Raw genomic sequence first — 72,089 nt, 5'->3', positions numbered from 1 at the left:
AAACAGCATTGTATTGGCACAAAAACAGAGAAGTAGATGTCTGGAACAGAATAGAGAACCAAGAGATGGATCCAGCTACTTACTGTTATTTAATCTTTGACAAGCCAATTAAAAACATTCAGTGGGGAAAAGATTCCCTATTTAACAAACGGTGCTGGGTGAACTGGCTGGCAACCTGTAGAAGACTGAAACTGGACCCACATCTTTCACCATTAACTAAGACAGACTCTCATTGGATCAAAGATTTAAACTTAAGACATGAAACTATAAAAATACTAGAGGAGAGTGCAGGGAAAACCCTTGAAGAAATCGGTCTGGGCAAGTATTTTATGAGGAGAACCCCCCGGGCAATTGAAGCAGCTCCAAAAATACACTACTGGGACCTGATCAAACTAAAAAAGCTTCTGCACAGCCAAGAACACAGTAAGGAAAGCAAGCAAACAGCCCTTAGAATGGGAGAAGATATTTGCAGGTTATGTCTCCGACAAAGGTTTAATAACCAGAATCCACAGAGAACTCAAATGCATTAGCAAGAATAGAACAAGGGATCCCATCGCAGGCTGGGCAAGGGATTTGAAGAGAAACTTCTCTGAAGAAGACAGGCGCACAGCCTTCAAACATATGAAAAAATGCTCATCATCTTTAATCATCAGAGAAATGCAAATCAAAACTACTTTGAGATACCATCTAACTCCAGTGAGACTAGCCTATATCACAAAATCCCAAGACCAGAGATGTTGACGTGGATGTGGAGAAAAGGGAACACTTTTGCACTGCTGGTGGGAATGCAAATTAATACATTCCTTTTGGAAAGAGATATGGAGAACACTTAGAGATCTAAAAATAGATCTGCCATTCAATCCTGTAATCCCTCTACTGGGCATATACCCAGAAGACCAAAAATCACATCATAACAAAGATATTTGTACCAGAATGTTTATTGCAGCCCAATTCATAATTGCTAAGTCATGGAAGAAGCCCAAGTGCCCATCGATCCACGAATGGATTAATAAATCGTGGTATATGTACACCATGGAATATTATGCAGCCTTAAAGAAAGATGGAGACTTTACCTCTTTCATGTTTACATGGATGGAGCTGGAACATATTCTTCTTAGTAAAGTATCTCAAGAATGGAAGAAAAAGTACCCAATGTACTCCAGCCCTACTATGAAACTAATTTAGGGTTTTCACATGAAAGCTATAACCCAGTTACAACTAAGAATAGGGGGAAGAGGGAAAGGGAGGGGAGGGAGGGGGGAGGTGGGTAGAGGGAAGGGGATTGGTGGGATTACACCTGCGGTGCATCTTACAAGGGTATATGTGAAACTTGGTAAATGGTCTGTGAAGCTAGTGAATGATGCCCCATGATCCTCTCAATATACACAGCTATGATTTAATAAAAATAAAAATAAATAAAACAATAACAAGAAAAAAAATAAAAGAAAATGGGATAAAACCTACAAACCAGATCGGACACCTAGCAGCGTATCCCATTTCATTAATTTGTTTTTTTGTTCTTGTTGTTTAATATTCAAGGACATTAGTTTGTGCATATTCCTAATAAATGATATTTCTACCTTCAAAAAAAAATTTTCCTACAAAGAACACACGGCCAATATAAACTTGGCACCAAAATTAGACAAAGTCATTGTAAGAAAGGAAAACTATAGACCAATAACTCTCAAGAACATAGATGCAAATATTATCAACAAAATACTAAAATATTGAACACATAAATATAGAAAAACAATAATATATCAAAACTAAATAAAATATCACAACTTTGCAGGAATGAAAAGTTTTAAATCAATTAACATAATTCACTATATTAACATGACAAAAATAATAATAATATGACCACCTCAATAGGTACATAAAGAGAGCGGCACCCATAGCTCAGTGGGAAGTCACCGGCCACATACACTGAGGCTGGCGGGTTCAAATCTGGTCTGGGCCAGCTAAAACAACAATGAAAACTGCAACAAAAAAATAGCCAGACATTACAGCAGTCCCAGCTACTTGGGAGGCTGAGGCAAGAGAATCACTTGACCCCAAGAGTTTGAGGTTGCTGTGAGCTATGACACCACAGCATTCTATCCAGGGTGACAGCTTGATACTCTGTCTCAGAAAAAAAAAAGAAAAATAGGTGCATAAAGATAATTTGACAAAAGCTTAAATTCATTCTCAGTACATGTAAAACCTCTGAGAAAACTATAATAAAAAGAAGCACAGGGAGGGTAATTGGTGGGTGCACACCTACAGTGCATCTTACAAGGGTATATGTGAAATTTACTAGGTGTAGAATATAAATGTCTTAACACAATAACTAAGAAAATGCCATGAAGGCTGTGTTTACCAGTTTGATGAAACTATTTCAAATTGTATATAAAACCAGCACATTGTACCCCATGATTGAATTAATGTCCACAGCTATGATTCCATAAAGAAAAAAAAGAAAGAAACACAACCTGATAAAGGACATTTACTAAAAACCCATAGCTCCATAATTCTTAATGTTGAATAAATAAGCATGTTGCCCCTAAGATCAGGAAGAAACTAAGTCACCTTTTAAGTATTGTAGCTGGTACAACTGGCAAGAAAACCATTGCAAAAAAGTAGACAATCTTCAGTTATAGACATTATTACATAAATAGAAAATTCTACAAAATATAGAGAAAACTTCTATAACTAATAAGTGAATTTAGCAAAGTACAAGGTACAAAGCCAAGATACAAAAATCAATTATGTCTCTATATGTTAAAAATGAAATACTTGGAAAAAGAAATTTAACCAAACCAATACCTGTGAAAATATCAAGAAAATATAAATTATTTAAGTCATGATAATATATGCAAAGTCTATATACTAAAAACTATAAAATAATGCTGAGTTGAAAGAAAATATATAAAAATAGAGCAGTAAAGCATGTTTGTGGTTAGGAGATATAATTTTATTTTATTTTATTTTATTTGCAGTTTTGGGCTGGCCTGTGTTTGAACCGGCCACCTCCAGTATATGGGGCCAGCACCCTACTCCTTTGAGCCACAGGCACCATCCAGGAGATATAATATGTTTAAGATATCAATTCACTATAGATCTAGCACAATATCAATGTTTCAACAAAATTTTTAAAAAAATTTACAAAATGGTCCTAACATTTAAATAGAAGTACAAAGGGGCCAGAATAGCAAAACCATGTTAAAAATAAAGAACAATTTTGGAGGACTTGCATAGAAAATATAAAGACTTATTTCAGAGCTACAGTAGTATAATATGCTACATACAGATAAGTGAAACAAAAAGGAGAATCCAGAAACAAACCCACACACACTCCTGTATGTTGTCAAAACACAATTGTTTGAAACAAAAATGCCAATCTGGACCCTCCCGGACCTCCAGAAGAGCTGCGCCAGGACCTGTGATTGGCACCCTCCTGGTCCAGAGTAAGAGCTGCGCAGGGACCCTCCCAGATCTCTGGAAAAGCTGCCCCGCCACCCGCAATCGGCACCCTCTCAGACCCCAGTAAGAGCTGCGCTGGGACCCTCCCGGACCTCCGGAAGAGCTGCACAGGGACCCATGATCGGCACTCTCTTGGACCTCCATAAGAGCTGCACCTGCCTGGATGCCGGTAAGAGCTGTGCCAGGACCCACTACCCCGCCTGCTGGGCCTCCCCACGCCCTAACCAGGAACTCTGGGAGCCAAGCAAACCTGCGTCCTCCCTCCTGTACCCTTCCTGCCTCCACACTCCCTGCTGGTCTGGCCAGGGACTCTGGTAGCTGCCTGCCCTCCAGAGCCCTCCCTACCCCTGCATGGAGCCCTTCTCCTGGCCAGAGACTGGCTGGAGCCTTGGGCCCTCTGTGCCAAAGTCACTGGGCACAAGGCACCCCCCAGAACAGTGTGTACCACCCGCTGACCTGTTGCTGGATCCAGGGATGTCATACTCTGGAGCTGCTCCCACAACCACAACTCCCTGGCTGGGGCAGCCCCAGAAGAGCTACACAGGGTCACGTCCTACAAAGATCCAGCAACAATAGAGTGATATCCCTGGGGTCTAATCTCAGAGAGACACCAACTCTGAGGATGGCCAGAGGCAATGGTGAAAAATAATCATGAGATGAAATCAAAGGAAAAACTCTAGCAATATGAATAATCAGAATAGATAAACTCCCCCAGGGAACAATGGGGCAAACACAGCACAAGATCCCATGGAAAAACAAATAGCTGAGACGTCAGAAATCGAAATCAGAATCTGGATACCAAATAAGATAGAATTAGAATTCCAAGCAGTAACCCAAAAGATGTCTCAAGAATTCAACGAATTCAAAGACCAAATAACCAAATATTTTGACACATTGAGACAAGAAGTTTCAGCTCTCAAAGATCTGAGAAACACAGTACAATCCCTCAGTAACACAATGGAGCAAGCAGAAGAAAGGATTTCTGACATTGAAGACAAAGCTTTTGAACACTCCCAAACTCTCAAAGAGGAAGAGAAATGGAGGGCAAAAACAGATCACTCTCTCAGAGAGCTCTGGGATAATTCTAAGAAAACTAATATTCATTTTATAGGAATCCCCGAAAGCAATGAAGTGTCTTCACAAGGCACAGAGTCTCTTCTCCATGAGATTATGAAAGAGAAATTTCCAGACATGCCAAGAGATTATGAATTTCAGATAGTAGACAGTTTCAGAACTCCAGCACAACTCAACTCGAATAAGACATCCCACAGACACATCATAACCAATTTCAATAAAGTTAATATGAAGGAGAAAATTCTGAAAGCAGACAGACAAAAGAAAACCATCACCTACAAGGGGAAGAATATTAGAATAACTGCAGATTTCTCTGCTGAGACCTTTCAAGCTAGAAGAGGATGGTCATCGACTTTTAATCTCCTAAAACAAAATAACTTTCAACCCAGGATCCTGTACCCAGCAAAACTGAGTTTCATTTATGATGGAAAAATTAAATACTTTAATGACATTCACATGTTGAAGAAATTTGCCATAACTAAACCAGCTCTCCAGGATATTCTCAGACCTATCCTCCATAAACACCAGCATAATCCTCCACCACAAAAGTAAACTCACCCAGAAAATTTTGATCAAATTCCAACTTCCACAGTTGCAAAAGGATTAAAAATGTCCACCAGACTCTCGAAGGCTTATCAATATTCTAAATTAATGTGAATGGTTTAAATTTTCCTCTAAAGAAGCACAGGTTGGCTTACTGGATACAAAAACTCAAGCCAGATATCTGTTCCATACAAGAATCTCATCTTACATTAAAAGACAAATATAGACTCAAGGTGAAGGGATGGTCATCTATATGCCAGGCAAATGGAAAGCAGAAAAAAGCAGGTGTTGCAATCCTATTTGCAGATGCAATAGGCTTTAAACCAACCAAAATAATTAAGGATAAGGATGGACACTTCATATTTGTTAAAGGTAATACTCAATATGATGAGATTTCAATTATTAATATTTATGCACCCAACCAGAACGCACCTCAATTTATAAGAGAAACTCTAACAGAATGAGCAACTTGATTTCCTCCAGTTCCGTAGTAGTGGAGATTTTAACACCCCTTTAGCAGTGCTGGATAGATCCTCCAAAAAGAAGCTAAGCAAAGAAATCTTAGATTTAAACTTAACCATTCAACACCTGAATTTAAGAGACATCTACAGAACATTTCATCCCAACAAAACTGAATACACATTCTTCTCATCAGCCCACGGAACATACTCCAAAATCGACCAGATCCTAGGCCACAAATCTAACCTCAGCAAATTTAAAAAAATAGAAATTATTCCTTGCATCTTCTCAGACCATCATGGAATAAAAGTTGAACTCAATAACAACAGGAATCTGCATACCCATACAAGAACATGGACACTAAATAACCTTATGCTGAAGGATAGATGGGTTATAGCTGAGATTAAGAAGGAAATCACCAAATTTTTGGAACAAAACAACAATCAAGACACGAATTACCAGAACCTCTGGGATACTGCAAAGGCAGTCCTAAGAAGGAAATTTATAGCACTACAAGCCTTCCTCAACAAAACGGAAAGAGAGGAAGTTAATAACATAATGGGACATCTCAAGCAACTGGACAAGGAAGAACATTCCAACCCCAAACTCAGCAGAAGAAAAGAAATAACCAAAATTAGAGCAGAATTAAATTGAAAACAAAAGAATTATACAACAGATCAATAAATCCAAAAGTTGGTTTTTTGAAAAGTTCAATAAAATAGATGAAACTTTGGCCAACCTAACCAGGAAAAAAAGAGTAAAATCTCTAATTTCATCAACCAGAAATGTTAAAGATGAAATAACAACAGACCCTTCGGAAATTCAAAAAATCCTTAACAAATATTACAAGAAACTTTACTCTCAGAAATATGAAAATCTGAAAGAAATCGACCAATACTTGGAAGTACGTCACCTACCAAGACTTAACAAGAACAAAGTAGAAATGTTGAACAAGCCTAAATCAAGTTATGAAATAGCGTCAACTATACAAAATCTCCGTAAAGAGAATAGCCCAGGACCAGATGGCTTTACGTCAGAATTCTACCAAACCTTTAAAGAAGAACTAGTACCTATATTACTAAATCTCTTCCAAAATATAGAAAAAGAAGGAATACTACCCAACACATTCTACTAAGCAAACATCACCTTGATCCTTAAACCAGGAAAAGACCCAACAAGAAAAGAAAATTATAGACCAATATCACTAATGAATATTGATGCCAAAATACTCAATAATATCCTAATAAACAGAATCCAACAACACATCAAAAAAATTATACACAATGACCAAGTGGTTCAATATACATATATCTATAAATGTAATTCAGCACATAAACAAACTAAAAAATAAAGACCATATGATTCTCTCCATTGACGCAGAAAAAGCTTTTGATAATATCCAGCATCCCTTCATGATCAGAGCACTTAAGAAAATTTGTATAGAAGGGACATTTCTTAAACTAATAGAGGTCATCTACAACAAACCCACAGCCAATATCCTATTGAATGAAGTTAAATTGAAATCATTTCCACTTAGATCAGGAACCAGGCAAGGCTGCCCATTGTCTCCACTGCTCTTTAAAATTGTAATGGAAGTTTTAGCCATTGCAATTAAGGAAGAAAAGGCGATTGAGGGTATCCACATAGGGTCAGAAGAAATCAAACTTTGACTCTTCTCAGATGATATGATTGTATATCTGGAAAACACTAGAAATTCTACTACAAAACTTTTAGAAGTAATCAAGGAATACAGCAATGTCTTGGGCTACAAAATCAACACCCATAAATCTGAAGCCTTTATATATATCATCAATAAACAAGCCGAAAAAATAGTCAAGGACTCTATTCCTTTCACAGTAGTGTCAAAGAAGATGAAATATTTGGGAGTTTATCTAACAAAGGACGTGAAAGATCTCTATAAAGAGAACTATGAAACTTGAAGAAAAGAAATAGCTGAAGATGTTAATAAATGGAAAAACATTCCAGGCTCATGGCTGGGAAGAATCAACATTGTTAAAATGTTTATACTACCCAAAGCAATATATAATTTTAATGCAATTCCTATCTAAGCTCTATTGTTATATTTTACAGATCTTGAAAAAATAATACTTCATTTTGTATGGAATCAGAAAAAGCCTCCAATAGCCAAAACATTACTCACCAATAAAAACAAAGCAGGAGGAATCATGCTACCAGACCTGAGACTGTAGTATAAATAGATAGTGATCAAAACAGCATGGTACTGGCACAAAAACAGAGAAGTAGATGTCTGGAACAGAATAGAGAACCAAGAGATGAATCTAGCTACTAACCGTTATTTGATCTTTGACAAGCCAATTAAAAACATTCAGTGGGGAAAAGATTCCCTTTTTAACAAATGGTGCTGGGTGAACTGGCTGGCAACCTGTAAAGGACTGAAACCTTTCACCATTAACTAAGATAGACTCTCACTGGATTAAAGATTTAAACTTAAGACATGAAACTATAAAAATACTTGAAGAAAGTGCAGGGAAAATTCTTGAAGTAATCTGCCTGGGTGAATATTTTATGAGGAGGACTCTCCAGGCAATGGAAGCAGTATCAAAAATACATTACTGGGACCCGATCAAACTAAAAAGCTTCTGCACAGCCAAGAACATAGTAAGTAAAGCAAGCAGACAGCCCTCAGAATGGGAGAAAATATTTGCAGGTTATATCTCCGATAAAGGTTTAATAACGAGAATCCACAGAGAACTCAAATGTATTAGCAAGAAAAGAACAAGTGATCCCATCTCAGGGTGGGCAAAGGACTTGAAGAGAAACTTCTCTAAAGAAGACAGACGCATGATCTACAGACACATGAAAAAAAGCTCATCGTCCTTAATCATCAGAAAAATGCAAATCAAAACTACTTTGAGATATCACCTATCCCAGTAAGAGTAGCCCACATAACAAAATCCCAAAACCAGAGATGTTGGCGTGGATGTGGAGAAAAGGGCACACTTCTACACTGCTGGTGGGAATGCACACTAATACATTCCTTCTGGAAGGATGTTTGGAGAATACTTAGAGATCTAAAAATAGACCTGCCATTTGATCCTATAATTCCTTTACTAGGTATATACCCAGAAGACCAAAAGTCACAATATAACAAAGACATCTGTACCAGAATGTTTATTGCAGCCCAATTCATAATTGCTAAGTCATGGAAGAAGCCAAAGTGCCCATTGACCCACGAATGGACTAGCAAATTGTGGTACATGTATACCATGGAATATTATGCAGCCTTAAAGAAAGATGGAGACTTTACCTCTTCCATGTTTACATGGATGGAGCTGGAACATATTCTTCTTAGCTAAGTATCTCAGGAATGGAAGAAAAAGTATCCAATGTACTCAGCCCTAATATGAAGCTAATTTATAGCTTTCATATGAAGGCTATAACCCAACTATAGAACAAGAATATGGGGAAAGTGCCAATGGAGGGGAAGGGAGGGAGGAAGTCAGGGAGGAGAGAGGGTAATGGGTGGGGCCACACCTACAGTGCATCTTAGAATGGGTACAGGCGAAACCTACTAAATGCAGAATATAAATGTCTACATACAATAACTAAGAAAATGGCATGAAGGCTACGTTGAACAGTTTGATGAGAATATTTCAGATGGTATATGAAACCAGCACATTGTACCCCTTGATTGCACAAATGTACACAGCTATGATTTAACAATAAAAAATAATAAATTAATTAATAAATAGATAAAAGAAAAAGAAAAAAATGCCTATCTGATGCAATAAGGAAAAAGGATCATCTTTTCAACACATGATGCTGGAACAAATGAATATCCATGTGCCAAAAATAATGATAATAATAGTACTAACTTCCATTACCTAACAGCAAATACAAAAATTTATAAATATACGTCAACATGAAGACTTGCACACAAATATTTTTAGCTTTATTTATGGTAGTCAAAAGCTATAAACAATGTAAAAGTAAATCAATAGATTGAATGGGTTAACAAGTTATGGCATTTCCCTACAATAACATACTACTAAACAGTAAAAAGGTATGAATTACTGATATATACAACATATGAGCCGCAGAAACATTATACTAAGTCCAGGAAGTCAGACCTGGAAAGCATACTGCATGATTCCATTTCTATGATATTCTAAGGCAGGCAAAACAAATGTATAGTGATAATTGTGTGGGCTGCAGACTGATGTGGGAGATTGCCTGGGAATCTCAAAACCTCCAGGGAATGGTCGAGGGGTGAAAGAGATGATCTATATCCCAGCTGGGGAGGTAATTACCAGGATGAATATATTTGTTCACGTTCATTGAATTTAAAAATGGGTGAGATTTGTTGCATGTAAATTATATCTCAATAAGGTTCATTTGTAAAACAACCTGCTAATATATATTGCTAAATAAACCATTCTACTATACTTTCCCAGCATTCAGAACTTGCCAATAAATTTAAATGTGATTAAACCCAGAGAATATATCGCATTTTTCCATGTATAACATGCACTTTTTGCTTACAGTTTTGAGGGAAAAATAAGGATGCGCATTACATGGATGGTACTATTTGTTACTAGTGCATAAAATGTCTTGCATCTTCTATATTTGTGTTTTGTAATGACTTGTCACAAAAACTCCTTGTCTCCTAATGTGATAAAAAAAAATAAACAAAAAAAACGCTAAAATTCCTTTGTAATACAACAAACAAGTACCTAAATAGAAACAAATACAAATTTAAATTAAAAAATTAAAACAAATGATTTCTACCCCAAAAGTTTGGGCCCCAAACACGCCTGTGCATTAAATATGGTGTTATGGCTCTTACCTAAGGAACACAGCCAAGAATTTCCTATGTGGATCAAGATTAGAAAATGTAATTTCTCCCCTTCTGAGAATTTGGGCTATCATTTTGAGGTCTGAAATGAGTTTGTTCCCTGAGGTACAAAACGAGTAAGGACCTGTATTAAGCATCACTTAGTTCATGAAAGAGCATCACCCACAGTCTTTGCAGGGTCCCGCTCCTATTCTACTACTTTTTTTCTCCCTTCATCCTAGATGGACACATTTCCCACTGCCACCCCAGTAGGTGTCCAAATATGTTTTATTATTTTATAATAAATAAAAGAGATGTTCTATGTCCCAGCTGGGGAGGTTATTACAAGGATGAATACATTTGTTCAAATTCATTGAAATTTTATATATTTATTTTTCCATTTATTACAGTATTTTCAGATCTATCCATGTGGCTAAATATAAATCTACCTGGTTGCTTCTAATGCTACATTCTCAATAGCATACATTTCCATAGTAATTTCTCTGTATTTTCCTTATCCATTTCCCTAGTGACAATCCCTAGGTTTCCTCCGAATCCCAACAACAATGTATACCCTTATAGATGTACATGTGGGAAAATTTCCCTAAGACACAAACCCAGAAATAGGATTATTGGTCATATTATTAGCTTAATTTCCAGAAATACTGTACTGGTTTCTATTCCCACCAGAAGTGCTTTATGTATTTTAAACTTATTTAAAATATATTCTGCCACTTTGGCAGAATAATCTATAATATGATAGATTTTGTTTTGTTGCTGACTATTGTACTTCATTAGGAAGAAATAATAATTTTGTTTTGTTTCTGGCTACTTTATATTCATAAGGATGAAAAAAAAAAAAAGATGTCACCCATCTTCACCACCCAGAGAGTCAGCCCTTGATTTCTAAGGCCTGAGGTCTTTATGTATAAGATCCAAAAAAGAGTAAACAGCTATACTGTGTAGCCAGCAGGAGGAGTTGTTAGGCAGGAATCCATTATCATTGAAGACACCCTTAGATAAGTCTTTGTGCTTCAAAGGTCTAGGTGCAGTTAGAGAGTGCATGAAAGTTTTTGTTAAGGAGAGAAGTGGAGGCTTTATAGAGTGTTATCTAGCAGGTTGATGGTTGTTGATTCTCTAGGACTGCAAATTTGCCTTGAGCGTGAGGACTAATCCTGCTTACAGGACTATAGAAAATTATGGTTTAGGTAAGAAGTTGTATACTCCTGGAAGCCTAAGTGAGGATCCCTCTGGTTAAATCCGGTACAGTGGAAAAAATCACACACCAGAATGATTAACCTCAAATAGACTGTTGTGTTTGCCTTTCAGGACATCGAACTTCCCCAGGGTTCTTGTAACAAACAAGCAAGAAAAAGGAGGCTGCAAAATAAAAATATCTGACAATGAACCTTCAAGAAATCTTAGCAGATGGAATTAGATTTAGCGTCATTTAAACCAAAAACATTTTTAAAAAGAAGTAACTTCTGGGGACGCGGGGCTGCTGTCGCTGCCTTGGCCTCCAGCAGCCCCGCGTCCCGGCTGCACAGCTCACAGCGCTGGGTCACGTGACGCGGTCACGTGGCGTGCAGTCGGGCATGCGGCGGCTGACGGACGCGGAGACTTTGCCGGGACGCTGGGCTGCTGGAGGCCAAGGCGGTGAGGCGGCGAGGCACCGGGGAGCAGCAACGGCTCACGTGACCCAGCGCTGTGAGCTGTGCGTCCGGGACCTGTCTGGCCGGCCTGACCGCGTGCGACGACCGTTCCTGGCACACCATCCATCCCCCGCGCCGTGCGCTGCCGGGGCCGGATAGTTTGGCCTCCTCCTCCAGCTCGGTCTTCCGTTCCCGAGCCCTCTCGCGAAGACTCAGCTGGCGGTGCCGGACCCTCTCCAGCCTCCGCCGCGCCTCGTCCAGATAGACGGCCTGGGTCAGCGGTTGCAACCGGTAGGCCTGCTGGGCACGCAACGGCGCGGCTTGGTCGTGCAGTAGGGTCCAGGCGGAGCCGTCCGCCTCGGCCTCCCGCAGGGCCTGGCTCAGGCCGCGCAGCCGCCGCACCAGGCGCAGTACCTCGCGCACCCGCGCGCGCACTTCGCCTAAGCTGGGCCTGGTGTGAGTGCGCTGCGGCACCCGGCAGGCTCGTCCCGGGGTCCCTAACACCGCCTCCAGCTTCTGCCGGTCGCGCAGGCTCTGGAGGACCGCGTCGGCGTGGGTCCCCGGGAAGGGCCGGCACTAGGGCTGTGGCGAGCACCGCCTCCTAGCCCAGGGCCACTGTGGAGCCCGCGCTGGCCTGAGGCGCCTTGGCCGTCCGACGTGCGCGGGGACGCGGTCTTCCAGCGCCGGGTCTCGTGGCGCGCAGTCGGGCAGGCAGCGGCTGACGGACGCGGAGACTTTGCCGGGACGCGGGGCTGCTGGAGGCAAAGGCGGCGAAGAACCGGGGAGCCGAAGAACGGGGGAGCCGCAGCGGTTGTCACCACGGCAGCCCGTGAGGGCTGCGTTTGAACCTGCCACCTATGGTATATGGGGCTGGCACCCTACTCCTTTGAGCCACAGAGGGCTAGAGGTGAACTGGACCTCATGCAGTTTGCAAAGACCTCTAATCCATCCAAGGCTGGTTCACAGAACTATGCTTCATTCTGGAAGAGACCAGTAGACAGCAGGGCACTTTATGGAGCCTTCTGCTCCTCTGAGGACTCCTGGCATTCTTTACTATTAAAGCAAAATGGCTCCAGCAAAGAAAGGTGGTGAGAAGGAGGGCTGTTCTGTCATCAACGAAGTGGTGACTTGAGAATACACCATCAACATTCACAAGTGCATCTATGGAATGGGCTTCAAGAAGCATGCCCTTCAGACACTCAGAGAGATCCCAGAATTTGCCATGAAAGAGATGAGGACTCCGGATGTGTACATTGATTCCAGGTTCAACAAAACTGTCTGGGCCAAAGGCATAAGGAATGTTCCATAAGGTATCCATGTGCAGTTGTCTAGAAAATGTAATGCAGAGTCACCAAACAAGCTATATACTTTGGTTATCTATGTACTTGTTTCCACTTCAAAAATCCACAGTCAACGTGAAAAAAAAAAAAAGAAGTAACTTCTCCAAGTGCTGACTCCAGGAATTGTTTTTCTTATCTCTCTACCTGCTTTTTTTTGCATTGATCTCATAGATTTCCACAACATGAAATGCCATCTATATGTCGATGACCTCTATGGTATACCTCATTCACACATCTACACTGCACATAATTCCTATGACTATACTCACCAATTTTTCTTTATTGTATTTTTCACCTTTTGTTTTTAACATGCTTGCTGTCCATCTTCCCATCTAGACTGAACATTATTAGCCAATGCAGGAACCCCATCTTTTTATTTGTCCAACCTGGTTCCTGATACAGAGTACAAGATTAATAAGCATTTTTGAATGAATGAATAAATAAATGAGTTAAAGCCCTAGAGCTGTAGAGCAATTCATATTTGTGACATAAAAAGAAAACATTTCTTAAAATCTTCTCCCATTAGCCATCTTGCTCTCTTTATTAATAATCCTGGAGTGTAGGGGCCTCTGTCTCCTCTATCCTGTCATTTTCCATTCCCTGTCCATTTCCAAGGACCTTCTTCCATAAAAATGTAACTACATCAAGGCTCTAAGGCTGACTTAAGATGCGAAAGAAAGTCTGTTTGCCTTATAGATGGTCCATTTAAGAAAAGTGTTTCACCATTGCCACCCAAAGATGGAATCTGGAATAGGTTTTCTAGGGCAGCAAAATTAACCAGAACCTAGCAGGTGGAGATGTGGGAGGGGATTTGGGAGGGAAACAGAGGCAATAAAAAGATAGAGATCAAGAGACTGAAAAAGGAAGATACTTCTTGGCGCCGACCTGATGATTACTCAGTTGAGACCAAAAGGTGACCCAGTAGCAACAAGAAAGAAATGTTTTGCATTATTCTTTGAACTCTGAGTATGTTTGTAACGAGCCTTTCTTGAGATTACATTTTTCCTTTGTAATGTCTGGGCTGCCATTTTCCTAAATGTTTTTAGACAGAGCTACAGTTTAAAACAAACTTTATGCTTCTCAATGAATTAGAATTATCCCTCAGCCATCCTGTAAGATCTGACACAGGTACCGGAAGGGATCCACAACCATGATTTAGTCTCTGATCATTCTATTTCAGATAAGAATAAAACATCACAAAGAATGGGATAAATATGGAGGGTACTGTGGAAAGAGCCTAGGGAGTAAGCAGTCACAAGTTTGGAGTAGTTCGGAATCTACAACTTCACCAAGTTGCCGGGGAGAAAGAACAGCAGTTTTTAGCTTCTGTCTGCTTTTCAGTGTGGAGCTATGGAACTCTTCCAAGCCAGCAAGCAAAACAAAAAATTACACCCAACATCTTCTGCATGGCTCTGTGTGGTACTCTAAGCTAAAAATAGTGACTATGGATAATGAATACCATGGCATTGCTAATTTATTTAAATGAGAAGAGTCCTCCTCTGTGATTTTTGCATCCTGTGCCCAGTCAGCTAAACTTTGCCTGAAGCAGACAACATGCTGGTGGTCACTAGACTATTACTAATACTTGTAGGTCTAGCTTACTAAAATGATTTTAGAGCCTCTCAGTGCAATAAGCATAGCCTGTTGTCACGATTTCTATTTTTATTTCTTTGGGATATCACCTAGAAAGGCTAGTTGAATTAGAGCCAATAACTCTGAAGCTAAGATTGAAGGAATGTGAAGAGAACGGTCTTCCCAAGTTTTCGCTACCTTCTCAAGAATAGGTGGGAAAGGGCTATGAATACTTTACGTCCATCAGACCTGGATGCTTTCCAAGTTATTTAACCATTCTGAGACTTGACTTTCTTATTGGTAGAGTTGCAGGAAATATATATATACACACACCAACACACACACACACATATATATATCAATATGTATATATATGTATGTTGCAAAATTATTGTTAATAATTAGATGTAGTAAATATCAAACACAAAAGGCATTTAATAAGTATTTCATAAATGGTACCTGTTTTATAGCTCTCAGAAGTTTGTCAAAGAATGAAAGGTTCATTAAATCATGAATTTTTCGAGCACATTCCCAATATTTCATTGAGGACTTATAAACATAGTGACAGTCATACTAAAACCATGTAAAAAGACACAACTTTTAGACGTAATAAAAGACTCTCCTATCGATATTGGTTTGGATCAGAATCATGACTAGCTGTCAGTGGAAGGGTTTCAATCTCCAGCTTAATAGCACAGCTAGTAACGAATCAATGATGCTCCTGTCTTAGTCCATTTGTGCTGCTATCACAAATACCACAGACTGGATAACTGATAATTAACAGAATTTTATTTCTCACAGTTCTAGAGGCTAGAAAGTCCAAGATCAAGGTGCAGGCAGAATTGATACCAGAATTTCATCTTCAGTAGGTTCTTGGTCTCAGTGATTTGAAGAATAAATCCACAGACCACAGATCAGTGGTAAGACAGGATTTATTTACAGAAAAGAATACAAAAACACCAGAGCTCCTGGCAGAGCGGGAAAACCGGAGTCAGGAGAGAAAAGTGCTCTTTCTCCCTCTTTGTCTGTCTGTCCCTCTCCAGGCTCTGTCTAGGGGTATATATAGTCACATGGGGCTCCAGTGTCTGGGACTCTCTGTGATGTATTTGGGACACTTAGTAGTTACATTTAGCATGTCTGGGACTCTCTGTAGTTACATTTAGGCTGTCTGGGACGTGTCTGGCACATGTCTGGGACATGTCTGGGACCAATGAATGGCTACAATGCCTTTCATTCCCAGGCCTAAGAAATAGGGCCCCCCTGCCCACCCTCCAGCCCACTGGCTCTGCTGCTTGCTGCCACCACACCAACATTGCCCGACATTGCTAAGGCGGAGGCAGCCGGTCTGCACCCCCCAGCTCCTCGAGCTGGCTGGGATGCCACTTGTCCTGTATCAGAATCACTGTCTGGTGAAGGTTTGCACTCTGCTTTCAAAGTGGCACCTTGTTGCTTCGTCCTCACATGGTGGGAGGCAAAGGCAAAAAATGGCCTTGATAGTTTACTTCAGCCCTTTTATAAGGGCATTAATATCATTCACAAGGGTGGAGCCCTCATGACCTAATCACCTCCCAAAGGCCCCACCTGTTAATATCATTGCCTTGCAGGTTAAGTCCCAAAATATGAATTTTAGAGGGACGCATACATTCAAACAATAATCAGCTCCCATAAAGAAAAACTACCCACCACAAAGGGTTTTTAGAAGTCTCTCTTTGAAAGCATTGAGAGCAGGTTAGGCAGACAAGAGGGCCAAGATCCTAAAGAAAAGTAAAGCAGAAAGAGGTGAGCCAAAGAATGCCACCTTGGGGACCTTTTTAATTTTTGGTGCTGTGTGATAGGCTGAGAATCTGGGCAGAGTGTAATTACTACAAAGCAGAGTAGTTCAAAGAGTTTCTGATGAACTCATAGGACAGAAAAGCAAGAAGTAGAGTCCAGAAGTGCCAAGACAGCAAGGACGTGGGAAGAAACAAGCCTGACACACACTCAAATTTTTAAGGTATCTAAAGCAAAAGACTAAGAAGCTAAGTGGAATAGAACACCACTCATAAGAAAAGCAGACTTTTCAGTAGTCTGACAGTGCCAAGGAAACGAGAGAGGATAGAACCCTGAGAAAAAAAGGTGCCCTAATAAACACCCTGACATCTCAGTTGGAGGCCATCCCCACAAGTGGGGCAAGTTGTTGATTTGGCTGCATAATGATCACAACACAGGCAATTGATGTCAACCCAGGTTTGATTACGTTAAACTCATCTGACCCTCACTCTACCTTCCTGACAGAGAACAGAGTGAACGCTTTCTATGGGAAATATAACAGTGTCTAGAACATATGTAATTGTTTCATACATAGTACCCCTCATTTGATGAAAGATGTCAAAATTATGAAGCTCAGGAAATATTACCCCAAAATATGGCAGCTTGGATTTGAGGAAACAGCAGAAATAGGAAGGTCACTCTGAACTTCCCCTTGCCCCTTCTTCCCTGAAGGAGGCCCTAAAACCTAGCTGATCTTCCCTGAAGTAGGTCACAAAATCTTCATTCCAGAGGTGCCCTTCCTATACAAGGAGGAAAGGAACATCCTTATCCTTGAAGACACAGAAATGCCAAGAAGAATCTGAACAAACAGGCCTTGCTAAATAACAACCCCCCCACCAGTTCATTACCATTAGCTCTGTAAATCTTATATTAAATAAATTTGTAAGCTTTGCTCTTATTGACTTGGCTTTTATTACAGGTGCTTCAGCCATGAAACATGCAACGGGTAAAAAAAATTGTATTCCCAACAAATGCAAACCAAGAAATAAGACCTAGGGGTGGTGCCCATAGCTCAGTGGGTAGGGCACCAGCCATATACACTCAGACTGGTGGGTTCAAACCCGGCTGGGCCAGCTAAAAAACAATGACAACTGCAACAACAACAGCAACAATAAATAGCCAGGCGTTGTGGCAGGCACCTGTAAGGCCCAGCTATTTATGAGGCTGAGGCAAGAGAATCGCTTAAACCCAAGAGTTTGAGGTTGATGTGAGCTGTGACTTCATAGCATTCTACTGAGGGTGACATAGTAAGACTCTGTCTCAAAAAAAGAAAGAAAGAAAAAAGAAATAAGACCCAGATGATATGAAAAGATCCACTGTACTCTAAAAGTTATCTAAATCAGTGCTGTCAAATAGAACTTTCTGCAATAATGAAAATATTCTATGCGTATGTGTTCTAACTATTAATAGAGTGCATAATTCTCAGGCTGATAAAGGGAAAAGATAATTAATAAAAATAATTGATTTATCCACTCAAAGAGGAAAAAAGCGACAGTGAAAATGTGACAAAAAGAAAACAGATACTGTAGTATAATGGTCACTATCTATGAAAATATACCAGTAATTATGTTAATTATAAAAAGCATATACTCCAATCAAAAAACAAAGATTGTCAGACTGAAAAAAGGAAATGAAGCTTAACTATAAGCTGCTTACAGCCATTACTCATTCAAACATGGAAATTTCTTTAGATATTGCCTCATCTCCACGCTCTTTTTTCATTCTCTAGAAGTCTATCAACATATCTTCAATCCTTTCAGCTTACCTGCATGTCTCAGGTTTTTTTCCCCCTACTTTCCTTTTTTTTTTTTTTTTAATCTTTTAGCATTTGGTTAGTTTTTAGCATTTTGGTTAGTTTTTCCAACCCTACTTTTTGGTTTAGTAGTTCACATTACAGCTGTTATCCACCTATGATTTAACCTTTCCTTTGAGTTTCTAATCTTAATTATTCTATTTCTAGGAGTTCTTTTCAATTCTTTTTTCAAAATCATGTGTTCTTATGCTATTCTTTCCTTGTGCTTTTGACTCTTTCTTTTATCACTGTTACGGTGGTGATTATAGTTACTTGGTGATACTCTTCACACCGTTCTAGTCTCGTCAGTGCTGGAAATGCTAATATTCCTCTTCACCATATCTAATTATTCTCTGTCACGGCAAATTATTTTCTGTGACTTATAAACTTTAATTGTGGGCTTTTATTGGGAGTTTATTATTGCCTGGACTGTTGCAAATGTAGATTCAGAGAGGTTTGCTTCCACTAGACGTGCTAGGATTTCATTGGTATGAAAGGTGAGTATCCGTGTTAAAATCCTCGGAAGAACGTCAAATGAGACCTTACATTTAAGTATGTAAGAACTATGGAGCTTCGATTTCTCAGGAATTTTTTTTTAGTTTTTAGTTTTAGTGTGACTTTTTCTAATTCCCCTTTCACTGAGAGATAGCAATTCCAATGCCCACAGGGATCTCAGTTCCAGCTTTCTGCCTCACACAAGTCACAGCTTCATCTTCTGCCCCCAGGACAGCTTTGTGGGGGCTGTATGCAGTCAACAGCTTCCCAGGCTGCCAGAGCATCAGCTGATCAGTGTCTTGCTCTGGCCTTCACTTTTTTTTTCTTGAGATTTTCTACGTGGTTACAGGGGAGGGGTATCTCTGCCTTGACTCAGCCCACTAGGCTCTCAGAACTAACTCACAATTTTCACACCACGCTTTCTCCTCTTTCTGCCTCCACTCCTGAATTTGTTCAGGTCAGTTTGCCACTTCAGATGTAGAGGCTTCAGTAGATGACACAAATTTCCAATCACATCAGTCACATGTACATTCTTCATTGATTTTCTTATGTTCTATGGAGCCACAGACTAAGAGAATCTCATTATAGACTTCACTGCCATCTGTAAACTTGCTTGCTCCAATCTTCACCTTTCTTCCTCTCAGCAAGACCTCTTATGCTCTGACTCTTCCAAATATCCATGGTCCCACATGTCTTCTTCATTAGTGTGCCTCAGAAGTTTGATTCTTTAGTGAAATGTGGGTTTCATTTACCAAAAGCAGATCTGTGTTCTCTAATCCCATGAAAATTCTGGGTGGGTAAGATGTTTTCCATATCGTTAGACTCTCATAAACCATGCAGAAGAGGACAGAGGCAAGGCCAAACATAGCTAGAGATTTTCTTTTTATTAAGAAAGCTTCAGTTAATCCATAAACAACAGTGAAAATAAGAACCAACAGCTTTAAGCATTGTTTTGACATTCAGACACACACTATAAAATGTGTTAATTCATTAAACAAATAGTTATTAAGCACTTATTAAGCTAGTTTCTGGGGATATAATTAAGGACAAAATGATATATAGCCATGCATGACTACTGACAGGCATACTTCTGAGAAATGCGTCTTTAAGTGATTTCATCATTGTGAGAACATCAGAGTGTACTTACAAAAACCTATACGGTGCAGCCCATTATACACCTAGGCTATTGATGTAGCCTATTCCCAGGCTACAAATCTATACAACATGCCACTGTTCTAAATACAGTGGGCAACTAAAACACAATAGTATTTGTGTATCTAAATATAGCTAAACACAGAAAAAGTAGAGCAAAAATACATTACAATATAATCTTATGAGACCATCATCATATACCTTGCACGTTGCTGACCAAAGGTCGTTATGCATCACATGATTCTATGTAATTGCCTTCTGTTCTGCCAAACTACAAATCCTAACAGAGCAGTGGCTGTGTTTGGGCTGCTCGCCTCTGGACTCAAATGCTTAGCCATGTACTGACTCTTAATGATATTTGTTGAATGGATAAATGATTGATTATAGTGATACATAAATGAGTTTCCTTGCAAAGAGAAAAACCTAAAGGGAAAATGATGAAATTTTGCCTTAACCCTGCAAATATATATTTTAAAAATAAGACACAAATTCCTGTTCTTTTGGTTCACTCATATGGGCTACTTTTCCCATTAGCAAGATCTTAATAAGCCTTACTCAGGAGTCTCCTTCACTGTCTCCCAGTCACACTCTCCTCTCCTGGGTATCTTCCTGAAATACTCCTTTAACAAATATAACCAGCACATTAGACAAGCGAGATTCATGGGATCCAACTTTGTTTTTGCCTCTTGCTGGACTTTAAAACTATTCAGAGGAGGAAAATCTTTGTCACTGAAAAAACTTCACAGACCTCATGACTTCATTTCTCAGTTTAGGTAATAGACAGCTCCGTGGTCATTCCAGTTACAAACCATAGTCTCAGTTCAGAAAGTAGACTTGTATAATCCACGATACTAAATATATCCTCCACCTTCAGACAAAGGTAAACTTTCTCCCCTCTCCTCTACTAGTAGGTGGGTAGCAGGCATCCTGGAATGCTGTAGATTGGCTTGTATTTGCTTTCCTCGCCCTTTCTCCCTCTATCTAGCTAATGGTGCTTTTTAAAATTTTTAAAATTTTTTTTTTTTTGAGACAGAGTCTCATTATCTCGCCATGGTGTCACAGCTCAAAGCATCCTCAAACTCCTGGGCCTAAGTGATGCTCTTGCATCAGCCTCCCAAGTACCTGGGACTACAGGTGCCCACCACAATACCCGCTGTTTTTTTGTTGTAGTAGTCATTGTTGCTTAGCAGGCCCGGGCCGGGTTGGAACCCACCAGGCCCCAGTGAATGTGGCCGGCGCTCTAACCACTGAGCTATGGGCACCGAGCCTGGTGTATTCTTTTTTTCTTAAATGCAATTTACATACAGTAATATTCACCAGTTTTTAAGTACATAATCTATAGTTTGTTTTCTTTTTGTTTTGTTTGCGACAGAGTTATGCTCTGTTGCCCAGGCTGGAGTGCACTGGCATCATCATAGCCATCTGCAACCTCAAACTCCTGGGTTCAAGCAATTATTCCATCACAGCCTTCCAAGTAGCTAGGACTGCAGGCTGAAGCCACCATGCCCAGCTAATTTTTTACATTTTTGTAAATACGGAGTCTCACTCTTGCTCAGGCTGGTCTCAAACTCCTGACCTTGAGCAATCCTCCCTGAGTGCTGGGATTACAGATGTGAACCACTTACACCCAGCCAACAGTTAGTAAGTTTTGACAGATATATACAGTCATTCGAATATTACCACAATAATGATATAGAACATTTGTATCATCTCAAGAGTTTCCTCATTCTCCACTGTAGTCAATCTGCTCTGGCTCCCCAGCTTTCTATCCCCATACTTATGCCTTTTCTAAAACTTCATATAAATGAAATTATACAGTATGTAATCTTTTGTTTCTGGCTCTCTCCCTGTAGCATAATGTTTCTGAGTCCCATACATGTTGCTGTGCGTATGAGTAATTGTGTTTTTAAATTTTTTTTTTAAGAGTGCTGTGATGTTACTGGCTCACAGCAACCTACAACTTCTAGGCTTAAGCAATTCTCTTGCCTCAGCCTCCCAAGTAGCTGGGACTACAGGCACCTATCATAACGCCCGGCTGTTTTTTTGTTTTTGTTTTTTTAATTGCAGTTTAGCTGGGGCTGGGCTCGAACCTGCTACCCTCGGTATATGGGGCCGGCGCCCTACTCACTGAACCACAGGCGCCACACAGTAGTTGTGTTTTTAATCTCTGAGTGGTATTGCATTGTACTCTCCCATCATTATCTGTTTATCTATTCATCATTCAATGGACAATGTGTCTTTTTCCTTGCTGAGCCATTATGAATAAAGCTTCTGTAAACATTCAAATCAAAATTATTGTGTATTTCATTAAATTTATTCCAGATAATTACCTTGGGGTAGAATTTCTGAGGGATATAAGAACTGTCGGTTGGTATTTCCAAAGTGGCTTTCCTATTTTGCATTTCCACCAATAATGTCTGAGAATTCCATTTGTTTCAGATCCTCTCAAGCACTTGGTGTTACTGTTCTTTTTCATTGTGGCTCCATAGTAGATGTGTAGTGGTATCTCGCCGGGGTTTTAATTTATATTTTATTAACGACTAATAATATTGAAAATCTTTTCATATGCCATTGCCACTGGTATATTTTCCTTGACAAAGTGTCTCTTCAAATATTTAGTCCCTTTTGTTTTAAATTTTGTGTTGTCTGTTTTATAATTGTTGAATTATGAGTGTTTGACATAGTGTAGAAACAAATGCTTTATCAGATAGGTATTCAAATATTTATTGTAATGTGTTGCTTTTCTGTTCTTTCTCTTTTGGTCGTTTTTAATTTTGTTTAGAGACAATCTCATTATGTTGGCCAGGCTGGTATCAAACTCCTCAGCTCAAGGAATCCTCCCGCCCCAGACTCCTCAGTCGTAGAGATTATAGGCACACACATAGCACCTGGCTTTCTTCTCATTTGCTTTAGTTTCTTTTATAGTGCAAAAGATTTTCTAATAAATTAGATAAAAGCCAAAATTTTTTTTTTTCCTTTTATGGTTCATGCTTTTCTGGTCCTAGCTAAAAAAATAATTTGCCTAATTCAAGATCACAAAGAACATCTCATATCTTCTAGAATTTTTATGTTATATCTTATTTGGATATGTGGTTTATTTTGAATTAATTTTTATGTATGGTATGACATAAAGGTCACAGTTGGTATTTTTGCAACTGGATATTCAATGTTTCAGTACCAGTTTGTCTTAGTCCATGTAGGAGGCTACAACAAAATACCATAAACTGGTGACTTACGAACAATAGAATTTATATCTCACAGTTCTGGAGGTTGGGAATTCTAAGGTCAAGGTGCTAGTATATTTGGTGTCTGATGAGTGCCCGCTTCTCTCATAGAAGTAATTTTCTCACTGTATCCTCAGATGGCAAGAGGAAGAATCCTTGCCTCTTCAGCCCTGTATACACGTAAGAGCACTAATCCCATGAAAGTTCTACCCTCCTGATCTACTCACCTCTCAAAAGTCCCCACCTCCTAATATCATCACCCTGGGGTGATGAATTCAACGAATGAATTTTGGGGAGACACAGACATTCAGTCCATAGCATATTTACTGACTTATTAACTACATTGGGCAAGTTATTAGATGGAAATTTCATGGAGTTTAAATAAATACTTAACACATTGATTGCCACATTAGAAAAAAAAATTTCCTTTGGGACACAGTGTTTTTTTAAGTCAAGCTAAGTCAAGAGACATATATACTTCACAGGGCACCAGGCTCAAAACTAGCACAAGTTGAATACAACTTACACGGCAGTTAATGTGTTCATTTTTTACATTTCTTTCTCCCTCATCTGCAAAATGGGAAAAGGAGCACAGGTAACTGCTCAACAGATAAGTGTTCAATAACTGTAGCTACTTTATAAAACTCATCAAGCCTTGACTATTTACTTTAAAATATATCTTGAATTTGTCTCCTTTATCCAATCACTATTTACTAACTTACTCAGTCATTTAATCACTTAATAACCTTTTATTGAATAACCTCATCTCCCAGGTACTATGACGGGCATTGAGACTTCAACAATGGACACAGTCGACATGGCCATTTCAGTGGGACTTTCAGAATGGAGAGGAAAACAGAAGGTTAAATAGCAATTAAAATGGAATTAGGAAAAAGGCCTGACCCTAAGCTTTGCTCTGATTAATGAGAGAATATCCATGTCCCATCTCATTCTCCCAGGGTCCAGGGCAAGGGAGCACAGGATAAGCTCAGGCATAAGAGAACTATTGAAAAAATGCCTTCCAGGGTGATCTATCTGAACCACTTATCTGACTATGTCACCCACTGCATAAACCAGTCTGGCTCTTCATTGCCTTCAGGATAAACTTAAGCTTCTTAATATAATACATCTCCTGCTTCATCTCTGAACACTCTTTCCCTTTCATTTTGCGTTTCAATGAAATCGAGCTGTTTGTATTCATCTATACATGCCAGGCTTTTTTATGCCTGTGCTCATGCATCCTAAGAAATGTCCTTTGCCCTCCTGCCTTAGTAACTGTTCATACCAGTTGGGATTCTTGTGGCTGCAAAGAAAAGAAAGCCAATACAAACCAGCTTGAGATAAAAAGAGACATTTATTATAAGAATACTGGGATGTTTCATGAAACAGAAGGACGGGGAACTGGCTGTACATCAACAGTAGGTAACAACCGAATGTGTTCTGTAGGAGATGCTGCGAGGATGTATTCTCTATAGCTTGTATCAGTGGAATGCACATTGTTGTTATCATTGTTTTCCTCCATCAAATGGCAAAAAAAACAAGAAGTTGATGGTTCTCAAGCTTCCCTGAGGACCATGTGGAAAAACTCCAGGAGGGGACACTGCTGGGCTCAGCATGTTTCAGGTGCCCATTTATGGACCAAACACTTATGTCCCAGGGAGGCAGTGTAATGGTAAGTGGCTGCTCTCATCAGAAATCTGTGGGTAGGGAAAGGTAGCGCCCAGAGAAGCAGAGGAAGGGGGAAAGGGTGGGTTATAGGGTACTGTGAGTAGAATGAACTTCTATTTTTCCTTTACAACTTACAACTCCAGATTCCCTTTGTTGGGTTGGGTGCCTGTGTTCTATGCATACTCACTGCCTCATGAATATGTCTGATACGCCATAAATTTTTTTTTTTTTTGTAGAGACAGAGTCTCACTGTACCGCCCTCGGGTAGAGTGATGTGGCGTCACATGGCTCACAGCAACCTCTAACTCTTGGGCTTACGCGATTCTCTTGCCTCAGCCTCCCGAGCAGCTGGGACTACAGGTGCCCGCCACAACCCCCTGGCTATTTTTTTGTTGCAGTTTGGCCGGGGCTGGGTTTGAACCCGCCACCTTCGGCATATGGGGCTGGCGCCCTACTCACTGAGCCACAGGCGCCACCCACGCCATAAAATTTTTTGATGATCTGCTTCTGCATTCATTTCTTATGACCTCTTTGAGAACAAGTGTGTATCATATTTAGTTGTGTACTTTAACCTCTGAGGACACAAAAAACAGAGTAATAATGAATGTTTAACTGAATTAAAGATTTTTGGAAAGAAGAATACCTGATTACCTCGACTAGCTGATGCTTGAATTTTATTTTTAAAATTTTAGTTATAAAAATGTATCATTTTAAAGTTTCTTTGGAGTCAGCAAGCATTTATCCTCTTATTTAGCAAGATCAAATGATGATATAATTCCCAACATTATTACATTGTTATTTTTTCTTACAAGTAATTAGAGGTGAGAAGAATCAATGTAATCAATTTCATTACATGTAATAATATTTTAAATCACTTAATTGACAGGCTATTATAGAGAAAAACATGCAAAAACCACATATGTATATATAAACTCCCACTATGCTTAAGAAGTTTCCAGTCCAGTTCATTCTACAGCCTAATGACCAATGAATTAAATGACACTCCGATTCAACAATAGAGGGATTCTCTGCCCTTCCTAAAAGTGCACAAAATGATAATACTTTCTCAATACTGTCAAGGAATGTCTTAAATATGTGGAAAAATAACAAAATGTGAAACAGAATGAGCAGAAACTTGGTGAAAATTAGTAAAACAATGCTCTGTTCTCCCTCTGCTGGCTCCTAGGCAGTATCACTCTTCACATGTCTGTCCAAAGGCCCACGTGAAATTCTTTCATGGAATCCCAAAAACACTTGTACATTTTTTTGCGCAATTTTTTCAGAAATATTTAGAATTATTTAGTGTTCGTCTAAATAAGTTCCACCCAATCCAAAGCATCCCTACCAAAGCCATCCGCAACCTTCTCTCCTGGACTAATCTTCCAAGAAAGCAATTTAGAAAAAGTAATATTAATATTACAAAAATACTGCATGTAAAATTAAATTTTCTGGTTTTCAAAAAAGATGACCCTTACAGATTGAGATGCAGCCTGATAAAGTAGGAAAAGTACAGCTTTTTCAGTTGGAAGACCTGGGTTTGAGTCTTGGCTTCCCCTCCTGTGTACTGGGTGTGTCCCCTTTACACACTGTCACTTACATAGTGCTTGCGTAACATTACCATTTATGGAACTGAGTTCATCATCCTCTAAATGAAGGAGCTACATAACAGAACTGTTAGAAATTTTTCTAGTTCTAATATTTTATAATTCCAAGTGCTGTTGAATTACAACATTTTAATGATTAACTTCTGCTTTTCCTTTATACCATTTGAGTCCTTCTCAGCTATAACCAAAATGAAATGAATGAAACCATTCCTATCATCATCAGCTTCCTTTCTTGATGTGGTACCAAACACACTGTGGATACCAGAATGAATCCTACTTGATACAATAATGATGATGATGGCAATAAAGAGCCATCGTGGGATTTTAACTTGAGCCAAGTTCTCTCTTGGTTATATGGCTAGTATCTTGAGTAGCAGCTATGGACAGATCTGTATTTCCTTCCCCATGCCACCCCCATGACAGTCTGAAATCAGAGTGTTCAAATGAGATAATTCAGAAGAACTGCTGAAAAATGTAGTTTTAATCTGTCCTTCTGTTCAGTCATTAGTTAAATCCCCTATATCACATTTCTTTAAATCAACTGACTTTTAAATATTGTCATATGGAAGAAAGAGACAAGGTATGTGAGTGGGAAGTCAGGAGATGCAATTTCTTCATATAACAACTCCACCTTCTCTCAGTTTAACATCCATTTTTTCAAGATCAAAATACAGCATGTCGTGAAAGAGAGAACATGTGTGAGATGATCACTCCAGCATTTCCAGACATAACTGGAGGCCCAGAAGTAGTAGCAAGAATAATTATAGGTATTAGTTGCTGAGAACTCACTATATACGTCAGGCACTATATTAAACTATATATATATATATATATATATATACACATACAGAGTGGCCATAAGTTTGTGTGCAATTTAAGAAAGTTTAACATAGTAAATTGCACACAAACTTTATGTCCACCCTGCATATATTATATATGCAGTTATGCATAAGTATCTACTTAAACTGAACATCAACATTGCCTATGATCCAACAATTCCACTCCCCACTACACACTCAAATGAAGGTGTGAATGCATGTGTACTAAAAGACAGAATTTTCATAGCACCTTTATTTATAAAGCTTCAAGTTGAATGAACCCAACGTCCATCAACTGTAAAACAGATAAAATAAGATGTTGTCAGCCCTACTATGAAACTAATTTAGGGTTTTCACATGAAAGCTATAACCCAGTTACAACCTAAGAATAGGGGGAAGGGGGAAAGGGAGGGGAGGAAGGGGGAAGGTGGGTAGAGGGAAGGAGACTGTGGGGATTACACCAGCGGTGCATCTTACAAGGGTGTATGTGAAACTTGGTAAACGGTCTGTGAAGCTAGTGAATGATGCCCCATGATTATATCAATGTACACAGCTATGATTTAATAAAATAAATAAATAAATAAATAAATAAAAAGATGTTGTCAGCTTCATGTCATACAATTCAGCAGTGACAAGGAACTAATTGCCACATACAACATGGATAAATGTCACAGACATAATGTTGACCACGAGAAGCCAAATACAAAAGAATATATATGGTACAATTCCAAAGTTCAAAAGCAGTCGAAACTATCACTCAAGGAGGAGGGCACCAGCCCCATATACCTGGGGTGGCAGGTTCAAACCTGGCCCTGGCCAAAACTGCAAAAAATAAATAAATAAATAAAAATAAAAACAAAGTCATAACTAATCTATGGTGAAAGAAGTTAGAATGGTGGCTGGGCACAGTGGTCCATGCCTGTAATCCTAGCAATCTGGAGGCTGAATCAGATGGATTGCTTGAGCTCAGGAGTTCAAGACCAGCCTGAGCAAGAGCAAGACCCTGGCTCTACTAAAAATAGAAAAAGCAACTGGGCATTGTGGTGGGTGCCTATAGTCTCAGCTATTCAGGAGGCTGAGGCAAGAGGATCACTTGAGCCCAAGAGTTTGAGTTTCCTATAAGGTTGCTGTGATATCACAGGACTCCACCCAGGGCAACAGAATGAGACTCTGTCTAAATAAATATAGATACATAAATAAATAAAAATAAAAAAGGAGTTAGAACGGTGGTTATCTTTTGCCACAGGTGCTAAATAATTGGGAGGCAAATAAAGGAGGCTTCTTTGACACTCATAATTTCTTGACCTAAGTAGTGGTTGGATGGAGATAAAAATTCATCAAGCTATAGACTTAGAACTTGTATCTTTCCTGTGGTAGACACAAATTATTTTCTTCTTACAAAAAGAAAAAGAAAATAATTACTGAGAATTCACCCTCTTTCATTTACCATATTCCCTTTCAGAGTGCATGCCACCTCATCCCAAATTTGAAACCCTTATATAGCTAGTATTTTACATATTTCCTAATTCTTGCTTCCTGTACACATTCCGAAGCCTCTTTGATGAGCAGGTATGAGTTTCTCACAAGGAACAGCTGACTACAACCGTCTACGCCTTCTAGTTTGATCACTGACTTCACTTCCTTACTTTCTTTTTTTTTTTTTCAAGAGCTCTAGTTCTCTTCATTCTCACAATCAGCTTTCCCTGCTGTAGGAGACTATGTGCCAAGCTTGCGGAAGCGGTCACCAGGTCTTGAGGGCGGCGCTGGGAGCAGGGCAATCTCCTAGCCGGCATGGAGATATTTGGCTGCCTGGAGATGAGCCCTGGAGCAGCTGCAGGCATTAATGAGATAAGATCAGGTGCTTGTTAGCAAGCAGGTGTTATACATTGGACATTCGTGGTGCAGCAGGGTGGGAGTCAAGCCCGGAAAGAAACAGCACATGGTGATCATTAAGCACACAGCTCTTGTGCATGGGCCCCCATACCTGTTGTACAATACTTCAATGAAAGGCTATGGCAGAGGTTGCTCAGGGCTCTCCCTGGAACATGGGAAGCCCCTCTCTTGCAGGCTTTTGCACCTTCAATCCGTGTTCCCAACTGCTTTTATTCGCGCGGCGACAGGGTGCCCACAGCCTGCACTGACACCCTGTTTTGTTTGTTTGCAGAGATTTCTCACTTCTGACCATTCCACTGACTCAACTGATAATGCCAGGTCTGGAAGTACTATTTTAAACTAAACCTAGACAATGTCTTTTCTCATGTTTCTTACCATCCAGTGACTTCCATGATACAATCCTAAACTCTCTTGTCCTCTGTTCTTCTTATGTATCTGACTGACAATTTCTTTACCTTGAATGAATCCAGTCATCTGCCTTCTCTGGTACCACACAAAGATAAGTATACTAGAAGAGAAATTGTTTCACATCATGAATTCGTGTCTCTGTATATTCAGGGCCTCCAACTTCTTCACTGCTCTTATAATACATCCCAAGTTAGTTATCTCTTTATATTTCCTAATTGCTAACTAAAGTTTAGCATTTCATTTACTTAATAGAAGACAATAAATTATAGTGTTATTAAAGTGCTTACTAGTACCTCTGCAGTACTAATAACTTTGTCTACAATGCCTATAACCATCACCCATAGAATCAGATTTTTTTGAATATTAGAGTTGTTAAAGATATCTCAAAGTATCGTTTATATTCTTACTATATCAAAATTAGAGTGGTTTTTAGGTTTGATTCTAGACCGTGCTATTTTATATAGTAATATAGGCATTATAGCCTTTTTAAAACATACACGGTTTTTGATGTTTGCTCCCATTAAGAGGTGGGGGCTATGTTCCTTCTCTTTGAATCTGGACCAAGTATAATGACTCCCACATAACCAACAGAATGCAGCAGAAGTGACATTATACAACTTCAGGGGCTCATCATAAAAGCCAAAGAGGTTGTCATCTTGCTTGCTGGAACAAAAGCAAGATGACAACTGGGAACCTTGAGCCATCATGTTTAAGAAATCCAACTGCCTGATTGAAAATATGCAAATATCCTTTCCCATTGTGTAGGTTGTCTCTTTGCTTTGGTTATTGTCTCCTTAGCTGTACAGAAGCTTTTCAGTTTAATGAAGTCCCATTTGTTTATTTTTGTTGTTGTTGCAATTGCCATGGCAGTCTTCTTCATGAAGTCTTCCCCAGGCCAATATCTTCCAGTGTTTTTCCTGTGCTTTCTTGGAGGATTTTTATTGTTTCATGCCTTAAATTTAAGTCCTTTATCCATCTTGAATCAATTTTTTGTGAGTGGGGAAAGGTGTGGGTCCAGTTTCAGTCTTTTACATGTAGACATCCAGTTCTCCCAACACCATTTATTGAATAGGGAGTCTTTCCCCCAAGGTATGTTCTTGTTTGGTTTATCAAAGATTAGGTGGTTGTAAGATGTTAGTTTCATTTCTTGGTTTTCAATTCGATTCCAAGTGTCTATGTCTCTGTTTTTGATCAGATGTCTGTTTTCAATCAGACAAAAGCTTGATAACTAGGATCTATAGAGAACTCAAATTAATCCACATGAAAAAAGCCAACAATCCCATAGATCAATGGGCAAGAGACATGAATAGAACTTTCTCTAAAGACAATAGATGAATGGCTAACAAACACATGAAAAAATGTTCATCATCTCTATATATTAGAGAAATGCAAATCAAAACAACCCTGAGATATCATCTAACCCCAGTGAGAATGGCCCACATCACGAAATCTCAAAACTGCAGATGCTGGCGTGGATGTGGAGAGAAGGGAACACTTTTACACTGCTGGTGGGACTGCAAACTAGTACAACCTTTCTGGAAGGAAGTATGGAGAAACCTCAAAGCACTCAAGCTAGACCTCCCATTTGATCCTGCAATCCCATTACTGGGCATCTACCCAGAAGGAAAGAAATCCTTTTATCATAAGGACACTTGTACTAGACTGTTTATTGCAGCTCAATTTACAATCGCCAAAATGTGGAAACAGCCTAAATGCCCACCAACCCAGGAATGGATTAACAAGCTGTGGTATATGTATACCATGGAATACTATTCAGCCATTAAAAAAAATGGAGACTTTACATCCTTCGTATTAACCTGGATGGACGTGGAAGACATTATTCTTAGTAAAGCATCACAAGAATGGAGAAGCATGAATCCTATGTACTCAATTTTGATATGAGGACAATTAATGACAATTAAGGTTATGGGGGGGAAACAGAAAGAGTGAAGGAGGGAGGGGGGTGGGGCCTTGGTGTGTGTCACACTTTATGGGGGCAAGACATGATTGCAAGAGGGACTTTACCTAACAATTGCAATCAGTGTAACCTGGCTTATTGTACCCTCAATGAATCCCCAACAATAAAAAAAAAAAAAAAGTTTAAATAAAAAAAAAAAAAAAGAAATCCAACTGCCCTGTAGATGTTATGCTGTGCGGAAGATTCAACCAGCCTGAGCAGAAAGCCCACATGGAGACAGGAGAGAAAGGAAGAGAGAGGAAGACAAACAGACCTGACCAGGATCCGATTGCTATTTTAATTGACAGAGACTTACTAGGCCTACTGTAGCTGATGGGAACATGAACTCTTCCCAGACCTGTTTATTCCCCAGCCTTATGAATTTTCAGCTTTCCATTGCACAGGTAAGTCTTCAGCCCAAGGTGCAAGGGAACTCTTCTGCACGTGTTCAGCACTCTCTGTGCCATGTCTGCCTCTGATACTCTGCCCACCAGCCTCCCCGAATTCCCACCTGTGTCTCCTCCATTTAGTGAAACCACTGGTCTCTGTTTTCGTTCCCCTCCCTGCTCCGCATCCTGGACAGATAGTAAGCTGGGAACCTTGCAGAACTTCATTCACTTGTTTCCCTTCTCTTGGAGATCACAATCCTGCATTGCCTATTGCCCAATGTCTGCAAACAGTTATTTCATATATTATGCCCAATTTTCTAGTTGTTTCTAGTGGCAGGGCAATTCTGCAGAAGCAAAAATTCAAATGTAATTGTTAAAACCAAAGTAAAAAAACTGATTATATTGTCTGATCCTGAAATTCATATGCAAAGGTACCAAAAAAGACTCCTCATACTCAACACAGTAGAACTCTTCAAAAATGTTCCCCCGTAGCTGTTATCATCTCCAACTTCCCACTCTTTAAGTGCCTTCTGGTTTCAGTCCTTACCACTTCACTGAAACAGGTCATTACTATAACCACCTGAACAGGTCATTATACACTGAAACAGGTCATTACTATAACCACCTTATTAGTATAGCTAAGGAATATCTTTCTTTTTATTTTCATTTTAGTTCTTTTTTTACTAGACTTTATAGAACTGTGCTATCCAGCAGGGTCACCACTCCTTGAAATGTGGCTAGCCCAAATTAAGAGATACTAGAGGTAAAAAACACATGCCAGATGTCCAAGACTTATTATGAAAATAAGGGTGTAACATGCTTCATTAATTTTTATATTACATATTAAAACAGCAATTTAGACATAACAGGTTAAACAGAATATATTTCTAAAATTAATTTCACCTGCTTCATTAATAGCGTTATTAGAGAATTTACAATTATGTATGTGACACATTATACTTCTAATGGCCAGTACTACTCCATATGAACTTCCTCTTACATATAGGGCCCTGCTTTAAACTCTGCTTTCTTGGTTCATGCTCTTCCTTGGTTTTTCTGTTACCCCACTGCTTGCTCCTTCTCAGACTTCTCCTCTGAGACCTAAATCTATTATTCTCACATCTTAAGTGTATAGCAAAATCACTCTCATTGCTTGCCAAAAGTACAGATTCTTACCTTACCTGCAGGATTCTGATCTGGTAAACTGGCTTGAGGGGACAGAGATTCAGTGAAAGGGAATGAGAGCCCAGAAATTAGGATTACTATTCAGCCCTATTCATTCTCCTTTCACCTGTAGAATTCCTTGGGTAACTGATCTTCCCCAGCTCGCCCCCAAGGATAGAACTGCCATTCACAGACTAACCCTTTCCAAAACTCTAATCTTCCTGCTCAGATTCCTCTCACCTGCTAGTTCTTCCTTCCAACTGACAACTGTGCTTCTTCACTGGGATGTCTCAAATTTAGCACATCCAACACTTCAGTTCTTATCTCTACTCCCCCTAACCCAGTGGTTCTCAACCTTCCTAACACCATGACCTTTTAATACAGTTCCTGTGGTCATGACCCACAGGTTCAGAACTGCTGCCCGAATCCATACCTCCTTTTGACTTCCTAGTTGCAAAAAAGTCTCTCCTTCTTCTTACATCTATATCTAATCGGTTACACAGTCCTTTTACCCTCTCTCTCTGCCTTCTTAATTCTCTTAGTTTAGCATTTCTCAATTTGGCATTATTGAAATTATGAGCCAGATCTTTGTGTTGTGTCTGGTGTTGGGAAGACTTGTCCTGTGCATTATAGGATGTTTAACAGTTTCCCTCTCCCTCATAGCTAGATACCAGTACCACCCACTAGTAAATACAACCAAAATGTCTCTAGAAATTACCAAATGTCTAGAGCAGTGGTTCTCAACCTTCCTAATGCAGCGGCCCTTTAATACAGTTCCTGTGGGTTGCAACCCACAGGTTGAGAACCACGGGGCTAGAGAGAAGTGTGGCATGAGGGAAATTCATCTGACCCCACAAAGTCACTGCTTTAGTTGATTAAGCCCCCCATATTAATTATCTGCATTTGGGGTAGTGTTTCCACTTGGCCCACTTGCCCAGGTCTGGACCCCTCCCCCATTCTCTACATTCCTTATAGTTTTACAGTTTTCATCATGGTAACATCTAATATTTCTGATACGGCATAAAAAGAGCATTATTTGTCGTCTACTTGACTCTCCAGCTATACTGAATTCCTTTGCAGTTTCCTTAGGGATGGATGAAAGTCATAAAAAGTGTTAACTGTAGACAGTGAGTAAGCTAGTAGCTTATAAGATAAATGCAAAACTCCTAGGATGTTTAAATATAGAACATGAGTAAGCATGTACTTGGTGAAACATAGGCAGAATTGTGTTAAATACACATAGTAAGTTAGTAAACTAAAAGGGATGTCAAAATGAAAATGAATAGAAAATAGAACAGAGGGTCTGTTACAGTCAAAAAGAAATGGAAAAAACTAAGTTATGAACAATCATAACATCCCAGGCTAACAACTATGTCGTCCCTAAATCAGCCACCCATTGGTGACACTAAGATATTCTCATGTTCTCTACCTAAGAAATGCAAATAAAACCTGTCTGTTCAGCAGCTTAACGAGTAAGCTCTGCTTGTGGTCAGGTATACTTCCCTGCTCAAACTAATAGAACAGGTGTGTGTCATTTCCCTACAGCGCTTTCCACCTGTGGTCTCCTTGGAGCACCCTCCTCTCTGATCTTCATAAGCATGTCACCAGTAGCGAAGGTTCCTGTGGCAGATAGGACAGATGAGCATAGCTAACCCCATAATTCAGGTGGTAGTTTCATTCCTTTAGCTTACACTGTATCTAAGTGTGTCAACTTGCTACAACTCTTTTCCCTTGCTTTTCGCTGGAAATTTAAATTGAATCAATATGCTCTATCATTTTGTGGCTCAAGGAGTAGGTGCCGGTCCCATATGCCAGAGGTGGCGGGTTCAAACCCAGCCCTGGCCAAAAATCACAAAAAAAAAAAAAAAAGAATCTTAATTTGGCCTGTGCATTTTCTATTTCTATTTCTATTTCTACCTCTAGGATAGTTCGCCTAGTCGTTTACTGTCTGGAGGCCATCATTGCAGAGTTACTTTCTCATACGCCAGTGCAATTCAAGCATTAATCTTCTCCCAGGAACGTCCCTGCTTTAGCACCTCCTATTATATCCGGTTCTTATCCTGTTGTAACATTCAACACACTGCGATGAACTGTTTGCTCCTTTCTCTTCCTAGTCTGTGAACTCCTTAGGAGGAGGAATAATTTATTCTTTTTGTCTAATTATTAAAGTGCTAACCACTAGTAGACAGCAAAATGATGGAATGCCGCCTCCTACAGACACAGTTGGGGGAATTATCCTTTGTTTTTGCCTTTCTCTCATTCTCTAGTTCTAAGGTTGGTGCGACGTAGTGAGCACCAAAAGCCTGACCCGTCAGGGAGCGGTATGAAAGTGAGGGGAGGAACACAGCGTCCCTGCGCAAAGCAACTTACCGCAGGTGTACGGAATGGCCAGCAAGCCTGAGCCTTAGCGGGCCTTATCTGTCTGTCCCGTATATTTTTCAGTCTGAGAGACTTGGAGCTCTCAATGAGTCTAGAAGAATAAAATTCACTTTAAAAGAGAATGAACCTTTACTTGTAAACAGACAATAGGATATAAGAAAAAGAACTCTTTTCTTAAAAAATTTACAAGTATTTTCGTGGAACCTACATTTTACTCTCATTAAAAGCTATTTGTATAGATTATAATAAGAAATGGAATATATTTCAATTAAATGAAATAAAGAAAATGTGAGATCGTAAACAAAAGGTCCGTTCCTGAGATCCGTTTAACTCGCTCACTCTCCTTCGAAGTTTAGGGGTATCTGGGTGCAAAAGTTTAGTATCACACACAGGTGTAGAGAATTGCAAATACAAACCAATCCAGTGGAATGTGTGTCTTGTAAGAGATGGCCCCCAGGGACGTCCCAATTTTCTTCTTTTTTTTTTTTTTTTGTAGAGACAGAGTCTCACTTTATGGCCCTCGGTAGAGTGCCGTGGCCTCACACAGCTCACAGCAACCTCCAACTCCCAGGCTTAAGCGATTCTCTTGCCTCAGCCTCCCGAGTAGCTGGGACTACAGGCGCCCGCCACAACACCCGGCTATTTTTCGGTTGCAGTTTGGCCGGGACTGGGTTTGAACCCGTCACCCTCGGTATATGGGGCCGGCGCCTTACCGACTGAGCCACAGGCGCCACCCCGTCCCAATTTTCTACTCCCCCGAGAATGCAAAGGCAAGACAAAGCCTGAATCAACTACTACCCGGCGTGAATCTTTTGCCTATTGTCGCCCCCTGCCCTTTCCGCCTCCGGAGGCGGCCGGGCTCTGTTCCGCTCTAGGCTTCTCCCGGGCTTCTCTCTATGGTGGCGCGCTGAGCCTCTCTAGCCGGCGCTTGCCGTCCTCTCAGTGGTAGCACGAGGACTAGCTGGGAGGCGGGGAACCGCGTCTGGCCTAGTGAGGACTGGCGTCCTGTTGGAATCTGGCGGAGGATCGCTCAAGCTAAGGTGGAACGGGACCCGGGGAGGGACAGGGGCATGGGGACGGGCCCCTTGGTGGGGAGGTCCCCGAAGAGAAGTGGGAAGCGAGGCCTGTACACTTGAAGGGGGTTTCCAGCTCCTGGCCTGGGCCTCCCTCGCCGCAACCCCAGCTCCGCCGCGGCCCCCTGGGTCAAAGTTTAACGCAACCGTCCGCTAGTTGTCGCCTCTCTTCGGGAGGCCCGGAGCCTCAAAGCTATAATTGTATGCTTCTTACAGCTCCATGTTTATGTTTTTACTTTTTAAAATCAGAATCCTCTCAGTCCTAGCTATTTGGCTGAGAACGGAAGCTGAGTTACATGTTATATCCCCCCCTTAGCTACCGTGAACGCAGCGAGTGCTCTTTGGATGGGTCCGGTGGATTGGATGATTTTGATAGAAGGGCAGTAATGTCCGTGACCACTCCAGAGTTGGGGTGGAAAGGATTGTAAGTTCCTGAAGACCTAGTCGTAACCGATTTGAAAGAGATTCAGCCTTCTTGGTGTGAGATTCTGGCAGTTTCTGAACACATATTCATTCAAAAACTAAAGTGTCTACTAAGTATGAGTAGATCCATAAACAAGATCCAGGATTCCTTTCCTTCACAGAGTTTTTATACATAATGGAAGAGACTAACCAGTAAAAGCAAGTGATGAGTGATATAAAAAGGGAAGCCTTTGAAGTTATTCTCTTACATTGGTTGATGTAGAAATAACACCATATAGCTCTTGCCTTCCAATAGCTGAGAGGTAATAGAGAAAAAGTTTCAATGCACTATGAAAAGGTTGTGCATATACAGAGCAAGAAGGACCTATAACAATAGTATGCATATGTGAGTAAAGCTTCACCGTGTAGGTGATGACAGTGATGGCGTCTGGAAAGACAGCTAAGCTAGCATCACCTGGCACACAAGGCTTACCAAGAAGAGAGGACAATAAAGGCATAAAGTGTAAGAGTCTTGTAGGTAGTGTTGTGTGGCCTGGAATATGCGGTGTTTGGAACCTTACTAGAATCCAGAGTTTACTTTGTAGAAAGAAGGGAAAGTTTTCTTTCTTTTCTTTTTTTTTAGTGGTGACAGTCTGAAGCTGTTGCCCTGGGTAGAGTGCTATGGCGTCATAGCTCACAGCAACCTCCAACTCGGGCTCAAGTGAAACTCTGGCCTCAGTTTTTCTTTTTTTTAGTAGAGACAGGGTCTCGATTTTACTCAGGCTGGTCTCAAACTCCAGAGCGCTACCCGCCTCAGCTTCCCAGAGTGCTCAGATTACAGGCATGAGCCACCACACCCAGCCAAAAGAGGGGAAAGTTTTTCAAGTGAATGGTTACAGTTCATTTTCACAATCACTTAATATCCATAGTGTTCTTAAGTATAGTTTGGCAGTTGCAGCCACAAAAAGAATAAGGTAGAATGAGGAGAGCTTAACCCTCTCTTCTTGGTCTGGAAATATTTTCTTAGTGTTGAAATTCCTCTTACTCAGTGTTGAAAACTCCCTTTGACCTAGGGGCCAGAGGAATAGGGGCAAATTGCAAGTGGCATTTGGAAACCAGAAAGTTTGCTTAATTGTTCCAAGAGTGGCTTGAAACTACCCGGGACAAAGCATTTAAAAATGTGAGGGAGTGCATTAGGTAATTCTAGAGTAAGCTATTAGGAACTAATTAAGAGGAATTTTTCTTACAAATAAAAGTAGGGTGTTTTTTCAAAAATTTATTCAGCACATGCTTCATTAATGTCAGGCACTGTACTGCCTTGGTAACTAGTTGTAAGCTTCAGTTTACAACTGTTAGTGGGAATGGTATGTATCTCAAGGTCGTTGTGAAAATTCATGAGATAATGTTACACTTAGCGCTGTACCTGACACTTACTAACTACTGGCACTTTAACCAAATCTTTTAAATGGTGCTATATTTTTGTTTTAAATTCTCTTTACCATTCTTATTGGGCCTAGGTCTTGAGGATTGGGACTCCCATTTTGGACCTTTCAGGTAATGCCCATTCACACAATATAGGCAGGTAATATTTGAAGATAATGGGTGCAAAAAATTTACAATGGCAAGCAAGATACCTGACTTTTGTAGGTATGTTTGTCCATAACTAAGACTGCTGATTTGGTGTAGCAAGGGTAGAAGAAATTATTTTAAGTAAGAGATAATCCAGGTGAATGCCTAGTAAGTTGTAAGACATTATAAAAACTATTTTTTTCATGAAACATTTCATGAAAACACTTTTTCATGTTGTTCATAAAAGAGACCTATGAATGAGTTGATGAAAAAATTAAGTAAGATTCTTATTTGGTTAAATTCCTCTTAATATTACTTTTCTGGCTAATTGGGAGACTAGTAACAAAGTTAAAAAGCTGTATTGAGAGGAATCAACCTATTGAAACAAACCTTGACACATCACCCCTAAAAATTTGGGAAGAGAGCGTACCTGAGTAATCCACCACTCCCTCTGTTACTGTTTTGTTAGTGGCTATTTTGCTTTTTTTGCATTCTTTCAAAGTGAGGCTGTTCTACTTAGACACCTGTACAAAATCTGTGATGATGTCCTGCCAGAGTGTACAATCTTTTTCTCTGCCTCACATTGGAAACATAAGCGTAGTCTTGGGCCACACATTAAATACACAAACCCTAACAAAAGCCGATTAGGGCATACTTTTCGTGATATCTGCCACCATGGATAAGCAAAAAACATCCTCCCCAAATCAGTATGGAGTGTATGGGTTGCAAGTTGGACACCCTTGGAGACCTGGCCTTGTTATGGGAGGCTTGCAGGAATCATTTCCTTGTATGAGTTGCTCATCTTCCTCAGTCTGTCTAACCTACCTGCCTTATAGTTTCACAATGATAGCAAAAGATACATTTAAGAGTTTATTTAAAACCCAGGTGTAAAGCTGAATAATTGCCAGAGCTGGCAAAATACAAATAATATGGTGAGCAAATATTTTTCCTATCCAAAGTAGTAGAATGGGTTAATCTATGCTGCATTTATTTCATTCTCTTGACTCCTGTTACTTCTGTGAAAATATTAAATGTTAATCTTAGAGTCACAAAACATGTTGAGGAAAGAACCTTTCCCAGAGAGAAATTAAAATAAGACAGCAATCAGGTCCTACTTCCTCCTCAACTCCCCTGAAGCTGTATGTATTCATCTCTTGACACTGCTGGCTGTTGTGACAATTAGCTGTAAATTAACCTAACAATGCAGCATCTGACTCTTACAATATGTGTAGCCAGTCACTAATCAGTGTTACATCTGTAAACCAAAAAGAAATCTTGAGAGATAATTTTATATTAGTCTACTCCCTTTTTTGCCTTCAAAGCCTGCTTGTAACAAAAGCCTGTGGGATCTCATAGCTGAAGTTACTTGGGTCTGAGTCTTCTGGGTAACTGTCCTCACTTTGACTCAAAGAGTTTGTATTTTGTGCCTCAACCTTCTCTGTTTAAGTCAATAATATTGTGATAAGGCACTAAAGTAAAGTGATGGCAATCTTAAGGAGAAGGTCTGAAATTCAGAATTTTTTCTTAAGTGTCAGATTAAAAATGAATCTGGCCTTAGGACCTTATTCTGGGCTTTATTCTAATCTAAAGGATTTTGCAGTGGGGAACACTCTGACCTAAACACTTACAAGCCTTTAAAGGGAGTAAATTATGCTAGAAAGAATAGATGTGAGTGTGTTTTACCCTGAGGCTAGCCTGTTCTCAGGAGGGGCTGGTTGGTCACCACATGTAGCCAAGGGTTGGCCAAAGGTTGGGAGTTGTGGGAAGGAGAGAAACTTTGCAGGGATGTCCAACCTGTGGCCCATGGGCCACATGTTGATTTTGTGAGGCCTTTTTTTGCTTATCTGTGGTGGCAGATTTCACAAAAAGTGTGCAGGGACCTTTGTTTTTGCTAATCATCTTTCGTTAGTGTTTGTGTATTTAATCTGTGGCCTATCACAACTCTTACAGTGTGCAGCAGAGGGAAAAAAAAGTTGGATGGTCAGCAAACATTTGGTTCCAATTGATAAGTGGGGACAAGCAATTCAGCACATCATAAATTTATAAATGAAACAAGGCTCTGATCATAGGTAAATTAGGGTACAGGCATCCTTGAGTCTTACCTAAGTCAAGGGGAAGGAAAGGTGGAAGGATTTCTTTAAGAAACCTGGAGCAAAGGCCTCAGGTGGAATTCAGCTTGTTAAAAGGCATTTTTTGCTGTTTGACATTGACATTAAAAATAAGTATATAAGGCTTAGCGCCTGTAGCTCAGCAGCTCGAGTGCCAGACTCACACACCGGAGCTGGCGGGTTCAAATCCAGCCCGGGCCTGCCAAACAACGACAATTACAAAAAATAGCTGGGCATTGTGGGCATCTGTAGTCCCAGCTACTTGGGAGGCTGAGGCAAGAGAATGGCTTAAGCCCAAGAGTTTGAGGTTGCTGTGAGCTGTGCCCCCACAGCACTCTACCAAGGGTGACAGCTTGAGATTCTGTCTCAAAAAAAAAATAATAATAAGTATAGAAACATTTATATAAGAAGGCCTCTGGGCCTGGCACAGTGGCTCACACCTACAATCCTATGGCTTTGGGAGGCCCAGGAGGATTGCTTGAGGCCGGGAGTTTGAGGTTGCCCTGAGCTATGAGGAGGCTACTGCACTCCAACCCAGGTGAAAGTCTAAGACCCAGCACTGCCTTCCCCTTCCCCCAGTAAATAAATAAAGCTTTAGGAATCCCATTGGCTCCATTCACTAATTAAGTACTAGTTTTTATAACTCTACATCACTAGGTATAGTTTTGAAAATACTTAAACCTGGATTTCATTTGTATCATGGTATATCTTTCTAAGGTTGGGGTGGATAAAAAATCCAGAATAATGGTGTGAATGAACAAATTTAGCATTTTTTGTTTATTAGTTTGCTTATCCTATAAGAAGCAGGACTTTTTTTTTTTTTTTCATGAGGAATACTAGGTATTATGCTAATCAAAATGGTTGGCTGGGACAAACTATCTGTCCCTATGTTAAAAGATTATTTTCCACAAAAGTGGGCAAGAGAGTAAAATCATACTGTTACGCAGAAAACAAACATGTTGACGATTTTTACTTAACTTACTAACAAGGGAACAGTTAAGATGTTTATAACCAGTTTAAATGACAATAAAAAGTATAGACATTTGTATGGAGCAGGAATGTTGAAATAAAAGTGAGAATGGAGGCAAAAGTGGTTTCTTCCACAGTGAGACAGGATAGTTCCTTGAATCTCTCTCTACCAGGTAGAATTTATAGAAACACAGACAAAAGGGCGGTGCCTGTGGTTCAGTGGGTAGGGCACCGGCCCCAAATACTGAGGGTGGCAGGTTCAAACCCAGCCCCGGCCAAACTGCAACAACAAGAAAAATAGCCAGGCGTTGTGGTGGGCACCTATAGTCTAAGCTTCTTGGGAGGCTGAGGCAAGAGGATCGCTTAAGCCCAGGAGTTGGAGGTTGCTGTGAGCTGTGTGACACCAGGGCACTTTACCCAGGGGGATAAAGTGAGACACTGTCTCTACAAAAAAAAAAAAAAGAAGAAGAAAGAAATACAGACAAAAATTATTTTGCATTGTTGCTAGTTATCTACATTTGACAGTTAGAAAATAACACAAAAGGGATAAAAGACTCAGAGACCCCATGAAATCAGAATATGAAAACCTGGAAGGCTGTGCTTTCAACAGCACATTTTTCTAACAAAGTAGATATTTTTCTCTGTCCTAATTTTATCAAATTTAAAAATTCCTTCCCCCCCATAATCTTCCGTAGTGTTGGACTTCCTGGAAGGCAAGTACGTGTGTGTTTTTCTACTTGATGTGTTCTTTGAAGTTTAGAAGATGCTTGGTGAATTTTTTAAATTATCTGAAGCAGTTCCTCTCAAACTGTTGTTTGCTTACAAATCACCTGGGCATCTTAATTTTTTTCTTTTTTTTATTGTTAAATCATAGTGCAATTAATGCAATCAAGGGGTACAATGTGCTGGTTTCATATACAATCTGAAATATTCTCATCAAACTGTTCAACGTAGTCTTCATGGCATTTTCTTAGTTATTGTATGCAGACATTTGTATTCTGCCTTTAGTAAGTTTCACCTGTACCCATTCTAAGATGCACCTAAGTGTGGCCCCACCCATTACTCTCCCTCCACCCAAACCATCCCCCTCCCTTGGCCCTTTCCCCATATTCTTGTGCTATAGTTGGGTTATAGCCTTCATGTGAAAGCTATAAATAAGCTTCATAGTAGGGCTGAGTACATTGGATACTTTTTCTTCCATTCCTGAGATACTTTGCTAAGAAGAATATGTTCCAGCTCCATCCATGCAAGCATGAAAGAGGTAAAGTCTCCATCTTTCTTTAAGGCTGCATAATATTCCATGGTATACATGTACCAGTTTGCTAGTCCATTCGTGGGTCGATGGGCACTTGGGCTTCTTCCATGACTTAGCAATTATGAATTGGGTTGCAATAAACATTCTGGTACAGAATTTTTAAATATGGATCCTGATTCAGTGGGTCTAGAGCTGATACTGACCCTGCATTTCCACTAAGGTCCCAGCTGATGCCAGTGCTGGTTCATGGTTAGCAAATAGTAATGCATTTCTGACTCTGTTAGTTAAGGAAGGGGCTGGATAGATTACTAGGGAAGAAAATAGCACTGTACTGTACGTGAAGGGAACAACATGAAGCTGCTGGACTGTCACTTGAAGAAAATAGGTATTAATTTTAGGCCACATTGCCAGAACACAGATCAAAATGAGCAATAACAGTTGCTAGGAATCAGATCCAGAGACCTCTATAGCAAAACTTTTAGCTTAGACAAGGACAGAAAGAGCCAGAAATGAGGACATAGAAGAATCTAACAGAGGAGGAGCAACCAGAAGGTATAACCTTTAGGGTAACTAAAGGATAAAAATTTATTATGGCTATATAGATAAGGTTTCTAGAAGAAATTCCCCAAGTCAAAAAATGCTTTTCCTATCAAATATAGTCAGGGAAGCCCAAGTTTTGTAAGAAACAGCTTTATGATTTAAAAACATCATAGATTAGTGGCTGCAAGTTAGTAATAGTTTACTGCAAATATAAAGAATCTGTGGTGTTAATATACTACACATAAGCGATTTCTATAATGTGCTAAGGGATGGTTGATCTAGTTTGTATTGACTTAAGATCAGAGCCAGAGTTGTGTCACATGTTCCGTGGTTTTATAATCTTATTTCTGGCCTTTTCTTTTTTCCACTCCTTTGTTTATCCTAATCCAATTTTCTGTTTAAAGAAAAATCAGATTATACAAGCCATTTTGTCAGCTAAAATTGGGACCGATATTTTAAGTTTTAAAAGTTGATTGAAATAATAAGTGCACTTAAATACACTTCTAAATTCAGGTTTGAATTTTTTTCACTTAAAATGTTCACTAACATTTTAACAATCTAAGGGTTTTTTTAACTTTCTAAACATAGTATTTTGACTTAAAATGCGGATGTATAGCTATTGAGTTTTTTTTTTTTTTTTTTTTTCTAAGACAAGAGTCTCAAGCTGTTGCCTGGGTAAAATGTCGTGGCGTCATAGCTCACAGCAACCTCCAACTCTTGGGCTCAAGTGATACTCTTGCCTCAATTTTTCTATTTTGAGTAGCGACAGAGTCTTGCTTTTGCTTAGGCTGGACTCCATCTCCTGAGCTCAAGCAATGCACAGGCTTCAGCCTCCCAGAGTGCTAGGATTACAGGCATGAGCCACCACGCCCCACCCCATTGACCATTTTTTGTTACTTGGGTCTTTTATTTGTATGTGGTTTTACTGATCATAGTTTCTACTGAAACTACATCAAAAGCATTTAAAATTTCAAACCAGTTTTTTGTTTGAGGAGCAAAGCTTCAAAACCACAAAATTGTAGAATCCTAGATTTTAAATACCCCACCAGCACCCATTTTTCAGTGGATCATATCTTAACAGAAAATTTTTTTCCCAGTGACTTGGATTTGTTGCATCTTTTCTTAAAAATTGAACTTAGTTTTTCAATTTGCTTTGAAAAATTGTCATAAAAAAATTTCAAATAGGAAGTATGGAAAATAGTGAGGCACTTGTTTACATGCCACCAGGCTTTCTTTTCTATAATTCTCCCTGAAAAAATTTTTTTTTCCTCAGAATTATCCACAGGTTTGGCATCTTTTACTCTGGTATATACAGAGTATATTTTAGTATGTGTTAATATTTTCATCCATAAATCTTACATACCATTTTATGTGTTTAAAATTTTACATGAATGATAACACTGTATATCCTTTGGTAGTTTTTTTCACTTCACATTTATTTTTTGAGATTTACCAGTGCTGATTCCTATAATTTGCAGTTTATTCATTTCAACTCTTACGTACAAGTCCCCTGAATGAGTAACCCATAATTTGTCTTTCACAATTAAGTTATTTCTCATCTTCTACTACCCATAATAGTGAATACTGAAAGTTTTTGAAGAGATTTTTCTTAAGCATAGACATCTAAAACTGAAAGTGCTTGGTCCAGAAGTATGTACTTCTTCAGTTTGCAGGAAAAGACAAAAGATTGTAAAGCAGTTGGAGCAGTGTACATTCCTACCGAAGTGTAAGGAGCCTCTCAGAGTTGGCCCCATCTTAGCCACATTAGAATATTAGAGTTGTAAATTTTTTTCAAGCAAATGTTTGAGAAATGGTATGTAATTTACATTTTCTTTAGGTAAGCGCTTTGTATTAATTTATTAGCTTTATTCTCTTTCTCTATGAATTGCCTGTCTGCTTAGTTTTCTAGTGGGTTCTTAGTTATTTTCTAATTGATACCTAGAAGTCAGGAAGTTTTTGAATATTTGGCATAATCTGACAACACCTTCATGTGTGTTTTTTTTTTTTCTGTTATGCAGAAATGTGTGTAATTTCGACATAATGAAATATATCAGTCTTTCTCTTGGATATGTGCTTTTTTCTTAGAAAAATCTTCCCTACTCCCATAATACAAAATGTTCTTTCTCAAGCATTTTTATATTTTTTCTTTTCATATTTAATTCTTTAATCCATCTTTAATTGAGTTTTGTTTGTGCAAAAGAGATCCTGTCCTTTTTTCATATGTTAACTAAAATTCTTTCCAGATTAATGTGTAATGTCCATTAATTATAGTATTACATGTCATACACCAAGCCCTCATGTATCTGTCTATTTTGTACCAGTATCACCTCGTTTAATTATAACAGCTTCATAGTAAATATCTAAGTTTATTTTCCTTCAGGATTATCTTGACTTTCTAGGACCTTTACTCTTTCATTTAGACCAGCCTGCTAAATTCCAAGAGGGTGAAGGTGGAATATTTGATGGAATTTTGATTGGAATAGCATTGAATTTATAGATGAAATCCTGGAGGACTGACATGTTTACTGTAGTCAGGCTTCCCATGATATGTAGCTATATTTATTTAGGGTATCAAAAGGTATTTGTCTTTGTGTTTGATAATTTCCTCCATGAAACCCTGGCATATATTTTGTATGATTTGTATATTTCATAAGGTATCTTATTTGGTTTCCAGCATTTCTTTGAATTGACTTACTAGTTCTAATAATTAGTTGAATGTGTCATATTTCTCTTGTAGATACTTATTTTGGGGTAATATATTTTGTTTCTTCCTTTCTAATTATTATGTGGTCAGTCTTAAATAGAATCTGTGACAGCAGTTTTTCTTGCATAGTTTTAACTTTACAGGGATTTGTCTAATATTTGATTAAATATAATGGTTATCGTAGACTTTTGGTGAATACCTTTCTGTTCCTCACTTGCTTTTAAATGGGCATTAAATTTAAATGCTTTTCAGTTTCTCAGATAAAAAATTTGCAGCAAAAATCTGATTTCTATAATATTTTCTTCAGGGTGATCAGCACATGATCTACTAAAGAGAGATCTCCAAACAAAATAAGTGGGAAAATTAGATGGAACCAAGAATGATGGATCCATGTTCAGTTGGAGTCCAGCTTCGTACCACAAACGAGTGCCACAAAACCTACTATACTCGTCACACAGGTTTCAAGACTTTGCAAGAATTGTCATCAAATGATATGCTCTTACTTCAACTTAGAACTGGAATGACACTTTCTGGGAACAATACGATTTGCTTTCATCATGTAAAAATTTACATTGACAGATTTGAGGATTTGCAGAAATCATGTTGTGACCCATTTAACATACACAAAAAACTAGCCAAAAAAAATTTGCATGTAATTGACTTAGATGATGCCACTTTTCTGAGTGCAAAATTTGGAAGACAACTTGTACCTGGTTGGAAGCTTTGTCCAAAATGTACACAGATAATTAATGGAAGTGTGGATGTTGATTCTGAGGACCGCCAGAAAAGAAAACCTGAATCAGATGTGTGTATAATAGTCATTTTTCCTACTATATGACTTCTGTAATGTGAAGTTTTATTTAACTATGAAGAAATCGTATTTCCATAATTACTGTACTCATTAGCATATATGGATTTAAAGTTGTGGAAGTAAAAGATGGTATTTCTGAATATTTCCATATACCCAAGGTCAAGACCGAGTGATAAAGTAGGCCTGGGAAAGGAATGACACTGTATTCCTGAGACTCCAGTGTACAACTTTTAGTGCTTAAGAAATAAGGGGTGGCTTTTAGAACATTCTGGCAAAGCCAAATTTAGTTTCTTTTCTAATACCAAAGTAATCAGTGGGACATGCCAGCCAGCAAGGGTCTTTATTTATAGCAAAAAGAATTCCCTTTGTTATGAAAGACATGGAAGTAACGGCTCTGATAGCATCGGAGAAGATACTTGCAATAGTTGTTTTTTATTTCAATTTCTGTTTCTCCTTTAACAGTATCCCATTCTTGTTTGAGTTTTTTAAATGCTCGTGAGTTTTCTTTTAGCTCTGAATTCTTACTTGCTGGGGTCAAGGCTAATATTAGGACTCTCTACTATCAAGAAGCATACATTACATTTTTACATTGTGAAGTATTAAATATTTTATACCTCTCTCCCTTGTTCACCTGCCTACATGCAAATTATTTAACCACGTCAGAGCAATTTCAGTTTTCATAAAGCAATCTTTGGTGTAGAACAAGGACAAGTATGTCAAGGGAACGTTTCTCCAAATTTTTACTGATCATTTTATTCTTTCCACTGGAATATTTCTCAATTTTCTACTTACTAGTAAACCAAATCGAAAGATAGTTAAGGTTTTCAATTGTATATAGTATTTTCCTTTTATCATCTCCTTTGGAGGCATATCTCCAGGACCCAGCGTTGCCTGCGGTTTATACTTGGCTGGTACTGTTGCTCTAGATACCTTCACCTTACCTATCCATTGCTCTCGTAGAAATGCCTTGTGCTCTTTGGTTTTCCCCCAAAATAAAAAATTTAAACCCTTAAGGACCAAAATTTTGTTTTACCAATGCATTTAAAAATATATATATAATATTTCAGAACTTGAAACAATATTCTTTGCTTTTAAAAATATATAAAATATAATAACAGAGCCTTAAGGACCCAGGATTGTTATGTGTGATTGGGTTATACAGCAGTTTTCTGCCTTTTCTGTCATTCTGGCAGCAGCCATTGCAGTTTTCACCATGCTTGTCCTCTGCTCCTGATATGCCAGAGACTAAACTAATGGAAATGTTATTAGTAAATCAACCAATAAGCTCTGGATATGGTTTGGGGCCATTCAAATTTTCTCACACTTGGGCTTTAACACATTTTTCTTTTTTATATGTTCCAGGCTGTTTTCCAATTTAAGGAATAATATGAATTAATGTTAAGTATAAGGTTTATTTACAGTCTGATGTCAGGATTTGAGTTGATAATTTGTTTACCTTTATTCAGGGAAGAACTGCTAAAGCTTTGAGATCATTACAATTCACAAATCCAGGAAAGCAAACTGAATTTACTCCAGAAACTGGTAAAAGAGAAAAAAGAAGGCTTACAAAAAATACATCTGCTGGTTCAGACAGGTAAGCAATGTGTTCACTGAAGACTTAGGCTAACTTGCTGTGTTACATCTGTCTTGTCCCCCTGTTTTTCTCTTAAATTTTGAATTTTCTGGGTAGAGGTTTTAGATTCGATAATGTGGAATAAGTAAAAATCTCCAAAAGCCTTCACTTTTATTCATATAAAATAAAAATAGCCCTTTTAACTCTAAAATTTGTTTCTGAGAAGGCAGTAGAGAAGTGACTAACACCCTTTTGGCATGAGAGTTAAAATAATTGAAACATATGTCTTAGAATTCATTCACTTTTTGAAAAAACATCGATATTATATACAGACATACTTTGTTTTATCTTCACTTTATTATGCTTTTTAGATAATTGTTTACAAATTGAAGTTTTGTGGCAACCCTGTGTCGAACAAATCTGTTGGTTCATTTTTTCAACAGCACATGCTCACTTCGTATCTCTGTCACACTTTGGTAATTCTTGCAATTTTTCCAGCTTTATTATTAGATCTGATATGGCACTCTTTGGTATCTTTGATGTTACTGTAATTATTTGGGGGCACGACCAACCACACACATGTGAGATGGCAGACTTAATTGGAATGTGGCATGTGTTCTGACTGTTCTTCTAGCTGTTCTCTAGCCTCTCACCATTTCCTCCAGTCTTCCTATTCCTGAGATACAATAATAATATTGAAATTATGTCAATTAATAACCCTACAGTGTCCTCTAAGTGGTGAAATGAAAGGAAAAGTTTCCTGTTTCTCACTTTAAATCAAAAGCTAAAATGAATAAGCTTAGGAAAGAAGACATACCAAAGGCCTAGAGAGGCCAAAAGTTAGGGAGACTTCCTCTACCAGATAGCCAAGCAGTGAATGTAAAGGAAAAGTTCCTGAAGGAAATGAACAGTGCTCTTCCAGTAAACACACAAATGATAAGAAAGCAAAACAGCCTTACTGCTGAGATGCAGAAGGGGTAAGTGGTCTGGATAGAAGATCAAACCAGCTACAACATTCCCTTAAGCCAAAGCCTAATCTAGACCAGGGCCTTAACTCTTAATTCTGCAAAGGCTTTGAGAGGTGAGGAAGTTGCAGGGAAAAAGTTTGAATCTCGCAGAAATTGGTTCATAAGCTTCAAGGAAAGAAGTAATCTTTACAATGTGAAGTAGCTAGTTACCCAGAAGATCTAGCTAAAGATAATCTATGAAGGTATCTACACTGAACAGATTTTCAATACAGACGAATATCCCTTTATTTGAAGAAAATGTAATCTAGGACTTTCATAGCTAGAGGAAACCAGGCTGACTGTCTTGGGAGGTATGATTGCAGCTGGCGGGTGACCTTAAGTTGAAGTCAGTGCTCTTTTGCCATCCCCAAAATCCTAGGTCTCTTAAGAATTTTGCTAAGCCTACTCTGCCTGTGCTCTATGAATGGCACAACAAAGCCTTAATGACAGCACATTCTGTGTGTTAAATTTAAATATTTTTAGGCTGAATTTACTAGAGTCCATTAAAAAAAAATGAGAAAGATTAATTGCAATATAAAAACCTATAGGGTAGCATACTGTAAATAAAAATAAAAGTATTTTCATAGAACTGAAGAGATTGGTAGCCATTAAAATTAACCTCTGTTAACCAGCCATCCTTTTTTTGTTAAGGTAAAGGGGAAATCATTGTAACTTATTTTTTGGACAAAATTCTTGTCCATTCTCTTGCTCACTTTTAAATGTACTTCAACGAGGCATATTCAGGCTTTTTGGATTCTTCTCCACACTCTAGAGTTGGGTCTTCTCACATGGAGTTCATTTACTACTGATTACAGAGTAAGCCTTGTACCTGATAATTTTAGTACCACTTTGGCAAGGCCTCATCTCTAATTCAAAATATTTTATCTCTATAAATTTGTTTCATTACTATATTTTCAAGTAAATACTTAAAACTAATACATTTATGAAGGGTAATTTGTGTTTTATTTCACAGACAAGTGATACCGGCGAAGAGTAAGGTCTATGACAGCCAGGGCCTCCTGATTTTCAGTGGAATGGACCTTTGTGACTGTCTAGATGAAGACTGCCTGGGATGTTTCTATGCTTGTCCTTCCTGTGGTTCTACCAAATGTGGAGCTGAGTGCCGTTGTGACCGCAAGTGGTTGTATGAACAAATTGAAATTGAAGGAGGAGAAATAATTCATAACAAACATGCTGGATAATTGGTAGTATCAAACCATGGGGTCTTTAAAAGTCCTTTGTCTGTTTCCAAAATTCTCTATCATTCTAAAACATGTTTTAAGCTTGATTGCCAAATGACAGCAATTTGAAAATCCCCTCAATATCCACTCAGGATGCACTGTTTTGCATTTTGGGTGCTTTAAAATTCATTATTTGATGGGTGGTTAAAATGGGCTATTTCTCAGAAGTCCGCATTAAGCCAGTCTGGGCCATATAAATAAAGTATATAGGCAGTCCTTGATTTGCTTGGTTTCCATAGGCAAAAATTTCAGTGACCATGACTTAATTAAATAATAGCAGCCTTCTAATGTCATGGTTCGAATTTCAGTTACTACAGTATATTAACTGTGAGGAACTCCGTAACTGTGAGTAACTTCATGAAGTACAGACTTCTCTGCTAGCTCATCCCTCCGCAAATTGCTGTGTAAGTAACAGATGTACTTCGTGATCAGGGACCAGTCATGTTACTCTCAAATTCTGCCATTAGTTGGTCCCTGTACATCTTCATTGATTCACAGTGAAGCATGTAGTTGGGTTATCTTGACACCCACATGACATTTTACAGAACTGGCTAACAAAAATGAAAGTGCACCAAAGAAATGAAAAGTAATAATGCTGGAAATGACATCAGATGGAACATTGACAGAGTGGTACAAGAAATCCCTTATGGTAGGAATGCTGGTACTGCTGCTGTTCTAGAGACCCTGGCTGTGCATCCAGAGGAACTTAGTGAAGGCAAACTTACCAACAAAAATGAGGAAAGTGGGTGTGATGAAAAAGATAAATAGGTCCCAGAGGAAGGCAAAAAAACCTCTTCACATTCAAGGATATTTAATGTGAATACAGAAATATTTTTACAACATTCAAAGCACAAGTAGTAAAATGGTAGAAACTTAAAAGTAATATTATAGTTTGCCATAGTATAGGAAAAGACGCTTACTCAGTATCGTAAGTTACAAAAGAAAAAAGACAAGCACTATTCAGACTACTCTTAGTTTTACAATAAATTAAAACACTTTAATTCTTAATGTTTCTAACTTTTAAAAAACAATATACTAAATAAATATTTTAACTTTTTGCATTTTCTTCTATGTTTATAACTGATAGTTTTTAATATTTTGACAGATTTTTGAAGGTCAGGAAACAATCACTTTTTCTCCATTGGTTAAGATTGCTTCGCATGGCCATTTTTACGGTCCCACACCATTGCAGCAAAAGGAGGACTGGCTATAGCTGGGAACAATGCCTACTTCAGGGAAAACTGATTTTAATACAGCTGACTAGTTAAATGTTAAACTATTTTGGAAATAATCTGCGTATCTAAGTGCTAAAATACATATATTTCTCTTCTCCCCACTTATTCGTCAAATAAAAAAGTTGTAATACTGTAAATTTTTCATTGTTCATACCATGTATTCTTAGTGAAAATTTGGGAGACAAAAAAAATCTTTTTATGCATAAAACACTAGTATGCATGTAGTACATAAACATTCTATACCTGTGATACTGAAACTCTGGGGGAGGTTTGGTTGATTAAGACGGAAACACCTATCAAACCTCCTTAGGGAATAATTTTAAAAGGTGGAGAAACAGTGGTTAAAACATACAGTATAAATTTGAGAGAAATTGAATCTTGATGTGGGAATTGCCATGAACTGTTTGGAAGATGGGGGAATGGTATTCTCCTTGCACTTTTCTTTTTTAAAGATAGCCATCTGTCATTTTGTCTAAAAGGTTTTGTCACCTGGGACGTTACCACTAAATTAGGTTTTTGTTATAAAAAATACAGTACTGTACCATAAATACAGTACTTCAGTTAGTCAAATGAAATTTTAGCAATTTGAAATATTTTACAGCCATTAAAATTGGCCAATTTCAACTAAGAATTTTTTTAAATTTTGTTACATCTTTAACTGGTTTACTTCAGAATGGCATTTTCAACCTTGGAATTAAATGTCATTTTTAAGTTATAATTCACTAGTCTAGTTATCAGAAGTACAAATAGCTTATTAATTCCTTGATCCTTGTGTTTCATCTGAGCACTGACAAAATATTTTGGCCTTCTTAAGTCAGATGCTCTATTGTTTTATTTTTTTCTTTTGAGCATATAAACATTCCATTTTTACTTGAACAACCAGAATCATTAATTAGATCTTAGTTGCATTACTACTGTCTTTTTTTGTTGTTTCTCAATATGAATTAGCACATTGCTTATTAGGCTCTTCCTAGGGACAAGGTAAAATCTTAAGTTTATTGTGTTTAAAGTAGAAATATCTTTTTGGTGGAAAAAATGAGTAAAATTCAGATTGCTGTATTTCAGCATTTCTTAAAGTCGATGTGTTGTCTTTCAAAGATGATAAAGCTTTTTCAAGGGAAAATTTCTTGAGCAATTTTATTAATATTGTTCATCATGCTCATTTAGGGGACCAAACTTTAAAATAGCTTTAAAAATATTTACAGAGAATGATGTATCTGATTTTTATTAGACTGTAATAAATGCTGTTTTCGGGAAATTGTATAATAAGCCTTTTGTGTTTTTAATATAAAATTCCAGAAATACATAATACATTGAAATCATCTAGATCAGTGGTTCTCAACCTGTGGGTCACGACCAACCCCTTTTTAACAAGGAAAAAACATTGTGGCATTAAGAAGGTTGAGAACCACTGATCTAGATTCTCTTATATTTTACATAAACATTCCAGGTGGCTAAATCACTTTAGAATTCTATTTATCTAAAAAGAAAAATTAAAAGTTATACTAACATTTTCTGCTATGTGTAAGTCCCAGTGGAGAAGTTAACATAAGGCCACAAACATTGGTCTTACAATATTGGTCACAAACCTTAAAGCAAAAATGCATGTATATAGTGTTTTTGAATAAAATAAATGATATCCCACGTGATCTTTTCTCTTTTTTCGTACAAATATATGAAAATAACTGTTTACCTTGGACTATGACACATAGGACTTTATATTTTTAAAGGGGGTAGGAGTTGGGGGTTAGGGTGTATGGCACACCTCTTGGGGGCAGGACACAATTACAAGAGGGACTTTACCAAACAGCCACAATCAGTGTACCTAATTGTACCCTCAGTGAATCCCAAACAACAACAACAAAAAAGTCTAGTTCTATCTACAACCTGACAGCCTTTTCTCATACTGCTTTCCTGGCATGGTTTTAAGCAAATAATTTTTAGCAGATCGATTTTGGAATATCCATATATGTATATACAGATAGTGATTTATTAATAAAAAAAAATGTTAGTTTTAGCATGGTTCTTTACTTTTTGGAAGTCACTCTCGTTAGAAGCTGATGAACTATCTTCCCAGAAAAATGCCTTCATATACTCACAAATACTTCAGTGTTCAGAACCCCTGCACTTGTATTAGTGTAATGTAGAATATTCTGTAAACCATTTTTTTTCATTGAAGATGACTGTCTTCAAGCGTAGTGTGGATTTTTTTTTTTTTTAAACCAAGAACAGTTAAGTCCTTAAAAGAACTTTTGCTATCCTAAAAATCCAATCTTACTGTGGCCTTACACAGCCCTCCCACTTCCAAAAAGGTGGTTATAAGTAGAATTACAGTGTGGAAAACTGAGATGCCTTAGCTGGATGGAACTCTGATAGTTACAGAGATTTTCTACCTTACAGTTACCCAGCTAGAAATAGTTTTAACATTCTTGTGGAAAATTCTTGCGACACTGTCTTAGTTTTTGCTGACATCTGCTGGTATCTTCATGAAAAACTGCCCTCTGCTGCTGCAATTTTCACTTAATCTCTTCACTTCTAAAACTATGAACACATAATTACTTAATAGCTTTTAAGAATATGAGTGAGGAGTGGCGCCTGTGGCTCAGTCGGTAAGGCGCCATATACTGAGGGTGGCGGGTTCAGACCCAGCCCTGGCCAAACTGCAACCAAAAAATAGCTGAGCGTTGTGGCGGGCGCCTGTAGTCCCAGCTGCTCGGGAGGCTGAGGCAAGAGAATCGCTTAAGCCCAGGAGTTGGAGGTTGCTGTGAGCTGTGTGAAGCCACGGCACTCTACTGAGGGCCATAAAGTGACACTCTGTCTCTACAAAAAAAAAAAAAGAATATGAGTGAGGATACAGAAATGTACACAGGCAATTCTGGGTTTCTTTTTATAAAGTGAAAGCACCTGGAGAAATAATGCTTTTATCTATTTTTAAAAACATTAAAACATCATTGAACACATAATTTGAAAGGTGTAATTGATTTCAGTAGACAATAGCCCCCAATTTATAGATTATTTTTAATGGCATGGTTGTGAGGCTTGACTAATCTTACCAAAATAATTTAGTTCCCAGAAAATAAAAGATTTACCAAATAAAACAGGTTGTTAATTAATACATCTTCAAAAAGTTTTTAAATTCGAAAATATTTTATTTCAGTCCTACGAAGTGGCACAACTAAAACAATTTTTGTTTCCTTTTGAACCCATGAGGGAATTTCTTTGACAATAATTAGGAACTTCATACCATTACAAGCAAACAAATATTTTTTAAAAGTTTGCTTAACTGCCTCCACTATGGTTTTGAAATAAATGGACTTAATAAAATTTAAATGTTTTTGCTAAAATTAACAAAATCTTCCAAACCTCCCAACTTCAACAACTAATACCTGAAAACACAAAATGAGCTTTGGGCATGTAATTTTCATTATAAACTGGCTGGATGATACACTTTCACTCAGTTCTTTCCAGAGGTATATTTTGAATTGCAGGCTCATTTTATCTTAATGAAATAAAGTAGAAATCATGGTAGCATGATCTTTGTTTCATCAAGAGATCTAAAACAAAACTGGAGAGTATAGACTTTAAAAGGAGACCTGAAATAATGCAAAATGCAAATACTAACTGTAAATATACCTTTGTTGTTCAACCAATTACATTGGAGAATTTGATAAAGCCAAATAAAATTTTTTTTTTTGAGACAGTCTGTTTCTGTCACTGTGTACAGTGCTCTGGCATCGCAGCTCACAGCAACCTCCAACTCTTGGGCTTAAGCGATTCTCTTGCTTCAGCCTCCCAGGTAGTTGGGACTACAGGTGCACACCACAATGTTTATTATTGTTGTTGTTGGAGTTGTCATTGTTGTTTTAGCTGACCTGGGCTGGGTTCGAACCTGTCAGTCTTGGTGTATGTGACCCGTGCCCTACCTGCTGAGCAATTGATGCTGCCTAAATATAATATATATATTTTTTAGGGCCAGGCACAGTGGTTCATGCCTGTAATCCTAGCACTCTGGGAGGCCAAGGCGGGTGGATTACCTGCGCTCACAGGTTCAAGAGCAGCCTCAGCAAGAGTGAGACTCCCATCTCTAAAAATAGCCAGGCATTGTAGTGGGTGCCTGTAGTCCCAGATACTTGGGAGGCTGAGGCAAGAGACTCGCTTAAGCCCAAGAGTTTGAGGTTGCTGTGAGCTGTGACATCACAGCACTCTAGCAAAGGCAACAATGTGAGACTGTCTCAAATATATATGTATAATATCATTTATTATATACATCATTTGTTTTATATTCTGGTATCCCTAATTTATAATTTGGGCCTCAAGGTAGTATTTACTTAGGAGTTACTTTGAAAACTAGGTTTTCTATTTGTTGACATAATACTGGTACCATGTCTGTAGGTTCTACAAGGTTCTGGTTTTCTATTTGTTGACATAATACTGGTACCATGTCTGTAGGTTCTACAAGGTTCTGGGTAAAGTGCAAACTTAATTTTGGCATCAAGAGAGAGAAAATGATTCAGGTGTGTCTGGTGAATTGTGACATCATGAAGGTTATTAATAAACTCCTGCCTTCCCCAGGGGTTAGTTTGCCTTTTGATTTGGATTGGACTTTTCCTATTCAGCCTACTGTAGCAAGGTCAGATCAGTTTTTACAAGAGAACTTAGGATGCCAATCTGCAACGATCTGGAAAAAACTATTACTTGATTTTTTCTTTTTGATAAATAAGGTTTTGAAATAATGGTAAAAATCTTCTAGCCATTATGGCTTAGTGAATAAAGACTATGCAAAGAGAATTTCTACATAAAATATAGGCCTGACAACTTGGTGTATACAAGTAAAATTATTTTCTTCCAAAATAATTTGGAGTTATTTCAAAGTTGGACAATAAGAGTTCCATATAATAAATGTTGAAACGGAAATATTTCCTCAGTTTCTCAGTAAAAGTTTCCAACTCATCTCCCAAAAATATAGTTGAACAAACACTTATTTTCTCACAGATGTCTTTCTGTGTCAAAGAACTACACCTAGTTTTAAGGCTCAGAGCACAGCTAAACATCCCTAGCAAACCAAGCCTCACACTCTATCTCCTACCCAGGATGCTCCTTAAACCTTCTCACTGAACTTGCCCTCTTCAATTAACATTCTGCATTTTGTTTTCACCTGGTCCCAACTAAATGGGCTCAGTGGGAGACCCGACCTAAGGAAAGCCAATCTTTTACATTGGCCAGAAGCTTAGAAGTTGGCCAGATGTTACAAGAAATAGTGATAAAATGTGATAAACATGATGAACCCTGAACCAATCAGGTCCTGTTAGCAATTTAAACAGAAGAGAAAGGAGAAAGCATTCAGCATCTTGTATAGAAAGAAAATAGCAGAATAACTAAGGCATTATAAAGGAATATGAAGGTTCTTCTGTACCTAAACGCTCCAAAGGCAATGACTGCTGGAGTTGACTTTGAGTCGCCAGAGATGATGGCAGATTAGGATATAAATTATATCTTAAAAATAGGCAAACTCAATGAAGCCTAGACATGCAATCAAGATCCCTTTTGTTTTCGTATGTATTGCTCCAGCAAACACCACCAATACTTAAACCTTAATGAGGAGTAAGAAGATACTTCTTTCACCCAAAGAGCTTTACACCTGCCCTTCTGGCTAAGAGAAAAGAGGCCAGAGGTGAAAGGTTATATTCCTATAAATATTAGTATTATATCCTCGGACAATTACAGACCTTCTGGTCCTCAAATGAGAATGCTTTAGAGTCACCTGGAGGGCTTGTTACAGCGTGGGGTGCCAGGCCTCACTCCTGGACTTTCTGATTTAGTAGGTCTGGAGCAAGTCGAGGAATTTGTACTTCTAGCAAGTTCATAGCTGAGGTTGAAGTTGGCTAGTCTGAAAACCACACTGGAAAAACCGCAGCTCAACACCAGTGGTTCTCTGCATATGATGCACATTGAAGTCAACTATAGAACAACAAAAGCGACTTTAATCTCAGCCCTCTCATCACCAGATAATTGATTTAATTGGTCTGAGGTTTGGCCTGAGCAATGGGAGGCCAACTCCATTATGGCTCAGTGTGGGGGTCATTTAAAATTCAAGTTAATGACTGTGGTGATTAATTTTATGTGTCAACTTGGCTAGGCCATAGTACACAGTTTTTAGCCAAACATCATTCTGGATGTTACTATGAAAGTATTTTTTAGGTGCAATATTTATATATGAATAAAGCAGATTAACTTCCATAATATGGTTGGGCCTTATCTAATAAACTGAAGGCCTTAAAAGGAAAGAAGACTGAAGGTCCCCAAGGAAGAAGGCATTCTCCTCCAGATTGTCCTTAGCCGTGAGCTGCAACACTAACTCTCCTGTGTCCCCACCACACAGTCCTGTGAGCCAATACCTTAAAATAACTCTTTCTCCTTTGTAAATAGATTGATAAACACACACATCCAATGGGTTCTGTTTCTCTGGAGAACCCTGACTAATACAGTAACGTGATTAACTTATCTTCCAAATTGATTCCCAGAAAGGTCCTGGCTTAAATAAAAGAAAGAATATAAGCATTTAACTAGATATTTTGGTGTATCTGCCCTTAGATGAGTTGATGTATATATAGCACAGCTATTTTTTTTAATCCTTTCTTTTGTTCATACTATCAAATCCATGTGGTCCCTGTTTGGAAAATTATTGAATTTGCTCTGGGCTTTTTGTTTTTATTTTGTTTCCACCACAGAAGTTAGAGTTCAGCAGTGCTTTGCATGCCCAGTATTGATTCCACCTTCTGGTATTAGTACATATCAATTTGCCTTTGAGAAACCACCCTTAATACTCTCAGACTGAGTGGTTCAGATATGGTTGGCCACCCTTTGGAGTTTCAGGGGTAGGTGTATCACTAAGGCCTGGCAGTATCTCCCGAGCCTTAGTGAATGTTTTAAGTGTGGACACGTGACTAACCAGGCTGATTGAAGCCAATAACATCAGTCTTGCTAAGACTAGCATAGAAAAGATGCTCTTTCTTAATGAGGGTTTCTGAGTTTAATGAGGTTTAAGATTGTAAGTCTGGACTTACTGGTGGCTAATCTTGGTATTACTTAAAGAGAATCTGGCTTAGAAGGAAAATAACATAGATAAAAACAGAAGTGAAAGACTAAGGTTGTGAGTATCTGGATCCAATTATATCTGAAGTAAAACCTGGACTTTTCAGTTATATAAGTCAATCATTGTCTCTTTTTCTGAATGATTAACTATTAAGCATTTGAATACAAGGTAGTCACGAATAGAGACTTAGCTCTACTCATTTGAGGTATAAAAACCACCGGGAGTCAAGAGTGAATTCTAATGGCTTGCTTAGAATTCATGCCCTTGGGAACTTTTATATATTTTAAGAAAGAGCAAATAGCTGTGACCTACAGCCACATCTTCATTTCTACCCTAAATCTTGTAGAATCTTCTCATATAATTCTCGTGGACTTTAACCTCCTTTAGACAAATGTAGGATGGCCTATGGTAATTTGTCATGAAGGTCTGAAATTATATAATAAAATTAAGACACATACTTAAGTTATTAATAAATGGTAGTTACTTGCGTTTAAAGCATTTAGCATGTTTGAAAATTGGACCTTGTATTTCTCAGCCTCCAGAACTGTGAGAAATAAATTTCTGTTGTTTATAAGCTTCTAAGAGAACACTTGAAGTATTCTTTCTGTAATCCTTTGTTTCATTTCTAGAAGTCATTCTTAGGTCAAATAAATGGACTATTTTAACAGTTGTTAAATTGTCTAAGGCAATTAAACACAAGTAAACACGTCGACTCAAATTTACGGTTTATAATACAGCACTGGCAAAGTTAAATTTAAGTATCAATGGCCCCCGTTCTTCCCTCTTGCCCTTACGGGGCATTCAGATCTGTGGTGTTGAAGGAGGACTCAGCACTCTTAAAATTTTCTGTATGTCATCTTCAATAACGATAGTGGTATCAAAAAAAAAAGTCAAATGCATCATGGCTTTCTGATACTTTATAGTGTTTTAGGAAGCTTGATAGTCTAAATCATTTATGATAGGGATGTTTAGATACATTCATCCTTTTTTGATATTCTAGTATATTGATGTCTTTTTAAACCTTTTTTTCAGTTTTGAAATTAGATAAAACAAAGTGTAAATTATCTTCGGTATGAATTTGATAGGTTCACGTATTTCTGAGGTTTCTGTTCTAAAACATTTGTGGGGCTATCACTGATCTTTTATTTTTTTTTTAATATGCAGCTCTAAAATCTGTACAAATTTAGAGAAATATTTGGTTTGCTAAACCTTAGTGATTGGATAAAATAGATGATATTTGGAAAAAATAATGTGAGACACGTTAGAAAAAGAAACTTTTTAAATTTTATGCCTTAGACTATTCAGGCTGCCATAAAAAAAAAAAAAAAGTACCATAGTCTGGGTGGTCTGAAAATCACAGAAATTTGCAAGTGTTGGTATCTGGTGAGGACCTGCTTTCTGGTCCACAAACAGTGTTTTTTTCTCTATATCTTCTCATGATGGAAGTAGTGGGGGATTTTTAGGAGCCCTTTTTATAAACGCACTAATCCTATTCATGATGGCTCCATTCTCATTACCTAATCACCTCCCCAAGGCCCCACCACAAACTACCATCACACTGGAGATTAGATTTCAACAAATGAATGGGAGGGGACACAGCGTATGGATTTTCCTGCATTATTGACTTCAGTGCTTCAAAACTTAAATAGTTGATTCTACATCATTAATAGTGTGATAGATCTAATAACAGTGTACTTGTTCACACATGCCAAGTCTAACTCAGCAGTTTGCTACCTTAGGTATCGTCTTAGTCCATTCGGCCTAGCTTATAAACCTGGTAGTTCATAAACAACAGAAATGTATTTTTACAATTAAGGAGGCTAGGAATACAAGGTCAAGATACTAGCAAATTTTGTCTCTAATGAAGGCCCACTTCCCCATAGACAGCTGCCTTATCTGACATCACATGGTCTCAGGGCTCCTCTGTAAGGACATTAATCCCATTCATGAGGGATCTGCCCCATGACTTAATCATCTCCGAAAGGCCTTACCTCCTAGGACCAGGTAAGAATTTCAACATATGTATTTAGGCCTGGAGGGTAGGAGGCGAGTGGAGGATTCAGACCGCCCCAGGTACTATCACAATTCATCTTCCCACCTGTCTGTCCTAACTAAATGGCTACTTTTATAATTATTTCACAGATGATGGGAACTGAGGGTAAAGAGTTTAAATAATTTGCCTAAGGTCACACGGCTTAGTAATGGAAAAGAAGGGAAGCAGAGGAGGTCTATTTGACTCCAAAGTACAATATTGATTATATTCTCTCCATTCATCTCATACATGTGAAGTTATTCCTATTAAAGATTCATTGGAGCTGTCTGATGATTTAGGTATTATCACAGTTTGGTTACTTAAGGTGTGTCCTGCAGTTATAGATTTTGCCTACTTCCATCCCTACCAATAAACCACCTCCTAAAAATAGATGGAAAATTATTGCTCAGTCAGTTATCAAATGTCTTTCTACTTCTATTCTGAGGAGTCATTGAAGAATAAGGTATACACCTCATCAGAGATAACCACAGCTATTCATTGCGTGGTTGGACACGTAATCGAATTGTACTTTTGTTCTAACTTTTTAAAATCCTTTGTATCCATCTCCATTGTATGGCCCTCATCTGCCCAGAAGAGGGCGATGCTTTACTACAAACTTCCAGCAAAATGGTTGACCGCTTTGGAAAAGGTATGGATTAGAAAACGAATATCTTAAGGTAATTTGAGTGCCATTTGCTTGAGTGTTTTGAAGAAAAAATGATTTTAAATATGTTGAGAAGAGCAAAATTTCCTCTTTCTTACCTTATTTTTATATAAGTTATTTTTTCAATTGGAAATTTGATGTTCTATTGAAGTGCAGTTGAAGTGGAATATTCCAGAACCAGTCTGTACTTTATAACTACTTATCCTGTGGAGGAAAGAACGTGGGCCTGGTGTCAGATTTGTGAACCTGAGTCTGAATGCTATCTCTACTACCTCCTGACTTTGTGACTTCAGGCAAGTTACTTGGTTCTTTCTAGAGGCCTCAATTTCCTTACATGTAAAATGTGAATAATAATACCTCCGTGATAATGATTTATAACGATTAAATGTGTCAGGTTAAGAGCCTAATGCGCACCTGTGGCTCAAGGGGTAGGGTGCTGGTCCCATATGCCGGAGGTGGTGGGTTCAAACCCAGCCTGGCCAAAAAAAAAAAAAAAACTTCACTAATTGCAATAAAAAAATTTAAAAAAAAAAAAAAAAAAGAGCCTAACGCAGAGACTCAATAAACAGAAATTTCTTATTCAACAGAAATAGGGTTGCCAGATAAAATACAGGATGCCCACTGGAGTTTGAATTTTAGATAAGCAAAAATAATTTTTTTAGTGTTAAATGTGTCTTACGGAATATTTAGAACAAACATATAGATAGTTCATGAAATATATTGAAAGGCATTTGTTTTATCTGAAGTTCAAATTTAACTGGATGTCCTGCGTTTTGTTTTTTTTTTTAACTTTTTAATGTTCATTTTGAAAATTTGGTTGTAACTCAAACATGGCTTAAATACATTAATTTTTCGATAAGAATACAACAATGAATTGTTTTAGAATTTCATACCAATGAAATCTTTTGTAATTCAAAGATTCCTTCATTAAATTGTTTTAGTACTTTAGCTTTATTAATATGTGATTTTCTTAATGAGTATAGTAACAATTAGGTTGATCTGGAATGTAACAGGTGTTCAACAGATATCTTATAATTTATTCTAAAACCAATATCATTCACAAGATAGTTTACTGCCTATTATCATTGATTACTTGAAAGTAAGGGGATGTCCTGTGGTTTTTGTTTGCTAAATTTGATCATCTTAAATTTGGCACAAAGGGAAAAAATTAAATAAAAATGGCTAGAGAGATTAGTCTGAGAATTTTATAATTCTATCTTAGTTTCTAGTATCTAGGGAAATTAATATAGGCAACATTCTAAATTTCTGAATAAGCAAGCCAATCTAAGCACAATTATATAAAATTTTCCTTTAAAGTTGAGCCTCAGTCATTTCAATTTTCTATTACATTAAACACAGTGCTCTGCACAATATAAATATTCAATACATTTTCTTGAGTAAAATATTATAAAGTATTTGGAGGGGGTTGTAATTTAGGAAAGAAAGTTTGAGGCCAAAGGTAAACTTGGCAATGCAGTCTAATCTGTGCATTTCCATTTTCTCACCTGTCCTCTCTTCTGCCCGCCTACAACAAAAACAGTCAGTTTCCTCCTTTCTCCTCTGAGTAAGGAAAGTGAGTTTGACCCAGTAAGAATAGGGTTTGGGGACTAAAAGAAGGGAAGAAGAAATAAAAAGTGTTTTGCTTACTGTCCTTGGCTTCCTCGTCAGTGGATTGAAAGTCTGTCACAGAAGGAAGGCCTGTGCCTTGGGGTCTCAGGAAATGCAGCCTCCACATCCTGGTCCCACCAGGGGACCGCCATCAGTGCCCAGGCAGGTGCCAAGGTGAGCAGCTCCGTGGCAACCATCAGGGAGCGCCTACAGGGGCAGGGCAGCAACACAGCCTCTCTTCCGGCTCATCTCCACTTCCTCTGGGAAGTTCTCACCAGGCCAAGCCCAGGGCAGCACCAAAGGGGGAAATAGCTACAAGTCCTGTCACTGAGCAGGCATTGGCCTTTGGTCTGGGTGTTCACACCCCGTGCCCAGCTGCATGGACTCCCAGCAAATGCCGTGTATCAGTTACATCCACCCACTCATGCCATGGAGGTCACCATAGCCAGACAAGCAGAAAATGTAAATGAAAACACTTGTGGGAGAGAAATCACCTTTAAATGATAAACATGGCTGCCATTGGCACTTAAAAGTAGAGATTTTGTACAATGATGTTGGTCACATTTATAATAGCAACATTTAAAAACTGCCTCATTTTCCAATGAGAAAAACCATCAAATTACTAATGGTATAGTATTTATGTGTTACTATAATACAATCAAATAAGTATTTCAGAGGTTTTTTAGTGACATGGGCAATATTTATAACATAGTATTAATTAATTATTTATTTATTTTTAGAGACAAAGTCTCACTTTGTTGCCCTTGGTAGAGTGCTGTGGCATCACAGCTCACAGCAACCTCCAGCTCTTGGGCTTAGGTGATTCTCCTGCCTTAGCCTCCTAAGTAGCTAGGACTACAGGCACCCACGACAACGTTCAGCTATTTTTTTGTTGCAGTTTGGCCGGGGGCGGGTTTGAACTCGCCACCCTCGGTATATGGGGCCAGTGCCCTACTCACTGAGCCACAGGCGCCGCCCAGTATTAATTATTTTTTAAGGCAGAGTATAAACAAGATAAAAGGGACAATTGCAAATGTGTTAAAAATCAGAATAAAGAAGAAAAAAGAGAGAGATTCCAAAATGTTAAAGGCCTTATTCTGACTTGATGTGATTTTTTTCTCTATTATACGTTGTGTAATTTTCAAATTTCCTCTACTGAACGTGATTACTCTTAGGCATAATCATGAAAATGTAGAATTACAAAAAAGTGGTGGAAGTTGTTGGATAATAAGTTGTATCTCTTCTCATATAGCAGATGAGGCACAGCTTTTGTGGTCAAATGTAGAAGGACCTTGGAGTCTCTCAACTCTTACCCTTAGTTTTGCATCCTTAAAATGGGAATGATTTGAGGGTAGAGAGATACACACTTCATGCAGTTGTTGTGATGATTAAGTGAGATTATATAAGTAAAACTTTGCTTAGGTCAGTGCTTGCTGCAGAGAAAACATCCCATTAACTAATAGTTATTAGTAAAGAGCAAAATATATGAGTAGTTACCTGATTGCAGCCTTTCACCCTTCTTTCCTTCTTTGCCTCCACCATTTAGATAAGAAACATTTGATATTGGCAATTTCATAAGATTTGACTCTGCTTTTTATTTTAGCCCATCTCAAATTTTGAGGCAAAGACATGGACCCCAACCAGGCTTGGTGGCTCATGCCTGTAATCCCAGCCCAGGGAGGCTGAGGCAGGAGGATTGCGTGAGCTCAGGAGTTTGAGGCTCGTCTGAGTGAGAGTGAGACTCCGACTTATGAAAAAAATGGACAAACCCAGCCAGGCACCATGGCGAGTGCCTGTAATCCCAGCGGCCTTGGAGGTTTAGGCAGCGGGATGCCCACAGTCGGAGTCTGAGGTCGTAGTGAGCTATGACGCCACTGCACTCTGCTCAGGGCATAGGGTAGAACCCTGTCTCCACAAAAAAAAAAAAAAGACATGGACCCAGGATCTTACTGGGAAATGGATTCCCAAGAATAAAAAGGGAAAGGAAGGAAAGGAAAGCATGGTACTCTAGAAGTGGGAGGAAGGGTTGACAGAGGCTTCCGTGTCTGTGTGCCAAGGCAGGATAGACCAGCACACTGGCCTTGGGTTCTGGTGTGTCAAAGAGAGGCCCAAGGGATAGAGCAGGTGCGCAGACCTGGGCAGAGTGAGTTTGTCCTGGTTGGGTCATCCAATTCAGCCCCACACTACTGGGACCCTGATGGCAAGAGAGAGGAAATGAATTTGAGCCCCAACATCAGGGATTTCGGTTAAGTGTTTTATTTGGAATTCTGTGCTAGGCTAGTGTGCTTGATAGACAAACTCCAAAGGCAAAGTAATAGCAGCAGAATCCCTTCAGAATGAAACTGCAATGGAAGAGCTCCTGTGAAGAGCTAGGCTGAGGTCCCCCAAGTAGAATCTGACCATGACTCAATTTGCCAAATGGACTTGCCCTGCCCACACCACAGTTCCTGCTCACATGGCCCAAAGAACCAGATGCAGCTTGTCAGATGTGCTGAGCCCCATCGAGGGAAACACCTCAAGAATTTTCTGTAAAACAAGATTTGGAGAGGCTTGACGTATATACAAATGATCGATCTTGAGGTTTTTTGTTTGTTTGTTTGTTTGTTTTTAATCTAGACTTGAGGGGAAATTTTTTTTTTTTGTACTCATAAGTATATGCCAGGTATCACGCTGAGTTGTAATCCTTAAATAGCCTTATGGGTGAGGTGCTGTAATTATTTCCATTTTTCAGACAAATGGAGCTGCCTGGGATAGTTTTGTTCACTGTTTTGTCCTCAGAACCTGCAAAGGTGGCTGGCACTTAGTAGATGCTCACTACATATTTGTTGAATGAATGAATGAAGTTAAGTAATATACACAAACCACACCCAGGCTAATCCCTGTATGTATATACCTAAGTTTGTAGAGTATTTAGCCCCAGACTGGCCTAACTCCACCACTTGTGTTATAACCACTACCTCCTATTTTCTCGTTACCATTGACTGTGAGTCAAGGAGAGGAGACAAGGCCTTGTCAGTGGAAACTCTAAGAGATGCTATGTCCTCAGAAACAACTTGACATGGGGCATTATCCCTGGGGCCAGTGGTTAGACATCACTGAAAATCCAATGCTTTTCTGGTTTAGGAATATGTTTACATATCAGCTATGAAAACTGACCACTTCTTTATAATTTGGCAGGCTTTTTGTCATACAGAATGATAAATTATAGCCTCCTTGCCAAAAATCTCCAGATAAAGGCAAATATATTTCTAGCATCACTTAAGTAATTTAGCAATTGCTTAAGGGTGTTAAAAATCTCTTGAGGACAGGTGGCCAAGAAGTTTCCCTAAGAAGTGATCAAGATTAGGCCTTAAAAAGTTAAATGCAATTTCTGTATCTTTTAGGTTCTGTATATTGAAAGATGAACAGATTGGACTTGCATTTCTCTGTGTGATTGATATTGAACACCCTGTTGTTGAAAAGGTCCATTAGCTGAGAGGAACTTAAAAGGTAGAAGGAATGACTTTGATTTCAGTAATTGTTGGATGTGATAAAGTGCTCTGCAAAGGGGTCAGGTGCAGGGACGGCGGGGGAAGCAGTATTTATGTAGCGCTGGGAAGGCTCTCAGAACCCACAGCCTGCTAGTGCTGCCTGGACATTATGGGATCAGAGCACTGAGTTTCCATTTGGCTCCATCACTTGCCAGCTGGGTGACCTTAGGCAGAATCACTCTGTCTCTTTGAGGTCAGTTTGACATCTATAAAACTGACAAGGAAGATGGCTAATCTGGAGGGTATTCTAAAGATCCAGGGAGATAGCTGAGGTGCCTTGTGATTGCTCTGTACAGGGTTAGAATGACCATCACCATCATGGTGATCATTATTACTGAACAGGGCATAAAAGGATTCAAAGATGAGCGATTTCTTCCATCCTGGTTCTATGTGGGTCATTACAAAAGTTTTGAGATACACAGAAATCAAGAAACGTAAAATCCACAGAGATAGAAACAAATGAAGCCCTCCAGGCAACATCGATAATCTGAGCAAGTTGAAACTTACACAAATGAATCAGAAAGGACGCGAACAGTGTTATGTTTCTTGGAAGTGAAATAATGGACCATAAAACAGTCTGTCTCAAAACTCTTATAGAGAACCTGAAATTAATACAATTTTGAAGGCCTCTGTAAGAACCAATATACAAAATTATAAATTGCTACCTTGAAAAGGGCTTCACTGGGTGGTGCCTGTGGCTCAGTGGGTGGGGTACTGGCCCCATATACCGAGGGTGGTGGGTTCAAACATGGCCCTGGCTGAACTGCAACAAAAAAATAGCAGGCGCCTATAGTCCCAGCTACTTGGGAGGCTGAGGCAAGAGAATTGCCTGAGCCCTGGAGTTGGAGGTTGCTGTGAGCTGTGTGATGCCACAGCACTCTACCGAGGGCGAAAAAGTGAGACTTTGACTCTACAAAAAAAAAAAAAGAAAGAAAGAAGAGGGCTTCATTGTCATCATAGTAAATGTTTATCTGCTTCCCTATGAAGGGGTAGCAGTGGTCAGGAGCATGGACTCAGGGAGGTGCACTACCTGGGATTGAATACTCATTTAGCTGTGTGACCTTTGGTAAGTTACTATACCTCTCTGAACTTCAGCTTTTCTTTTGTCCAAAGGGTTGTTATGAGCATCAAATAGCTTGAAATATGTATCAGTGCTAGCATAGTGTAAGAAATATATGTGTTTATCATCACCATCCCCTTTTTAACCTTTTCAGTTGGAAAAATGGAATATAACAAGTGCAAATGCTACTTAAGATGGAAAGTAGTATTATAAGGAAGTACGAACCATGAGGAATCCAAAGAAGGAGAAGTCACATCTGCTTGGGAATCAGGAAAGGCTTCACACAGGATGAGCAAGGAAGTTTATAAAGGGCAATGCATTCCAGGCAGGAAAAAGCAGCCCATGCAGAGGCTTGAAGGTGAAACTCGATTTGGGAAATTGGGGACCGACAAAAGTTAGTATTTATAGACTTAGAGGAGGAGTGGGAAACAAACCCCAGGAAGATTGGCACCATAGTGTGAGGGGCCTTGAGTGCCCAGGTGAGGAGTTGGTGGCAGCGAGGAGAGGACATTCATTCGTTTTCCAGCAGGACAGAGTCAGGATTCGTGCCTGTGGGCTGGAGGAAAATCAACGTGGCAGCACTAGCAGGAGGGATGGGTGGATTCAGTGCCAGCGACTCATCCTGGCAGGGAGAGACAAAGGTGACTGGAGCCCCTCCACACTAACAACCCCTTAACAATGCTGCTACCAGCATTGGTGAGGCAGGCAATTTGCTGAAGTCTGAAGGAGGGACTGTCAATTTACAGTTTCCCCACATTTTTCCTAGTCACATTGGCAGCTGAGTTGAATTTCCATTCTATCCCACAGATATTAGAGGTGGAGAGGTGTATGCCTCTGAAAGCATGGACTCGTAACCCATCCCAGGGTACTGCCAGGCACTCCTGTCTTCTGAGCAAGGGGCTGACAAGGGTTCTCTGGCATGGGCACATCTTTTCTCCTCCCAGTAGAAACTTTTCCCATCTCTTATCACTTGGACAAACATTCCGAAGACTTCTTTTGCTGGCACCTTTTGGAGATATATTTCATTTCGGGAAGGAAGTGCTTTTATGCAGTCACCTGGCATGTTAGTTTTCTCCCCAGCCGGATGGGGCTGCTGTATACAGCACCACACAACCTAAACAACTGTAGGTGGCAGCCAGCCACCTGGTCAGCGCCTAATTGCAGGGGACAGCATTTGGAGGCTGCTCTGAGGTATTTCCACTCCTTTGGGAAAGGCAATTGCTGTATGTTCTCCTGGGGATTCTGCCTTCCTAGCCTCTGTGGGCCCGGAAGTAGGTATTTGATTTCAGCCAAGCATCAGCACCCTTGCCTGGAATATTCAAAACTGAAACTTAGAGTCAGCTTCCCATAAGAAGTAGGAACAATGGGATTTGAATATTGGGAGGATAAATCAGCAGGTTCCCGCACATGGAAGAAGACAGTCGACATAGCTGAGAAGGAAGCTCTGCCCTGGAAAAGTGAAGTCCTGGTTGAATGTGAGTTCCTTCTCCAATTTCCCCTGAGGCCCAATTCCACCTTGGTTCTGTTCTAGATTCAGTGTGATGCCTTTGCAGAAAGTTCCTTCTTCTTTCTCCTAAACTATTCCAGGTTGGATTTCTATCCATTTGATCACAGGGTCCTCATTCATACCCCGATGCTCTCACCCTGTGCTCCTCACTCAGAGCTCACTTCACCTGTTTCATTTCTTTTCAAGGCTGAACAGATAATCTCATTATTGCTAAAACACTGCATAATCTATTAGCATTTAGTAATCACAGTAAGCACTTATACACTGCTTTCCAAATTTCAAAATGATTTTGCAATCAATATTTCACTTAATCCACATAAACATGCAGAAATCAGGGCAGATATAATCTTCCTTATTTCACAGAACAGAAAAGTTCAGATAAATTAATGGGCTTGTCCAAGTTCCCCCTGTTATTATGTTTTTTGCCAGAGCCTGAATTTCAACCCATATCTTTTGCTTCCACATCCTATGTATTTTTCCAGTCCCGTCTCACTCCAGGAAGTAACCCAAGGCTTAGACTTTTGGATGGTGAAGAAAGCCAGTGAGGAAGGTGGTGTGGTCAAGGGGACCTTCCTAGGATCCTCGGAACTCTATTGTTAAGCTGCTGTCTACTCTCCTACCAGGAAGGGGTTATCCTGTTGCTCAAGTTTGATGTGACCAAGGGAAAGAAATACACATGTAACACAGGGTCAGGGCTCTAATGAAGCAAGTGAGGTGCTAGGGGTGAACCACTCAAAGAGAACTTTACTCTTGGGTCATGCAAGGGCCTGCCCTGGTTCTGTACCACAGTTATGATAATAGCTATAAAATCAGGACTCGAGGGGTATGTGAGATACCTCCTGAAATAAACACACCTCTTCTAGGCTAAGTTTGTGGTGGGAAGAGTTATTGGGTGAAACAATAAGATGACCAGAAGCAAAAGCTGGTGGTCAACTCTATCATACTTGGCGTCTAGACATCATTGCCCTAACGCCCGTGCTCAGGGTCTGCATGTGTAATTGATTCACTTGACGAACCATACTCTAAAAAAACTTTTTTACTTACTCTGACATATAAATGTCCTTAAAAGTAGACTCTTAGGTGAAAGAAAATTATAGCCATATTCTGTTAGAAACCTAGTAAAAGCAAAACAAATACAGAAAAAAAATCATTGTTTTTAACCCTAAAGTATATCCTAGAGATAATCTATTTCAGGTTGGATTTCTGTCACTTTGGACCAAAGGGTCCCAATTATTATACCCATGCTCCCAGGCTGCTCTCATCCATCAAAACTTACTTGTCCTGTTTTCCTTCCTTCCAGTGTCCTAAAGGTTTATCAGATCAGAACACTGAAGCTGACAGAACATAAGTGGCTTTCTGAAGGTCACGCAGCTGTTTAATGAAAAGTTCTGGATTGGAATCCAGGTCTACTAAGGCCTGGTGCTCGCTCTGCTACACTGTAGCTCCTGCACTGAGCTATTGTCCAAGCTTTATTTATTTATTTATTTATTTATTGTTAAATCATAGCTGTGTACATTAGTGCAATCAAGGGGTACAATGTGCTGGTTTCATATAAATCTGAAATATTCTCATCAAACGATTCAACACAGCCTTCATGGTATTTTCCTAGTTATTGTATATAGACATTTGTATTCTGCCTTTAGTAAATTTCGCCTGTACCCATTCCAAGATGCACCGTAGGTGTGGCCCCACTCATCACCCTCCCTTCAGCCTAACCGCCCCACTCCCTTCCCCTTCTTTGGCCCTTTCCCCATACTCTTGTGCTATAGTTGGGTTATAGCCTTCATGTGAAAGCCACAATTTAGCTTCATAGTAGGGCTGAGTACATTGGATACTTTTTTTCCATTCCTGAGATACTTTGCTAAGAAGAATATGTTCCAGCTCCATCCATGTAAACATGAAAGAGGTAAAGTCTCCACCTTTCTTTAAGGCTGCATAGTATTCCATGGTATACATGTACCATAATTTGCTAGTCCATTCGTGGGTCGATGGGCACTTGGGCTTCTTCCATGACTTAGTGATTATGAATTGGGCTGCAATAAACATTCTGGTACAGATGTCTTTGTTATATTGTGACTTTTGGTCTTCTGGGTATAAACCTAGTAAAGGAATGATAGGATCGAATGGCAGGTCTATTTTTAGGTCTCTAAGTATTCTCCAAACATCCTTCCAAAAGGAACGTATTAGTGTGCATTCCCACCAGCAGTGTAGAAGTGTGCCCTTTTCTCCACATCCACGCCAACATCTCTGGTTTGGGGATTTTGTTATGTGGGCTACTCTTACTAGGGTTGGTGATATCTCAAAGTAGTTTTGATTTGCATTTTTCTGATGATTAAGGATGATGAGCTTTTTTTCATGTGTCTGTAGATCGTGCGTCTGTCTTCTTTAAAGAAGTTTCTCTTCAAGTCCCTTGCCCACCCTGAGATGGGATCACGTGC

The 72,089-nt window shown here is 39.0% G+C and overlaps 1 protein-coding gene across 1 annotated transcript; it reads left to right on the top strand.

Moving 5' to 3' along the window:
• Nucleotides 1–36,596: 36,596 nt before the first annotated feature.
• ARL14EP (ADP ribosylation factor like GTPase 14 effector protein) lies at nucleotides 36,597–50,884 on the top strand. The gene is made up of 4 exons (XM_053562060.1): nucleotides 36,597–36,710; nucleotides 46,598–47,095; nucleotides 48,568–48,695; nucleotides 50,655–50,884. Exons 2-4 carry the CDS (start codon nucleotides 46,658–46,660, stop codon nucleotides 50,881–50,883), a joined length of 795 nt encoding a protein of 264 aa, XP_053418035.1. The 5' UTR covers nucleotides 36,597–36,710; nucleotides 46,598–46,657; the 3' UTR covers nucleotide 50,884.
• Nucleotides 50,885–72,089: the final 21,205 nt, after the last annotated feature.

This window comes from Nycticebus coucang, chromosome 14, assembly GCF_027406575.1.
Source record: "Nycticebus coucang isolate mNycCou1 chromosome 14, mNycCou1.pri, whole genome shotgun sequence".
NCBI classification, from domain to species: domain Eukaryota; kingdom Metazoa; phylum Chordata; class Mammalia; order Primates; family Lorisidae; genus Nycticebus; species Nycticebus coucang.
The sequence above is the reverse complement of the archived record's forward strand: the minus strand, read 5'-3'. Positions and strand labels throughout refer to the sequence as shown.

Coding starts and splice junctions, on each gene's coding strand:
- ARL14EP (XM_053562060.1), top strand. CDS start 46,658: ATGGAACCAAGAATGATGGATCCATGTTCAGTTGGAGTCCAGCTTCGT. Junction 47,096..48,567: donor AAAGAAAACCTGAATCAGAT/GTGTGTATAATA, acceptor ACCTTTATTCAG/GGAAGAACTGCTAAAGCTTT. Junction 48,696..50,654: donor ACATCTGCTGGTTCAGACAG/GTAAGCAATGTG, acceptor TTTATTTCACAG/ACAAGTGATACCGGCGAAGA.